The 68906-nt window shown below is 34.6% G+C and overlaps 10 protein-coding genes across 13 annotated transcripts in view; 8 read left to right on the forward strand and 2 right to left on the reverse strand.

Annotated features, from left to right (window-relative positions):
* LOC18611326 lies at positions 2141-3146 on the reverse strand. Its single transcript, XM_018120264.1, has one exon. The coding sequence runs from the start codon at positions 2793-2795 to the stop codon at positions 2271-2273; it is 525 nt and encodes a 174-aa protein (XP_017975753.1). The 5' UTR covers positions 2796-3146; the 3' UTR covers positions 2141-2270.
* On the reverse strand, positions 7795-11645 carry LOC18611328 (growth-regulating factor 1). Of its 2 annotated transcripts, XM_018114227.1 has the most exons (5): positions 10940-11645; positions 10183-10407; positions 9303-9660; positions 8798-8916; positions 7795-8680 (listed from the first exon to the last, which is right to left on the reverse strand). In XM_018114227.1, the coding sequence occupies exons 1-5, from the start codon at positions 11364-11366 to the stop codon at positions 8061-8063; spliced, it is 1749 nt and encodes a 582-aa protein (XP_017969716.1). In that variant the 5' UTR covers positions 11367-11645; the 3' UTR covers positions 7795-8060. The 2 variants fall into 2 exon arrangements, with proteins under 2 accessions (XP_017969716.1, XP_017969715.1); XM_018114226.1 differs by having other exon boundaries at positions 7795-8916.
* LOC18611329 (thioredoxin-like protein AAED1, chloroplastic) lies at positions 18010-20593 on the forward strand. Its single transcript, XM_007047537.2, has 7 exons — positions 18010-18387; positions 18489-18535; positions 18647-18761; positions 19709-19753; positions 19847-19906; positions 19986-20081; positions 20198-20593. The coding sequence occupies exons 1-7, from the start codon at positions 18091-18093 to the stop codon at positions 20315-20317; spliced, it is 780 nt and encodes a 259-aa protein (XP_007047599.2). The 5' UTR covers positions 18010-18090; the 3' UTR covers positions 20318-20593.
* On the forward strand, positions 21191-23999 carry LOC18611330 (prostamide/prostaglandin F synthase). Its single transcript, XM_007047538.2, has 7 exons — positions 21191-21594; positions 21822-21868; positions 21959-22073; positions 23114-23158; positions 23247-23306; positions 23403-23498; positions 23592-23999. The coding sequence occupies exons 1-7, from the start codon at positions 21307-21309 to the stop codon at positions 23709-23711; spliced, it is 771 nt and encodes a 256-aa protein (XP_007047600.1). The 5' UTR covers positions 21191-21306; the 3' UTR covers positions 23712-23999.
* Positions 24381-25378, forward strand: LOC18611331 (heterogeneous nuclear ribonucleoprotein 1). The gene is made up of 2 exons (XM_018116821.1): positions 24381-24716; positions 24815-25378. Exons 1-2 carry the CDS (start codon positions 24510-24512, stop codon positions 25376-25378), a joined length of 771 nt encoding a protein of 256 aa, XP_017972310.1. The 5' UTR covers positions 24381-24509.
* LOC18611332 (uncharacterized oxidoreductase SSP0419) lies at positions 30081-30920 on the forward strand. Its single transcript, XM_007047541.2, has one exon. It carries the CDS (start codon positions 30081-30083, stop codon positions 30918-30920), a length of 840 nt encoding a protein of 279 aa, XP_007047603.1.
* On the forward strand, positions 34702-39039 carry LOC18611333 (AP2-like ethylene-responsive transcription factor ANT). The gene is made up of 9 exons (XM_018125147.1): positions 34702-35667; positions 35785-36451; positions 36741-36823; positions 36982-36990; positions 37084-37172; positions 37267-37340; positions 37434-37484; positions 37592-37668; positions 38074-39039. Exons 1-9 carry the CDS (start codon positions 35346-35348, stop codon positions 38718-38720), a joined length of 2019 nt encoding a protein of 672 aa, XP_017980636.1. The 5' UTR covers positions 34702-35345; the 3' UTR covers positions 38721-39039.
* LOC18611335 (inactive LRR receptor-like serine/threonine-protein kinase BIR2) lies at positions 45899-49792 on the forward strand. Of its 2 annotated transcripts, none has more exons than XM_007047544.2 (2): positions 45899-47764; positions 49393-49792. In XM_007047544.2, the coding sequence occupies exon 1, from the start codon at positions 46893-46895 to the stop codon at positions 47694-47696; it is 804 nt and encodes a 267-aa protein (XP_007047606.1). In that variant the 5' UTR covers positions 45899-46892; the 3' UTR covers positions 47697-47764; positions 49393-49792. The 2 variants fall into 2 exon arrangements, with proteins under 2 accessions (XP_007047606.1, XP_017980650.1); XM_018125161.1 differs by having other exon boundaries at positions 49499-49792.
* Positions 50689-55812, forward strand: LOC18611336 (DEAD-box ATP-dependent RNA helicase 16). The gene is made up of 15 exons (XM_007047546.2): positions 50689-51075; positions 51165-51326; positions 51527-51616; positions 51710-51838; positions 52018-52118; positions 52397-52511; positions 52704-52835; positions 53276-53341; positions 53583-53762; positions 53979-54074; positions 54410-54547; positions 54783-54865; positions 55104-55141; positions 55229-55443; positions 55551-55812. The coding sequence occupies exons 1-15, from the start codon at positions 50854-50856 to the stop codon at positions 55638-55640; spliced, it is 1857 nt and encodes a 618-aa protein (XP_007047608.2). The 5' UTR covers positions 50689-50853; the 3' UTR covers positions 55641-55812.
* Positions 66555-68906, forward strand: part of LOC18611338 (squalene epoxidase 3) — a 5664-nt gene continuing 3312 nt past the window's right edge. For both annotated transcript variants that reach the window (XM_018123091.1, XM_007047548.2), the window contains exons 1-4: positions 66555-67353; positions 68128-68239; positions 68385-68559; positions 68706-68874. In XM_018123091.1, the coding sequence (XP_017978580.1) occupies positions 66865-67353; positions 68128-68239; positions 68385-68559; positions 68706-68874 (945 nt within the window). In that variant the 5' untranslated portion in view covers positions 66555-66864. The remainder of the gene's footprint in view (positions 67354-68127; positions 68240-68384; positions 68560-68705; positions 68875-68906) is intronic.

Here is a 68906-nt window from a genome sequence, read left to right on the forward strand (position 1 = left end):
CAGATATTGACTTTTCATACAGTTTCTCCCAATAAAACTATGTTGAAGTAACTTACGTTGGAAGCAAGATTAAGAAGTAAGATATTATCTAACACCTTGACCATTTCAACACGAGGTTTTAAGAAGCTTTGAAGCAGTTATACTTACAGACTTATACTGATTGTTATGGAGAAAACCTGAACAGTTGAAACCTTTCTCTTTATCTCTGATGCTTCAAAAGCTCTATGCCAAGATCCTTCAAGAATTTACAGGAAAAAAAAAAGCATCATATGCAAAATTAAGTCTGGAGAACATTGATTCTCATGAGCCCATTGGTTGCTTTGTAAGCCCAGGAGTTCAGATCTTTACAAACTTGTCTTTTTAAACATAACCCAGTTGGTATATAATTAATAGCATGAGGTAGAAACAGGAAAAATGCAACAATTAATCTTGTAAAATTAGTTATTGATCATTAGCATAAAGAAGATCATAGAATTCAAAGGGTATTGATGTCTTGCTTTGCCTGTCACTACAATAAATTGAACTTAAGACAGTACATTTTTAAAATATGCTACTAAAATAATTTTTTTATGTTTTTTAATATTTTTGTAAATCTTACTTCATTATATAAATTTTTAGGTGCATTATGAATAAAATGTAACGATAAAAATTGAATACATTAATAAATATTACATTTTTTTTATTGCTACTAGTAAATGTGAAAAAAGTTAAGTTAAAAGTTTAAATAGTTGCACTTTTTAAAATTTAACTATACAAAAAAATATATCGTCTAAATAAGTGTGATTAAAACTCAATTTTTTTGTAGTGTGTTTAAGTTACTTTATCATTTGCATGGATATGAATTTTGAATGTGCTAATTATGATATCCTTTGTATTAATTTGATGTTAGACATTACGCTTTTGATTCTCGCCAATCAGTAGTTTAAGTAATCATTGATAATTAATTGGTTAGATTAAAACCTTGCTGCATTGATAATTGTCTTCAAAAACTTCCTTAATTTATCATTTCCGAGTTTCTTACAAACTATTTTTCAATTATTCACCAGAAGGAGATACATTTGGAATTGGGCCCTCACAGAATATTGACTGTGTAATCAAAAACATACCTCAATGGCAGAGAGAACCTAGGAAAAAGTTTTGGTTTACAAAGTTTATAGCATAAAATAAAAAAATAAAACTTGTGTATTGAGTTCCAGAGAATATATAGAAGAAATTATGTGTCAATTTAGTAAACTAATGTTTGTCCTGATTTAGAATTTCAAAGACATTTACTAGAAACTTGACTTACCTCTTCCATTTTCAATGCTTGGTATCAAACTGATATAATTTATGAAATAAAGATAAAACGTGACTGAAAGTAACAGTATTTTTTTATATATATATTCGGAGAAGAAGGATTCGAATTTTATTTTTTAAAAAAATTATATACCAATTAATGAATCAAATGTTCGATGTTAAAATTACGGTTAAAAGCAACAGGGTAATCTTTCCCTATAGAAGCTCTACAATGAATTAAATACCCATGAAACTAGGCATATATAGTATATGATTTCAATGTTTGACAACACGAAGGTGCTTGTTAATACGTGATAAAAGAGTAGAATTTCCTTGTAATCAATAGCTTTTATTACAGCAGCCTTGTACATGCCTTCAGGAATTTGTTAAGGATAAGGCTTGACAGGCCAACACAAATTTACCTATTCCTAAGTTGCTCATTGACATTTTTGTAGCCATCCACAGCCAAGGACTTAAAATATATTTTGAGAAAACAAATTATGCTATTCTTTAATTGTGAATATCATGTTTCAGTTATATATTGTCTAATGTGGAAGAGATAGCGACAGTCACACTTACTGCAGTCAGATTTTTTTTTTTTTTTACTTTTGCACAATTCACCCCAAAATAAAGTATATAATAATTATAATCATGAAAATCCTTATTTTATGACATTTTAATTCTTTTACTTATATAATCAATTAAAGTGTAAATTTGTTGAAATTTGATTGTTGTGGTTTGATAAGAGTTTTTGTTCCAATTTTAGTATGAATTTGCTTTTTGATTTGATAAAAGAAAAAGAAAACTATGTACACAGATTGAGACTGATTAACCATATGTATATGTGAATGCAAATTATTGGTAATATGCTCAACAGCATGCTACTATACATTTGATAATTAAGCTTTAATTAGTTAGAAGAGTACGTAGTGGAGAACATGGCATGCTTAACAAAAAGAGATGTTTAGACATAAAAAAAAAAACCGTACATGTGGTTAAACAAATTCCTGTCTACCACGAATTCTATCTTTAGGAAGAGGTGGGAGATTAGATAACCTCACCAAATTATCACCTCTAACATCACAAGAATTCTTGCATGAAAAAGTAATAGTCTTCTTCTTCCTTACATTGGAGCCATCAGTTTTCCTACCTTCACTTGACCACTTGCCATTTCCTCCACCTTTGGTGCACTCCTTATAAGCCGCAAGAAAGGGGTCCTCTTGCCACCACCTCAAGCCTTTCACGGAAGTGCTCCTCTTCGGAACCAGCTGCATCGTGCACGGCGGAGGAGGAACTTTCTTGTCATGAACCAAAATCTTGGAGCCACCAGCATCAGAAGGAGAAGGTGTTTGGTTAAGGGCACACAACCCTATGACTATAGGGCACTGATCATCATAATGGGTGACCTTGGAGACTCCTGGCTTGTCCTCCCAGGAAAAGGGTATATTTCCTTGTGAATGAACCTTTTTACGACTCATTTTTCTATTGTGAAATGAAGCATTAGCTGTTGCTTGCTTCATATATATATATATATATATAGAGAGAGAGAGAGAGAGAGGCTATGAGAATAAACTTGTCACACAATCCACACTGTCTAACGGCAGACATATATTTCCAAAGAGCAAGCAAATAAAACGTGAATATGAAGCACCATTTTGCTTTCAAATGAATTAAGAAAAGAGATGATGAAAGTAAAGAAAAGGAAAGAAAAAATCGACCAGGTTTGTTGCAATGTGTAGCTCCAATTATCTAGCGGAAAGAGTTAAAGAGCGTGTTTGTTAATTTAACAGCCTTGACCTGACAAACTAATCCCAGTGGTTCAGTCTTTGGGTAGGTAAAGGTGGATATAAAGCATGTAATCAACTAATAAAGAGAAACTAAGTTTTAGTTAAGAGCAGAATTTGATCGCAGACAAGCCAACAAGCAAAAAACAAGTTCCTTAATTTCCCTTTGCTAACAAATATACTATTATGCACGTTTACGCAGTTAAGAATCATGAATCAAAACCTGGCAAGAAAGTAATGAATACGGTACAGAGAATATTAATTAAATTAGTTGGATCAGCTTTAATTAAAGAGGAGATTTCTGATCAGAGTCTTTGAAAATCAAAGCCACCTCATTATTAATTAAGGTACAATGAAAAGGGTCATCTTTCTATATTCAAAGCATAGTCGCCATCAGAAGAAGTTTGGCCAACTTCTTTGTTTGCATACTTGAGGCTTGGATGCTAGAAATTAAGTTTGGCAAGCAAATATCTGGAGAACAAAGTGATTAAAATATTGGGTTGATGGTAAGGGTGACAGCAAATTTTTGGAGTCAAGTGTAAGGAAGATATATGATTGGAGAATTAAGGTGAAAAAGTAGTCAACAAAATAGACATTTTACATCATAATAGCGTGGGTAGAAATTGAACGTGTATTTTTCCCCTTTTGGAGAAGTTATCTTTTTAATTAGTAAATTGTTATGCATATCAATGCACTCGTAAATAGTACAATATTTAAAAATATATTTAAATTATTTTTAAAAATTTAAATAATTTTTTATTTTTTATTGTGTTCAATATCTTTTTATATTTATTTTAAATTAAATAAACCTTTAAAATCATATTTGTCATTTTTATACTACATGATGTTAACATAGTAAGCTGACATGTCATGGTGGATCCTACCATGACATATTGATGCGGTACGTATTCATGTAATAGTTTCACCCTCAATGTTAGTAATACATGGCATAAAGATGACAGATATTATTTTGATTGAGAATAATTAGTCAGCCGTTAGTCATAATAACCTATTTTGATTCAAATAAAAATAAAAGAGTTTGATTGAAAGTAATAAAAAAATCAAAACTTATTTGAATTTTATTAAATAATTAAAAAAAATTCAAATCATTATATCTAAAATAATATATATGTTCTTTTAAAATATATTTGACTTTATAGAATATGAATATTTTCCCGGTAAGGGTAATGCCATGTTTTAATTTAAGTAGATTAAAATTGATAAAAGAACTATTTATCATAATAATTAATTTTAACAAGTACACAATAACAAATAATTAGATGACAATGAACAGAAAAAATGTACTACTATAATTGTATAATTGTTATTCCATTAATGCAAAAGTGGTTTGATAATTTATTAATTTTCATTATTTCAATCAATTAGAAATTATTAATTTGTTAAATGGTCTGTAATTTTTTAATAATTTAAAAATAAAAATTTATATCTTAAAAAGCTTGGATCGCATTATCAATCAGGCCTCGGTCAAACAATTCTTGAAATATATTGGGCCTATGGCCCAGAATTTCCCGACCTTGAAGCCGAAGGACAACATCGTCATTTAATTAAAATCCTAAAATGTTTAGAATTAGGATTTCACTCTCGCATGTACAAAAGGCAATCGTCATTTAATTAAAATCCTAATTTTTTTTTTGTTTTTTAAAATAAAGAAGAAAGATATAAAGTTAAAGATGATTTTAAAAATAATACCTCCAAACCTCATTGTTATTGGTTTTTTTTTCTTTTAAAAAAATTAAAAAACAAGCTAAAAGAGAGATATAGAGTTAGAGATAATTTTAAAACTAATTTCTCGTTTTGATTTGCTCAATTTGAACATGATAGACTCCTTATTATACCCATAAAATTTGAACTATTCCGTCCCTTTAATTTTTTTTTTCATTTTTTAAGTTTTTCTTTTTTTTTTTTCTTAATTGATATGTTGCATTATTTTAGACATCTGAATGTTGATGCCCATCAATTACTCGACCCAGAATTTCTTGGATTAAAGAGTTAAATATAATTGTAAATAATAGTACCATATTTATGTTATATTTACAATTTTTCTGTAATTATTTGCAAATAATTTATCCAAATCAATTCACATTTAAATTTATTAGAATTTGATTGTTGTTTTTTTAACTTAAATATAATTTTTTTAAAGAAACGTTTGGGTATATTTAAATAAAAGATGAGTTGGGTAAAGGTAATTTAAATTTATTAGAATTTGAATGTGGTTTTTGAATTTAAATCATATTGTTTTACAAGAAACTTTTGGGTCAAATTTAAATAAAAGGTGATTTGAGTAAAGATTGAATTATCCCAAAAAAGGGTTCAATTTTCTTCAATCATAAAGCAAGTTTTTCATCAAAATCTACTCAAATTTAAATGCATCACTCATTTTTCTGAGTTTGGCTCGTAAGTATGAGAATGGAATCCTAATCAAGGTTGAGTTTCAAGCACGAGCATGAAAAGTGGAGTACAATCTGAGTTGGTGAGTTCCAAACAGCTTTGGGTTTGTACTTACAACTTTGAGTTGGAGTCTTAGCTTGGGCTCGACATTGTTGTTCGGCCTCCATTTCTAGCTGCCTTTGTTCTTGAGAGTTAAGACGGTAGTAGTTAGATGAGCCCAATATACTGTATGAAGTTGCCCTTGATGAGAAAGTACTAAAATGTATTATTCTTTGCATTTGTTTACCTTAGCAATATGTTTAATCAAGAATTTAAACTCTTTCATATCAAAATATTAGCATGGTAGAGACCCAGAGAATCCTAACTCCAAATTGAATGGGTTTTTTTGTTTTTCTTTCCTTTCATAAACTGGGGATAGTGACATATGCAAGACAGCCAGAAAGGCCATCAAGTTGAAGTACGGCCACTAGTACAATAAAATGTAACATACGAAATTTCTTTGGGAAAGGAAAATAAAAAGAGGACGCAACATTTTAATTTTGGCAGCTTGCTTTCACTGATTGGCTTTGCATACAGAAAAAGGAAACCTTGGATCAGTTATTGGAGACATTCCAGCACTGGAGAGAAGAAAAATGGACGAACAATTTTTTAACTTTGCCTGCTCGCTTACAACGTACAATAACATTGAAGTAGGAACAGTAACCACTCCAGTACAACTAATTGTAACATAACAAATTTCTTTGGGAAAAAGAAGAAGCAACATTTTAATTTTGGCAGTTTCCTTTCATTGATCGGCTGGCATACAGAAACAGGAAACCTTGGATCAGTTATTGGAGACATTCTAGCACTGGAGATAAAAAAATGGTCAAACAGTTTTTCTACTCTGCCTGCCGGTTTCCAAGTTAATGAAGTAAGAGACCCTGTGCTTCTGCCATTTCCAGGGAGCCACTGTTTTCTCCAACAGTTGCTTTCACTCCTGGTTGTCACTGCCCTGCAAAGGTAACAACATGCATTCCACAGATAAAAGGAGGGGTCCTCCAGCTCTTTCTTTTCTCAGGCCTTGGGTTTGGGACCATGGGATTGTAGGTATTTAGCCACACTTTTGATTTAACATATGTACTAGCATGTATTTCACGGCGCAATAGACTCACATCTGTATCAACTATCAAAGCCCAGATCCAAATATCTACGGCAGAAAACGAGCCAAGTTCAGTTTTTAACAGCAGTAGGCCCTGTTCTTTTCTATGAGAGTTAACAGAACAGCTGAATCACAAAATCTTGCAGGGAATTTTACTTCTGTTTTAGATTCCAGGCTATTTTTATACCCAGGTTTGTTTGCAAACAGGCTGCAGACAAAAGGATATTTGTTTTGCAGAATCTGGGATGCGTTCTGAGAGACTGAAAATTGAAAAGCAGTTTCATTCTGCACATTTTTTCAGTTTTCAGTATTTCTCCTCCAGTTTCACTCCCTTCATTGGTGATTGCAGTCTGCAATACAGCCACAAAATCAACATTCTGAAAAATATTTCCCCCATTGTATTTGTGACTCAACCAATGAAATTGGGTTTCAATTCATTAACAATCCACTTTACGCTTTCCTTGTACTTAACAAGGCCCCTCGCCAGTAACAAAAACAAACTTTCAGTCAAAATGACTATATTACTTGGCTGAGGTAGGGTTGTACTGTACAACAAATAATAGTACCAAGTATTTTTTTCTTACTATTGTTGGATTCTTTCTTGGTTCAATCATATTAAAAACTTTCAGATATTTTTGGGGTCCATCTTGAGCCCCAGTTATTGGACCCAGCACAAAAATGTTTATTCAGAGAGTTGGCCCCATGTTTGAATTTATCATGACTCAAGGTCAAGCCAGGGAAAGTAGCTGCTCCACTCTGAGGCAATGGGCCAATCAGCTCAGTGGGGAGCAGTTGCTCTGTTTGCCGGGAGGGCAGGCCACAAACGTGCCTCCTGCCTGGAGTCCAGGAAACTCCATCCTCATCTTCTTCAGTGATCTCAACAATGCTAGCAATCTACCAACTGGAAAGGATGGGAAGAGGTTCTGCAACACAGTGACCCAACAGAGTCAATGATCAATATGTGTTTTGGAAGTTATCCATATATATTGTGATGATGGAAGTTTCAGCACTATCATTGACCAGCCTTGACCCCACTTTTCCTGTTAATGGGGTCCAGCTTGTACTCAACCTCAATCTAGCCCGTATTATTGTTGTTCTTGAAGGCCTCCAAGAATTGCAAAGTTCAGTACCTATAATTGGAAGAAGATAAGCTGCACTTTCAAACAATATTCAAGGCCAAAATCCATCTGAATGTAATGAGACAATTTAATCAGACCACAAATAACTTCAAGTCACAAACTATAGATACACCCAGAAAACCACATGAGCTATAGCGTTCAATATCTATAAAATTCGATATAGTCAAGTTCCTACTTTGTAAAATTAAAGAACAATAAGTTACAGAGGACAAAGATGAAAAGAAAATTAATTAGATAAACAGTTCTTCAAGCTTCTTCGATTGAACCTGCTCCAGGCTCAGTTTTCTTCCACAATTTCTTCTGTTCTAGCTTAATTTATAAGCTTCGGATTACAGAAGGAATCGAGGCAGAGCTTACAAGAGTGGAGCCAAGCACATCATCACAGAGGCTGCCACCACCATGGGGCTTCTTGTTCTCAGCTATAGGACTGCTTCCTGAACTGCTATTTGAAAGTGAACCAAAAGGTGCCTTCTGCAACACACCTGTAGGGGAAGAACCTAACTGTGGGCTCCCATCCCACCCTTCAGATAAGAGGCTAAGTGCTGATGAGTTCTTGCAGCTACCCACATTGCTTGTGGTGTGGGTTAGGACCTCTCCTAAAGGACCTCCCATTGAACTTCCCCAAGAGATCGGTATCCAGTTAGCTTGTTTATGGTTCTGGTCACTGATATCACTGTTCACTCCTAAACCCATTTGGATTGGATCAAACTCTCGAGATAGCCTAAGAGGTGAAAGGGCAAGTTTCTCTTGCGCCGGTGAAGACGACGATGATGAGAACTCTGAAGATGCCATAGGAATAGACATTGAGAGCTGAGTCCAGTCTGATTTTAACTCTTCTGGCCAAGTAATAATAGAACGACTAGATTGATCCTTAGGCCAGTCATCAATGAATTGGCGAAGAGGGTTTTCGTCTTGGGTTTCTTGATTACTGAAGTCTAGGAATGCACCATACTCTTTAGAATTTATGTAAGAGCTTCTATGCGAGGGATTAACGAGTGAATCAGAGGCTACATGACCAAAAACTGATTGAGAGGATTCTGCAAATGGGATACCTTGTTTCGTAACAGTAAATGTAGAGCCGTTAGATTTCAGGTTGGTGGAGGAAGACATCATGGAGAGGCCCCGTGGATCTTGTACTCTGCCATGCACGTCCTCTTTGTTTAGGAACAACCTAAGAAATAGTAGAAATGTTGAGAACAGAACCACAATGAACATAACTAAAGATTCAAAAAATATATATGGAAAGAAAAATGAAAAGTAGAACTCCAAGCCTCCACTTAATTTTTAATATATCCAATTAATCAAAGTCCTAACAACAGAATGCTATAATAATAATGAAAAACTCCAAGAAAGAGAATCCTAAGTCCCAACTACAAGGTGTTGTCACTATCACCTAAGTAAAGATGAAATAACGGGGTCTACTTTAAAGTAAAGAGAAAGAAACAGAAAGTATATGCATACAAACTGTTCAAAGCAATATCATCCTAAATATCACTAAAGGAAAAACAAGAATGTAAACAGATAAAGCAATCTCAAATATGCAAAGTATATTTTTACCTGTTGACCAGGGTGTCAGCAGAAGGATTGGCAGCACCAGATTGCAAGTTTTTCAACTGGTGCTGCTGAGCAATTGCGAGGCTGTTGGATGCACCACCACTGGTTATCACCGATGCTGACATGGAGGAAGACATCGGCACCACCTTTGAATTAGTGGTCCCAGAGGCGGCATGGCCAGTCTGGCCTTCCACAGGCTTTCTTGAACGATGGCGGCCCCTGTTTATGTGCCTTTCACAATACTTTTGGTCGGCAACAGCATCCCGGGAGCACCGCCATTTCTTTCCATCTGTTCGACGACACCTCCCTGGCTCAGGGTCAGTGTTGCTGGCATACCCCAGATGAAAAGAACCCCATCCCACTACATATAATTTTTAAACAGAAAAAAACACGCAATGATCAATAATAAAGACAAGCAGGCGAAAAAGGAAAAAGGAAAAGGAAAGATTTAACATCAAAACCAGTGTTACTTTTTAGTTAAATTTACTTTTAATTTGTGATATCCCGGTTTTGGATAAAACTTTCTACCAAAGATAAACAGAAAACTTTGAGATTACAGCAAAAACTGAAGACATAACCGCAAAATCCAAAATTCCCTGTTACAAGCAGCAAAGTAATACAGTATCCACTATCTACATATGGAATTATAAAAATCTACTCTACCATTCAACAGACACCACCTGCCAGCATCAAGTGAAAAGTTCATTTTCAACACATTTATGCACCAAGAAAAACACCAGCAGCTACCCCCAAAAGATCAAATAAAACCCAAATAGAAAACCGACAACATACTAATAACAAAGAAGGGACCCAAGAAAATCATGTCTTACGATAAATATAATTATTCTTCGAGTATCTGTTTTCAAAAAGAGAAGGAACGTACAAGAATTGGGAGGCAAGGATCCAGCAGATGAGCTGGACAAGCCGTAAGGGTAGAGGGTCTTCTTGAGGGCGATGAGCAAATTGGAAGGTACAGGCACATTAGCCGTGATGTACTTGTAGATCAATGCCTGATGTTCTAGCTCAATCCACTGAGACGGAGTAAAAGGTCCTCTAACCCCAGTAAGAGGACCATGCATGCTTGCATTCAAGCTTCCAGAACCATAACCTGAAACAAGACATTGAAGGGTTAACTCGCCTGGAATATTTATTGAAGCAACATACGCAATAAATTTTTTTTCTCAACTATTTTCCAAAGTAAAAGTAAAGAACAACAAGAAAAGACAAAGAAAAAAGACCAAAGTCTTATATCTGATAGATTGCTGATTCCTTCCAACCTTTCTTCCCCTTCTGTTTAACAGATATCAAGAAATAATGTAATTTTTTTGCCGAAACCAAATGTAACAACACCAAGTTTGTAAGAGGAAAAAACCTTATGTTCTACTTGACAAGACTCAAAAACTTAAAATTCATAATAAAAGCCCATGGAAAGACCCTCACAACTGTAGAGAAATAAATCTACTTGATAATTTCAGCAACCCTATTTTCTGCACAAAGCGTGTGCCTAAATCTCTTATACCTGAAGGCACATTTCCCAAATCCCAATCTCACAAAAATCAGAAACCAAAGCCAACCACAAAGTACCAATTTTTTTTTACCCAAAAACAAAAGTGTTACAAACCAGAACACAAAAAAATTACCTGCATTTCTAGTGTATGTAGACGGTGTATGTTGATAGTAAGAAAAGCCACTGTTTTGTGTACTTCTCTCCACAAAGCCAACATCTTTGCTGATAAAAGGAACTTCAGATTTGAGTGAAGAGAAGCTTAGCATATGCTCCTGGTGGCTAGTATCGGCTGAGACCAAAGAATTAGATCTCAACAAAGGAGTGCCTTGGTGCAAAGGCATTGTCTTTGGGGTTGGTAAATCATCAGTTCTTGGTAACTTAGAACTTTTACAGTGATCTTCAGCTGAGTCAGAAGATCTTTCTTGCTTGGTAAACCCAGATCCAAGAAGCTTAGGCTTGGCCTCAGCTGAGAGGAGTGGTGGTGGAGGAAGTTGAGTTTGAAATGGAGCTCCATTATCAGGGCCCACAATACCCTCCAAACCCAGAACCCCAAAATCCATATTGGAGACAGAACCAATCCAAACAGCCTCTAAAAAGCATGAGTTGATGACAAGGAAGAGTTGAAACTTGAAGCTTTGAATAACAAGTGTTTGAAGACAGAAAAAGAGAGGCGCATCTTAAAAGGGTGTTGTGTATGTGTGTGGGTTATGTTTCACTGTTCAGAGCTGATTTTCAGTGATCTTTGTGATGGAAAAACAAAAAATAATTGGAGAGAGATAAAAGAAAGAGTTGAAACTGAGAGGGAAGGGAGCAGACAAGGATATAGTACGACCGAACAACCAAACACGCTCTCCACATCTAAGACATGCTAGCACATATTTATCCATGTTTTTTTCCATAGTGAAAAGAAAGCCTCAGTTGTTTTCAAAGGAAAGGTCAAAGTTACAAAATTCTCCTTGTACTATAAGGGGGACTTTAGATTTTTCTATTTATTTTTTGGATCCTTTTTAAGTTGATTCTTACTTAGGATCACAACTGTTGGAAGTAAATGACAAAGGCAAATTTCTTGTGTTGCCTATCAAATCTTAACTATATGGTGAAGCAATGACATCTAAAAATAGTTTAGTGTTTGACCACTATTGAAGCCTATTAATCTCATCTATCAAAACCTAGAAATAAAAAATATATATATATATATTAACATTTTATCCCTATTTAAGGAATCTTACTATCAAAGGCAGGACATTATTTTCTCCTCTCTCCCCTTATGCTTCTTCACATGCATGTATAAAAAAATTGGAAAAAAAAGAATAGTAGTATTAATTAGGATTCTTCATTCATATTCAACAATGTATATGTCTGATTTGTGATTTAGCTAGGAATTTATTGAAGTTCTGAATTTCATATTGGAATGACAGCAAACATGACAAACAGTGTATTTCTTTTTGTACTTATTTCTTTTAATAAGTACTTCTTTTTAATATGAATGTTAGTAGTATTCCAAGTTTTCAGGTTCCAACCTCTGCAAAAGGACTTTCATTTTAATTGGGTTTCAATTTGAGAATGGGTTGGGACCTTTCAAATGGGTTGCAGAAGGGCATTAACGTCAGTTCGAGCGTAAATATAGTTATACTTGTTAATAGAATTTCCCTTGGGCTTTTTTCTTTTTTTTAAATAGGGTATCTTGTCCTTTGGTGGAAGGGCAAGTGTCCGTTTGAGTTAAAATCCGGTCTTTTCCAGGGAAAATAGCTCTTCTAGAGATTTCACATTTGAGGGAGATATCTGTCAGCCTGGGAGGCAAGGTCAGTGGCGTGTGCTTGCATGAACAAAGAAGCAATTGCCACGTGGCCCCACCCCCTAATTCCTCTCTAAGATGCCCCTCCCCCCTCCCTCCATTATTGTAATAAACCCCAAATCTCTTACATGGGATGGGATTTGCAACTGATGGCATTTATTTGCATAAAGTCGAGAGTTGATTATTACGGGTCTGTAGGGTAATCACGTGGACTTAAAAGCCCCACACACTCTACTTACATCTCTTAAGCTAAATTTTTCAAAGAACCTTTCTGCCCAGGATGTCTTTGAAAGAGTTGTTGAGCTGGTTCTTTTCCCAACCTTAATCTAACTTTAGAAACCATTTATTCTAGGTACTGTATATATGGTTTCATATTATCAAACATTAATCTGGAGGATCTAACTTTGAAAAAATATGCCCAAAATCGATGTAATGCTCTTACTTTTTATCTCATCACTTGGTTTACTGCTGTCTGCCTTTTGCCCCACCTTCCTTGTTTCTTTTTATCGCCATCTCCAGCGCATTAACCGTCAAACTTGGTTTTGTCCTTTCTTTTTGCTAATTTATCTATTTTTCTAACTTGCTCGTGACTGTGTCAAAGATTTTTCTTATACTTCTCATAATTTTTTTTAAAAATAAATTTAATTAAAATCTAAATTTTTTTTTCTGTGATACTGTGCGTCTGTGCCTATCATTTGCTAAGTTTGAGCCATATATGTTTTCCCAGGGTAGCAGGCCAGAGATTTGAGATGGAGATTGAGATTAACAAGCGCTGAACCGGCAAAACACTTGAGAGTTATGAAATAGTTATGGCTTCGTTAGAGTCATAGCCAATCAGGTTTCAACGCAGTTGAATTCCCTGGCCTTGTTCTGTTAAAGGTTTTTAATTGCAACCGACAAGTGGCGAGCATGCAAATATCTCAGAAAGGTACGCTTCGTAGTTAAGTCCAATTTAAAAAATATATATAAAAAAAAAAGAAGAATAAAGTTTCACCTTAAATTCCTACTTGAGCTACTATTGATTACACACTATTTTGGCCCTTTTTTTCAAAAAAAAAAACCCATACTACTTTTGGAGTTGAGTTTCAACGAACAGGACTTTATTCATTTTAACTAAAGATGAAACCAGACCGATCCCCCATCAAATCCCACTAACCGTAATTGAAGCTTCAACAACACGAAGTGGTCCAAGCTGAAATGAAGAACTGGAACTACATTAGTTCAAACCTTATGAACTTGTCAAGATGAAGTCGGTTTTGGTCTTAAAGAACTGCTCGTTAGGCATAGGGAGGGATGCTTAAATTAATTACTATCATCACGTATCAGTATCAAAGCTTTTATACACCTCTCATTATTTAATTTTTTTTTTTCAAAGGCAGAAAATCGTTCGTTCATTCCATTCACAATTTTACCAAAAAAGAAAAGCAGGTTAAGCAGCCACCCAATCTCATTATTTAATGTTGTCACCTAGCTTTCTTACTAAGTTTGTGTATCTTCGTATTTTTGGTATATAGAAGCGTCGTATCTAGCTTTTAAGACCTATTGCTAATTTCTCTTCAAGAGATATTTAGTGCTGCCACTTGATTTCAACTATAAGAATTATTTAGCTTAAACTTGTTAATTAAGCATTCTAATGGTTTTTTTTTTAGCTTGCTTTTCACTGAATTCAACTCAAATTAGTCTGACTGATAATGACCGATTGGAAATATGACAATTTGGGTTTTGCCCAAGATGATTAGGGCGTGGAGAACCAAATGGTAGACCTTTAAAATATACTTTATTGCCTCTACCCCAGGAACAAAAAAAAAAAGCAACGTAAATAGTATCTTTGTTTAGGCAGGCACTAGCATCCTTTTGGGGCTGCTCTATGAAATGTAGGGGCAGATGGGATCATTATCCAAAGCAATATCTGACCCACGGATGCAATTTTTATTCTCTCCTTTGCAGCCCCCAACAATCCCCAATTAAGCCTGCATTAACACATCTTTTCCTTGTTTAATGACTTGCTACATATAATGCTGCTTTTCATTAATACATTCATTGACACTTTATGCAAAAATTAGAGGACTTACTTATGATTTTATGTACACGTGTATGAGTATATTAGATGCTACTATTTGTAATAGTAATGGTGAAGAGTTGAACCAACAGATTTATAGCTAATAAATCACTCTATCAAAGTGCTTACCTTACCCAAATGTGTAGTACGAAATATTGTAATATCTTGTTAGATAAGCACAAATTAATAGAGAGCTGAGCATATTCTTGGTTGGGATTCAAACAGCAAAAAGAACAAGTTATGAAGGGTATTGAAGACATTTGAGCCTAACTTACAATTTTGTACTGCAAGACTCGCTTTCATGGACGTGCCAAGCTCGTGGGGGGTCCAGCTCTTGCTAGCGTGACGCTATTATCCAAATATTTTTTTTTACTTCCATATTTTAATTCGGGTTTAGGAATTTAGACTTTATTTTTTATAAAAAAAAAGTGATGGACTTGTCAGTGAGCCCGTTTTAGCATGTTTTTCCTTGGTCAAAAACAAAGGCTGTGTGACTTAATTCATTATTCAGAGGGTGACCTTGAGAAAGATTGTGCTGGCTGATAGATCATCCAAGCTCCCTGCCCCTTTACCCCTTCTCTTAAGATGCTAGTAATTTCTTGTCGCTTGTTCATGTCTTTCTTCATAGGATTTCAAGCTTTCATGGCCTAAAGCAGTCAAGCTTGAAATGGGCTTATCTCCATCCGCCTTAGTCTTATTTATGCTTCAGAAGCTTTCATGCATGCTCTCTTCGTTTTCAAGCCATGATTCAAAGGTCTCTTTTCCTTTAGGCAACATTGTTGTTTTCCTGTCACTCCTATCTAATTCCTCTATCCATGCATCCAGCTCCTTCCCTAGGCTAGGTCTTCTTCTTTACTTTACACCTATTTCTGTCGAGCACACCTTTAATTTTTTTCCCCTTAAAATGGAAGAAAGAAAATGAAAATAGGAAGATACACCCACAAATCTATAGAATTTAACCATCAGAATTTAATTGTTACTTTCTATCACTATCAAGCCAACAATATTGGAAAAAACATGCAGGTGACAAGTTTGAAATTTGCCATTGAAGGTGTTTGGAGCTCTTTATCTAAAACGTCAACTACTAAATTTGTTGAATGATGTGCGCACCCCTCCCTCCCTCTTTTATGTTTATCTACCAGATATGAATTTCTCATGAGTTTCATATGGTAATGTTCTCATTTTAGGTGTATTCACACTATATGCATATATATATATTTATTTATTTTTAGATTTAAATGCACGCAAAATAAAACCGTGACAAATGGAAAATAACTAGTTTATTACAACCTACAGACATGGGATGAATAATTAGCAGAATGCAGTAATTAATATCCTATGCTTTTAAGTTTTAACCAAAAATGTCAGGGGAAAAATGTACATTCACTCCAATGGTAGATTGGTGAAAAATGAAAAAGGGGAAAAAATGGTATCATGAAAATGGTAGATGGCAAAGAAAGAAATAGGTTAAAAGCAGATCTTTGTATGTTTTTATCTTTTTTTCATATGTGGTATGTGGTACTGGACCATAAGTTACATAATAATTACTCTAGGAATACATCTGAAGACATACCTAGAATAATTTCTTCGTCCTACCATATTAAATTCATAACTAAAGCATTGCTTCTATATAAATCAATTCCCATGTTTGCTATTTGCATGTTTCATGTTCTGGAGTTGATGCCTGGCCTATGCATTAAAATTGGAACATAGTTTCCACCAGAAGAATGTTGGGAAAATTTATAACTCAATTCATGGAAAAAATAAATAAATTTTGGCTCTGATCTCTCCTTGTTTTGAAGCAGTCAGTTGCATCCGTGACTGATATTGTGTTTACCATGATTTCTGCACCAATTTTTCACCTTTTAACTCATCTAAAAACCTTATTTTCCCTGTACGTGTATAAAAGCTTTTTCTGTCTGTGGACTCTTAGTCTGAAACGTAACCAAGTCAGTGGTGACAAATTAAATTTTATCACATTGGCTGTTTTTCACCAGATAAGGAAGGATACTGCTTATATGAGCAGCTTCCTTTCACATTTATCAAATAAGACCTACCCTAATTGACACCCACCATTTTTCTCTCCTAAAAATCAATATAGCTACAGAGACTATAGCTAGATAATTTTCGTGTAATCTATCTTGTTATTTGAGCTATTACAATATATTGATATAAATATTTAGTGATTTAAATTCGCAATTACATGGATCTTTAAAAAAAAATTTAAACGGAATTCAGAAAAAAAGACATGATCTGATCTAAAATTACATGAAATAAAATGAGCTTTCTGTGAAGGCTTACTGGTTTTATTGACATTTTTTGAATTTCAATTGTTTTTATTAGTACTTAAAAAACCTTGGTGTTTGTAAATTTGGGAGCGATGGGAAAAAAACAAAAATGAGGCAGGTTAAGGAGATGGGCGCAGAAATAGACATACGAATATGAATGGAAAAGATATAGACATATAGGCGGAGAGGCAATAGGGGATGGATGGGTTTAGCAAAAGTTTGATATGGGTCTCCATCAATCACAGCATTGTCCCTAGAGCTTGCCTTTGAACCTTGTTTTAGTAGGGGACCCCTGTCCCCGAGCTTGCCTATTATGCCTACTTGACAAGGTCAACTATCGACTTCTCATTTTATGATTGATATATATCGAGTGTGATCGGAATGAAACAACAACAAAGACTGGCTTGATGATCAAACAGAGGAAAGAATTCAATACTTATTTTTCCTTTTTGGGCAGATGAGCTGGATGATAATAATGGGTTTAAATTTGAAGCTGTCAATGTTTGGAAATTAAGGGGTGATTGTTATTAGGGGTGTCAATGTGTTAGCTTGGTTGGTTACTTGGTTTTGGTCAAGGTCATTTTTCAGTTTGGACATAGACAAATTTGTTTCTGAAGATGACAGCTAGCACAAATACCCACTAATTCTCGGATATTCGACTTCAAATTTGATTATAGATTAGCTATAGCCTAAATGAATCGATCCCCTGTGACACCTACTTATCAGTAAATTGTTTCCTTAGCTACAAAGTTTTAATACTGGCGTGTTTCCAGTATTTGCCTCTTTATGGTGTCCATATATACACACACAAGAGAAGTGGGAAGAAAGAAGGAAAAGAAGTGGAAATTGGGCTAGTCCGAAAAGCAGGCCAGTCAAAAACCCAACCCACCTAATAAAACATTTCTTCCCTATAAGTAACTAGTTGGGCTAGCCCTTCCTAAAGCAGACCAAATGGCCAATTCAAGTCCACTTTATAAAACGTGGTCGTTCTCAACTACACCAACCATCGACCAACAACCAGAAATTCCTAGCGCTTGGCCGCCACAGACTATATAAGGTAGTGGTGCAAAATAAATAAAAAGCAATATAACGATCAACCATTTGTTGGCAAGTCTCCAGGCAGTGTAGCTAGCGCAAGAGCGATGGCCACGTTGCCTTCACAAAACCTGCAATCAGTGGGAGCTCTATGCTTTTCGTCCCTGAATTCTCCTAAATTTCCATCTCAAATTCCTTCATTAAAGTTTCCCTTTCTTTCCCCCATAAAAAGAAAGCCAACCAAGCTTTGCACTAGCAACAATGGCATCAGCAACTCTCGCCTTGTCCCACGAGCCTCTGCCTCTGAATTCAGCACAGACTTTGGTGACATCCTCGGTGATGTTAGCATCTTCACCGCTTCTGGTCAGCCTGTCTTCTTCAAAGACCTCTGGGACCAAAACCAAGTAATAAAATTTACACACCTAGATAGAAGCATTTTAAATTGTTGCCATTGCTAAAGTTCTTTTCCAAGCGTAGCCTCTTTGTTAATTTCTTCTTTCTCCAGGGAATCGCTGTTGTTGCACTTCTGCGCCATTTTGGATGCCCTTGTTGGTAAGATACTTGTTCAGCCGGTGAATTTTTTATTGATGTTTTTAGTGTGTGAGAATTTATTATGACTTATAATTACTTCATACGTTTATTTTTCTTTTTACTTCTTGTAAGCTGGGAACTTGCTTTAGAACTGAAAGAAGCAAAGGCAAGATTAGACTCTGCTGGAGTAAAACTGATTGCAATTGGTGTTGGCACGCCTAATAAAGCACGTATGCTCGCTGAACGGGTATTGTTCTGGTTCCTTTTTGCATCCCTTATTGTTTTCTGGCAACGAATTCTTGTTTTAAAGTTTTAACCAAGAGAAGCAAAATCTTGATTTTTCGTTTGAAAATCATTCAGAAAATTTCATTAAAAGGGAGGGGAATTATCCGTCTTTCAAGAACATTCCAAGCAGACAAACCCAAAGTATATTGGGAGATATATCCGCTAAATAGGTAAAGCGCCCCAATATACCATAGGAACAAACAATCGCATCATCCATCACCTTAGCATCAAAAGAACAAGGAAGAAAACCAGAACCCCAGAACCAAGACTAGATCCTTCCAGGAGACCTCATTCCTGTGATCAACAAAAACATGCAGGAGAAAATCCCAACGTTCAAAATTACGTAGAAAGGCCTCCCAGCAACCTAGCGAAAAACGCCTGAGAGCAGGCCAGGGTTCAGAAACAGAACCTGCGTTAACCCACTCAGCCTATACAACGGAGGACACCCAGGAAGGAATACGGTAATTTCTTTGAGTATAAGAAATTTCAGACAAGATTCAATCCACCCTTTGAACAAAATCTGGATTGTATAAAGACTAAGATATGTGAAATGTCAAAGTTGGATGGTCCATGACTTTGAGAATAAATTTGTTTGTTCCCTTTCCCCTGCCTCAGTTCACTCTATTAGAATGGAATAAAGAAATCCCAAATAAGAAGCTAGAGTTGAGAGTTGTAGAGGACAGAGCATCCGCAGTGCCATTGTCATTGAAGCACTTGATGTAGTGTTGCTACCCTTGATTCGCAATTTCTTATGATCTCTAGAATTTTGTTTATATATTTCTGTTGCTTATTTGCAACCAATGACATTTGTTGTACCCTGAATTCATTGATTATCATTTTTACTCTATGCTCCCCATGAGCGTTCTGCGTTCGCTAATCATTTGAGCTGGTTTATTGACATGGTTTCAGTTACCATTTCCAATGGATTGCCTTTACGCTGATCCAGACCGCAAGGTAATATTACAGTTTTAATGGAGCCCCATTTGTGAACTTCCCCCTCTAGTGATTTTTAACTGTAAAGTTTTAACACACTCCTTTTATTTTCAGGCATATGATGTTTTGGGCTTGTATTATGGTTTTGGCCGTACATTCTTCAATCCAGCCAGTGTACATCTCTTTTTTCTGCTTTCTGCAAGACAATTTTTTTTTCTTCTGTTATTTATCTGATAAAAGAAAATTTGTGCAGACTAAGGTGTTCTCAAGGCTTGAGGCCCTGCAGAAAGCTGTAAAAAACTATACAATAGAGGCCACCCCTGACGATAGAAGTAGTGTATTGCAACAGGTTTGCTTTATTCTGGCCTGTAACTTTTAACGTGCATTGACATTTAATTATGTCCTTAGACTGGTCGGCATGGAGTTGTCATAAATTATACCGATTTGCCTCTTTGTTTCTATCAGGGAGGGATGTTTGTCTTCAAAGGGAAACAACTGCTATATGCGCGAAAAGATGAAGGAACTGGTGATCATGCAGCTTTAGACGATGTCTTTGAAATATGCTGCAAAGTTCCAGCAGCATGAAAGCTGTGTTTCTGAATTGTGTGCAAGCCTCGGTCCAAAATCCTGATATTACCAATTCACCTTCAAAAGTTCCAACATCTGCTGCCAAGTTCTGGTTGCTTGAAATGCTTTCTTTAGTGTTTACTTAGCGGTGAAAAAAACCAAGAAATCAAATAGTTCCGCAGCTATATGTCAAAAACCAATGTCAAATATATAGTTCTATGCTAATAAAACGAATTGTGGGAACTTAGTGTGGCCTTTTGAATAATAATTTTAAATTTGATTATTCATGCTTAATTTCTCTTGTTAAAAGAAAATGCCGATTTATTTTTTTTTCCGTTTGTTTAAAGAAAATTCTAATGTTGCCGTCATACTAAATGAACAGATACAAATAAGAGAAGAAAGAGGAGATTAGTGGTTCTAAGTGCAATTAGAAAAGAGAGAAATAATAGGGAAAGTAGTAAGGAGTGTTTTAGTTGAAGAGTATCAACTCACCAAGTTGATATTGAGTTGTTATGATACCAACTTATAGATAAAAAAAAATACTATAAAAAGATAGGTAATGAAAAAAGCTTTGACAATAAGGATAAGTGAAAGCAACTAAATATTTCTTTGGGAAAACTTGAATAATTTTAGCCATAACTACGGAAAATAGAAAAAAAAAAAAGAAATGTAGGGATTGGGTATTCGAGTTGAATGAAAATAGTTACTCATTCATAAAATTGACAAGAGATATCAAATTTGTGGAAATATGTTCATTCTTATGTAAATAAAAGTAATAAAAATGTTTTAAAAAAGGAAAATTAAAAGAAAAATAAGAAGAGTGGGGCTTGGCAATTAAACGCACCGTTTTGAACGCTGAACGAGAGAAATTTTTTTAATGAAGCCGTTGTCACCGGGAAATCGTCCCGCCACATAAAACACGTGAGACGGAGCTGCGACAGTTGCGTTTCCTTCCTTCCATTGCTTCTTCTGCAAAAGAAAAAAAAGGGGAGTAAATTCCAAAATCTATGGCGACGGTCTCTTCACAAATTCTTCTATGTTGTTCAACTCCAAAATCCAAATTCCCGACAATAAATTCTTCCCCTTCTCGTTTCCTTACTCCAACGAAAGTTACCTATAAACCCACCAAGCTGATGACTTTTAACAGCAAAGGTAACTTCCGTTTCATTACCAGAGCCTCTTCTTCCTTGGCCAATGAATTCACCGCCAACATCGGCGATGTACTCGGCGACGTTAGCGTTTTCACCGCTGCGGGACAACGCGTTTTCTTCAAAGACCTCTGGGACCAGAAAGAGGTATTTGTACCTATTCAACCTTTTGCTTTTATAATTAAATTTGGGAATAAAGCCCGATATAATTATGATCTGTTTCTTGCAAAAGATTCGAACCTTAGGCTTCAATTTTTGCGATTTATCATTTTCATAAAAGACAGTTTTTACATTATGTATTCGGAAACCCAAAGTTCTTAACAAGCAGGAAATTGTTGTGCTAAACTTATTCACCCTCTCCTCATCAAATCCAGGGAATTGCGGTTGTTGCACTTTTGAGACATTTCGGCTGCTTTTGCAGGTAAATATTTCCGAGCCATCAGTTAATTTGCGAAACTGGATTCTCTTTTGATTCGTTTGACTTATCAGTTTTTATGCTTGTTCTTCTAAGTTGGGAGCTTGCTTCAACTCTGAAAGAAGCAATGCCAAAATTCGACTCAGCTGGTGTGAAACTAATAGCAGTGGGTGTTGGTACTCCTGATAAAGCTCGTATCCTTGCAGAGCGGGTATCTCTTAAAATGTTTCTTTTTTACATTTTTCAGGATGAACTTTTTATCTGTTTCTTTGTTCATTCTTTTATTTTGAAACTAAGAGAAGGGGTAAATTGGTTCTTCAGGGCCTGTTCAACAATCTAACTTATGAAGCTTTAGATGAAATGAAACACGTGAATTTGGGATTAGTGCTTGTCCTACTTGCTGTCAGAAGACTTAAAACCAACTGTCAGTTCTTACTTTCATCTACCAAACCAAAAAAGGGTTCTTACTTTCATCTTTCCATCAGAAGTTGCGTTAATTGTCTATAGTGAATATTATGGAAAGATTTTGTAGGCTTTGACATCTAAAGGAGCTCAGATTGAGTAGGTTAACAACAAATTATATTAGTTCAGTACTTTAAATTTCTTTGTCGTCTTTTGTATTGCATTTAACTGATTAATTAGCTGTACTGTTGCCACCATAAATGATGATGCGACAATTGCATCTTTTGAGTGAAGATGAATGTGTGATCATCTTTCCTAGGAGAAAGGGTATGAGCATGACCATACATAAATTTTATTGCTACTGTAATTGTTATTTGTTGTAAACCTTAGTTGGAACTGTAGGCCATCAGTGTGTTGCTGTTTTTCCCCATATATAGAGGTGGCAATTAAGTGGGAGGAGTTGGATTTGGGTCAGGTCATTTCGAGTCGGGAGAAATTTGGTTTGGCTCTGAGTTCGGATCATCTTGGGTTCAAGTCGTTTTAAATTCAGGTCATTTGGGTTTGGCATTTGCGTTTTGGTAAATTCATGTTCAAGTTGTTTTTTTTTTTGAAAAAAAATCAATTTAAGTTTGGATACTTTTTGATTAGCCTTTTGGGTTCGAGTTGTTTCAAGTTCAGATCGACTTGGATTCTGGTTGTTGAGTCAAATCAGGTTAGGTCATGTTCGGGTTTGAATGGATTGAATGGGCTTTTTGTATTCGAATCAGCTTTACCAACTCTACTCACATGTCTTTTCTGCATAAAATTGGAGCTAACCACTAACATTAGTTAATGTCATCAAATGTGCAGTTACCATTTCCAATGGACTGCCTTTATGCTGATCCAGACCGTAAGGTAACACGTACATTGTGTTTTACTCATGCCATTTCTTTAATATCCTTTTTTCCGATTTTAAGTTCTGAACAAATTCCTTCTCTTTCAGGCATATGATGTTTTGGGCTTATACTATGGTCTTGGGCGCACATTCTTCAATCCAGCGAGTGTACATTCCTTTCTCAGCTTTTTTTATTTTGAAAAGCATGTTTCATGTTAATTGAAGGTCCATTTTCTTATTGTATAATTTGCATACAAATGATAGGCAAAGTTGCTTTCAAGACTAGACAAATTGCAGAAGGCTATGGAAAACTATACAATGCAAGCCACTCCAGATGATAAAAGCAGTGTATTACAACAGGTTTGTGAATTTGTTTTAACATTCTCAGGGGTCCATGTTTCAGTTTATATCTGAGGCTGCTGTATCAGGTTCTGTGTTGTATTCTTGTACCAGGGAGGGATGTTTGTCTTCAAAGGAAAAGAATTGCTGTATGCACGAAAAGATGAAGGGACGGGTGATCATGCTTCTTTAGATGACATCTTTGACATCTGCTGCAAAAGTCCAGTCGCATGAAGTCCTGTAATGTATTATCCGGTCCGTGTACAGAAGCCCGCTTCAACTGTCAGCGTCCGCAGCAAAGTTCTGGTTGCAGTTTGGCAGCAAAATATTGCCTTAAATAATGTTGAAAATCTTAATCATTTAGTATCTGAACTGGTTAGATGAATGCGCTCTAAATTATGAACACTTACTCAACTATAGAAATATAAAAGACTTGTACTTAACAGTTATTGATTCTTGTAATCGTTGAAAGATGATCAATAATTAATGCACAAATCCTCTCTTTATCACCAAAAAAAAAAATCTTTGTTGAATTTTGGTGTGATGATCAGCTTGGGATTTCATTTGCTCATAACTGTACCAACTATCAAGTGATGAACTCAAAATTATAAAGAAGTTATTATTCTTTTAATATGATTATATATTTTGAAAATATCTCCAAATTCAAATTCATTCTACTAGATATGTTAAAGTTAGCAGAAAAAAAATAATCGATAAATAATGATAAAAGGTGTTGCAATTCTGGAAGACATTTATTTGGCTTTAGGTATCTGAGTCCCACCCAATTTCTTGGCTAAAATTTAATTTATTAATTAAATTAAAAAATATATTCAGCATTAATTAATCAATAGCCAATCGTACCACACATAAACCATGCAGAAGTAAAACTTGAGTGGACCTCATCTTAGTTAAAAACATATATTAGGAAAGAATTTTTTTTTTTGTTTATCAATATTATCCTATGCTTCTTCATTAATTTCTCTTTTTCCTCTAGTTATCAGAGTCCATCAATTTTCTCTAATCGTTTTCTCCATGGAGTTCGAGAACCCAAGATTGTTTATAGGAGGGATTTCAGAAGAAGTTAAGGAAGAAACACTAAGACAACACTTTAGCAAGTATGGGGAGGTGACACAGTCTCTTAAAATTTCCAAGAAAGGAATTGGGTTTGTTGCTTTTGCTGATCCTTCGATGGCTAAAACCGCCCTTCAAGAAGAAGAGCACATTATTCTCGGTAGAAAGGCAAGTCCTATTCGAACGCTTTTTTTTCTTTTGTTCTTCTTTGTTAATATATTATTGTATTGGGACGTTAGTCTAATATTTTTCTTGTTCTTCTCTAGGTGGACGTCAAACCAGCAAAACCAAGAGTGCAAACCAAAGATACGAGGACTAAGATTTTTGTGGGAGGTTTGCCTCCTACCATAACACTGCCAGAATTCAGAAACTATTTCGAGAGTTATGGGACAATCACTGATGCAGTGGTGATATACGACAAAAAGAGTCATAGGTTTAGAGGGTTCGGATTCGTTACTTTTGATTCAGAGGAAGCCGCGGAGAATGTTTTGCGCAAGAGTTTCCACGAATTGAATAATAAGATGGTGGAAGTGAAGAAAGCGGAACCAAGGGATAAGAAGACAAGCAATTCTGACCCTCACGAAAATGGTTTAGTTCCACTTGGGCTTCCTTATGGCATTTATAATGTTAATACTCAGCCTAATTATTTTCCTGCTGAAAGTTATCTTTGTATGTGGAATTGGTCCCCACATGGCGGACAACCTCCTTTCGGAAGCTTTCATGTTGTTTATTTTAACTTTAACTCCTGGACGCAAGTTGGACAAACAGGTAAAAGAGCTAATTGTTTTCGTGTTTTTAGCTGTGATTATATCTTTGGTTTCGTAACTTAATATTGCTCATGATTTGGTTATCTAGCTGTTAATTTACCTTTGCAGATTTTGTTTTTGTTATGAGATATGTTTGTTTGTTTGAGGTTGTGTTAACCTCCTTTTTTTTTTTATGGGGATGTTTATGCTGCCTTTGTGGGGATGGCAGGGGTGGTGTTGATACTGCAGATTAGTTTTTTGTTCTTTTGTAGCTTTTCTTATTAGATTGGAGGTTGGGCTTCCTCCTTGATGGTTTGTAGATGACCTATCAGCGTTTCAAAAAAAAAAATAGATAGAATTAACATGGTTCTCATCGGACTGGCCATGGGGCAAACCCTTGGGCTGTAGTCCATCCTTTAATACCCCATTTAAAGTAAAGAGTGCAGCCCTCTGTTTGGGCCCGAATTTTCTCTGGAACGTTGTGGGGTTCCTTTGTTTTGTTCCTCTCGTTACTCTCTCACCATAACTCGGGCATCTCATCAAGGACTTTGGTTAAGAAGAAAGGGCTTGAAATTTATGGGAATACATTGGAACATCTCCCCTTCTGCATGGAGATTACATTATCTCAAGTAATACGTTTGACACCATATTATTACTTGTGAATTACATTGTAGGTGGATATGAAGAGCAATTAATTCTCCAAGTTTTAGGAACAAAGAATCTGCTTAACTTGATTTATGTCATCTGTCCCTTCTTAAAAGATCTGTAACATTTGCTTTTTCTTTTTCTTCTTTGCCCACTGACTAATATATAATGATTATACATGCCTATTTTTCCCAAATGTTGCAGGAGAACTATGTACATAGCAGAGCAGGAGAGGAAGGAGAAGTGAAGAATCATACAGACGTGAGGAGATCGAACTTCTTTTTTTTTTTCGTTTGGAGTAAAAGAAGATTCAAATCTTATTTGCTGAGCAAGAAAATCAAGAACTAAGCTAAATACTCAGTGCTGAAGAGATTAAACTTTATAGCAAGTGTTGCGAATAGTTTTTTCAAATATCCTCCCCTACTTAACTTACATAGCGTAGACACCCTGATCATTGGAACAATTAATGATCATTTTACTTATGTTATTTATTCTTAAACTGTTTTATGAACAGTTGTAAATTTCTCTGCATGCTTTGATAATTATCCTCCTTTTTTTAGGAGTGATGAAACCATACAAGATGTCTTGGCTGGAAACCATGTAATGGTGTTAAATCAGTAGGATAGTTGTCCTTTTCAACATATTCTAAGTCAATGTGTCTCACACACCTCCTTTTAAAAAATATCCCAAATTCCATACTTCTGAGTCTCTCTCATTTACCCCTAGTGCTTTTGTGAGGACAAAGCAAAAGTGCAATGCTACAAATTAATCCCTATTTCCAGGACCTTGTAGCAGACATGAAAAGCACCTCTTGCTCCCAAGGTGGATTAAGAGTTTGGATTCTTCTTTGAAAGGAACCCCACCAACAACCCCTTGGCAGACTAGACATTTGTCCATTTATTCAATTCATTTTTTCTATACAAAAACTTTCTCTGTTTGCACTCTCTTTCAGACATATAGGGGTCCTAGGAATGTGGGTATTTTGGTGATCGGTGCTTTATGGACTTTAACAAGAGAATAGAGTTTGCCTACTGCTTTGCTTTCGTTGTACATCGAGAGGGCTTTCTCTATTTGTGACAGAAAATCTAGTAGGGTCTTCTCAGCAGGGCTACAGAAGCTACTAGAGTTTAGGGTAGTCCCAGACTTTTTACACCTCATTTTACTCTCACAAACAGAAGGAAAGATTTAAAAAAAAAACCCAATTAGCAATCCGAAAGAAAAAATGTATGCTAGCTACTACATGTTTGCAGTCTTGCAGTGTCCAAAGTGGCTCTAGAAAAAGAATCAAATGTCTGAATATGACATGACCAGTTTGCCTTAGACCATGACATCTCAAGGACGGGACTGCAAATGAAGAAAGAGAGAGGAAGATAAAGCAAAGTTAAAGAGAGTAATAAGGTTAGGATCTTGCAGAGAAATCTGGCATTGGTTAATGGAAGGGGGGGCAGCTTTATTTGTGAGAAACTGTGAATGAAAAAAAAAAAAAAGCCCTCTCTCTCTCCCTTCCTCAAAAAGGAAAAGAGGCCGATGACCTTTTAGCCCCATGCAATACAGTATACCACAAAATACTGAGCTGTGGTCACTCTCAGATTGGTTGCTATCCATTACGTGCTTTTTCAGTTGACCCTTGCATGCTAGCCATTTTCTGTGATCCCATTTGGATTTTGCTTGGATTTTCTGGCTCCCACGTGAATTACCCAATTAATCCCCTACCTCCATGAATTTCCACTGCTTACTCCACTCCTTGTTTAGTTGATTTTATCTCTTCTCTTCCCTTGTGGGTTTTCTTCCTCTCTCCCTAGCATGGAAAGGACCATCCCTCCATGTTTTCCTGGGAAAGAAAGAATCTCAAAGGTTCAGAGAAATAAATACTTGCGCTAGGCAATTAGATGGTTAGGTAACAAGCAGCATTATAACTATGTCACTGAGGCTGCAAAAGAATTTATGATTTATTAATGATTTAGATAATTAATTTAAAATCGGAGTTCTCTGCTTTTTCTCTTTTCCTTATCCCTTCAATTTGATGTCTTGCTTTGTGATCAAAGTGCTTGTTTTTTTTCATTTTTCTTTGTCCTTTTTAATTTCCCCCTTTAAATGCCTAATTGATTCATGCCAGGCTCTTTAATTACCAACATGTTGTTTGCTTTTGCGGCTCTTAATTGAAAAACATGCTTTTGTCAAATACTGAAATAGAGTTTTATGTTCCCCGTTTCAAAAGTTCATTTGTGATTTCAGACCTGACAATTCTTTCTTCTTTTTCTTTTTTTATATTTTGTTGTTTATAAATGGCATGCCAGGTGCAATGCTTGCTTTAGATCAATCATTCAAACAAGTCAGTTTTTTCTTTTTTGATATAAAATCTCTAGGCAAATAAGTTGCTTCAATTTTAAGATGTAAATAATCTCAGAAACGAATTAACCGATTGAATTAATCACTCGTTCAGTTAAATTAAATCAATTATTTTTTAACTTTAGACGTTGAATGAAAAAGTTAAGAAAATAATTTTTTTCAAGCATTCAAAGGCGGATGGCAAGGATTACTAGAGCTCCTGCCAGTTCAAAAATTTTAAATTTTTATAATATATTTTTATTTTTAAAAAATTTTATAATTTTACCCTTAAAAAAATTTTAAAAATTTTATAACATATTTTTATTTTTTTAAAATTTTATAATTTTACCCATATAATAATTTTTTGTTTGATGAGATGTCCCAAAATAATTAATCAACAACTAATTTTAATAGACTTGAAACTAAAATAAAACTTATTGCAAGAAAATTATCCCCAAACTCCACTTTTTCAAAACCTTACAACTATCCCTTCCTATTCTTTTCCTTTTTTACCAAATAAAAACAAAGTCTTTTTTTTCGCTTACCATGAGCATTCTCTTTGTAAAAATTTCTAATTAGAGGAGGAGGATTCGAACTCTGCTCTTTGGCAAGAAAATTATACACAATCCAATTAAACAAATGTTCGGGTGCTTGATAAGTTTAATTTATTTACTATTATTTTATATGAAATTGAAATTCCTACACAAGAGCTAGATATAAATTAGGTAAAATGTCGTCTTCAAAAGAATCATACCACAATTGAACACCACTGTCAAGTTGACTTATTTTTTGTTGCTATTGACTCACTCTTACTAGAATTGGATTTCAGATTTAATGTGAATACGGTAGGGTTGCTCACTCTTGGTACATTTTTAGATCCTTGGAATGATTTCGAATCGTTTAATGATAAAAGTATTTGCAACCTTGCTTATAAATATTACTCCGATGACAGTACTGAGCATGCTAAAATGCATATAAGCTATCAATTGGATCTATTCAAACTTGACATTTTTCATAATCAGATTTTGAAAAAAAATATATCTACATTTTCTGAGTTATATCAAGTGTTGAAGAAGACAGAAATATTAAAAGTTTTACTTCGTTGTTGACAGATTGATCAAGCTTTGTCTTGGCTCTTCCAGTTTCCACTATAACATCAGAGTATGCATTTTCTGCTATAAAACTCGTTAAGAACGAGATTCGTAATAAAATGTTAGATGATTTTCTTAGAAATTAATTTATCATTGTAATTGAAAAGGAAATCATTTAAGACTTCGACATCGATTTAGTAATTGATGATTTCAATTCTATGAAAAATTTAGCTTAATTAAAGATTTTCAATTTTAATATGCAATAGTTATTAAAAGATATCTTTTTTATATATATATACTTAAACTGTAGTTGGAGTTATTTGTTTAATTTTTATATAAATTTTTTTTATCTAAGTTACTTTATATTTTTATCAAATATTGAACTTCTAATACGACTATTTTATAAACATTATTTTCACCTCAAACACGAAATCATAACTCTGCCAATACAAGTCTTGATTTGATATTAATGTTGACCTTACTTGGACGGACCATATTTACAATTACAAAGACAAAGATAAAAAGGCATAAGTCCATAAGCAAACAAGCTCCGATTCTGCCGGCCAATTTGCTCTGCGGAAGCATATGCCCTAAAGCATATTCTGCAGCTACATACCATGAACAAGAAAAAACCTTGCCGGATTCAATATTCTGCCTCACCAATCTGTTATAAGAGGAAAGAGTCTAGGACTATCAAACAACATTAGGGATTAAAAAAATTGATGGATGAGCCTAAGGTTGTTCTCGTCACCGGCTGTGCCAAAGGGGGCATTGGATATGAATATTGCCGGGCATTAGCAGAGCACAACTGCCGGGTGGTTGCCTCTGACATCCCTCGACGAATGGATGACATGTTGGACTTCAATGCCGATAACATTGAAACGATAGAGCTCGATGTTTCATCAAACGAGAGCGTGTCATCAGCTGTGAATTCTGTTATATCCAAGTATGGTCACATTGATGTACTGATAAACAATGCTGGCATAGGAAGCACCGGCCCCTTAGCTGAGCTTTCTCTAGATGCAATCAAGAAAGCTTGGGAAATCAACACATTGGGGCAGCTGAGAATGGTGCAACAAATTGTTCCCCACATGGCTTCGCGGCGCAGGGGGTGTATAGTCAATGTAGGGAGTGTGGTCGGGAGAGTGCCAACCCCATGGGCAGGGTCCTATTGTTCTAGCAAGGCAGCTGTTCACGCCATGACCAATTCTTTGCGTGTTGAGTTAAGGCCCTTCGGTATCAATGTGGTACTTGTGGTGCCTGGTGCTGTGAGATCAAATTTTGGAAGCTCTAGCCTGGAGAGGCTGGGAGATCATGATTGGAAACTTTATAAGGAATTCAAGGAGGCCATTGCTGAGCGAGCCAGGGCTTCCCAAGGTTCCAAGGCAACGGATGCCACAATGTTTGCAAGACATGTGGCAAAGAAGGTTTTGAGTCCTAAACCACCGAAGCAGATAGTATTTGGTCACATGACTGGTTTGTTTGCTGTGCTTTCATTGTCTCCACTTTGGGTCAGAGATCTGTTCTTTAGTACTCGTTTCAATCTAAACAAGAGGGTCTAAGGAACTACAAATGATGTATCGGCTAATCAAGTTAATAAAGAGTGAGCGTAATAGCAGATCATACCACGTCGGAATAATATCGTACGTTATTGTAAGTTTAATGTGTTATATGATCAAAGATACTGAAATCCCCAAAGAAAAATTTGCTCGATCCACATTTATTAAGCTTGAGAAAGCCAATTTCTCTTGTGTTTTACAGTGTTCATTTATATTAGAGGATATTTGATTTCGAATTTAGCAAAACTTTCTTTTCTTACAAAGAGGTATATAAGCATCAAGTTAGAACTTATGTTTAATTAGAACTTATGAAATTAGGCGTAGTAAGAATTTCCCTTAATTATGACTTTAACTATTAGTAGTACAGCTAAGTGTCAAGTTAGGGTGGTTAAACACAAAAGTTAGGTGCCCCCTGTTCCCATCTCAGAGGGTACAGTGGTCCTCGTAAGGCAGAAGTAACGGCACTCGAGAGATAGCCAACCAAGTTCGTAATAACCAAAGGGTTAATGACAGGCCCATTGGAAGCGGACACGAAGAGGAAAAGAAGCACCACAAAGCCAAAGCCCTTCCCCATCTGCCTCCCACCAAGAGGGTCTGTCATCTGTGACAATGAAAGAAAGCAAACCCTGCTGATGCAGCAGCACAATGCTTCTTTGTTATTGTTAGTCCATGCACTATTTCTAGTAAAACTTACTGGCCTCTAGTGCTTGTTTTGGTGGATTTTCTCATCATTACTACAATCAAAAAAGATGGGAGGGGGGGTACCCCCCCCAAGTCCTCTGTTACATCTTTCCCTCTCAAAAACTCTTCCCCACTCTCTTTTCAAACAAAATCATTCTCTCTGGAAATTCTGTCTCCATGAGTTTGGCTATAGTCATGCATATTTTCCATGCAAAATATATATATTACTATACAATGAAATTATTGACTCCAACATACCATGGTAAGGACACTCCCTCTCAAAATAAAATCCAATTCCATTCTTGAATCTTACCCTTTAAAATGTTTACTAGGTTGTAGCCTGAATTCTCTATGAAACATAGTCCCGACTCCGGCGCCGACAACACTTACTTCTCTGTTTCGGCTGCTATAACAATAACGTGGTTTCAAATTTTAAATGCTCATGATAGGAAGAACTTATCTAGACAGTCAGATTATGATTAAAATTAATTATAACAACAACAGACCGCACGACAAACGAACAAGCAAGAAGACTTTAATCCTTCCTTTTATCAACTTCCCAGTTCCATCCATACCCATAGCCTTCCCTAAAATAGTTGCTACAGTCTAATATTGTCAGCCACAATAACAATAATAATTTGAGAAATTATCATTTCTTTTTCTTCCTTAATGGGATGGATGTTCAGACCTTTTTTTTTATACCTACATGTTTGCGTTGAAATTTCTCAATCTGTGGTTCCACAGTCATCCCCCACGAAACGAGAATATATATTTTTTTCCCTGGAAAAAGTCGAAGGACGGTTGCATTTAATGCAGCAATTAAAGACAAAAGAAGGGAGCCAATGGCCAAGGAAGCCTTTAAACTGGAAAAAAGATTAAACACAGCCAAACTTGGGTTAGCAAATATTCTCCCCAGTATTAAAAGGCTTTATTGAGACAATCCGATATAAAGTGTTCATCCCACAAAAAGCATGCTCTTTTAGGGGCCCCTTCACTCATCATTTGAGGAATATCAACTTTGAGACAAAGTTTGCCTTGTACCATCCTCTCTATTTCTAGCTATCTCTTTGTCTTTTGCCATTGAAGCTTAATCAAATTAAACCAATCATCAACAATTCTCTTCTTTCATGTTGAAATCAGAAGTTAATTTTCTTATTAAAAACAAGAAAAAAAAAGGAGGGGGGGGGGGGGGATTTAAATGCTATGTTATCTCACCCTTTTGTTCATTTTTTCCCATAATTTCTTTTTATTTTCTCTATAATTCTCTAAATAGATGAATAAAGAAATGAAAGGATGGGTCTTGTACCTTGGCCAGTTTAGCTTCCCTCCACGTTTATCACAGTGACCCACCTCTCACTTTTTGTCCGGAGGCAAGTGTTGACTACAACTAAAGCCTTAGATAAAGCAAAAATAAAAGATTTTCTACTGTATCTTGCACATCAATAATTCTGAATTTTAATTCTGATAGCTCGAACATGGTCATAGATATACCAAAATAAATCCCATTGGGCCATACTTCTTTAGTCAATTTTGATCATAAAGCAAAGTAAATGCAGTATTTTTCTCTGCTGCTTCTAATATATCCTTTTTCTGCCTTTTTTTTTTCTTTTCTTTATTATTATTCAATTGCATTATCTTTATTTATTCTTTAAGGAACTGTACAGCCAAAAGTGCATGCATTGATTCCTTATGCTAAAGTTTGATGGCACATAAGGTTGATATTTAAGACTATAACAAAAAAGAGAAAGAGGCAGACAAGACAGGGTGGGGGTTAATTTTCCAAACTCTCCCTTGGTTTTCTTTCCAGCAGTACCCCCTAAAAAAAATCTCTTATTTTCTTAATGATATCATGACGGTTAATTAGTATTAGTCTTGATTTGTAATTAAGATGCATGATATGATAGATGTTTACGGCTGCTTGTCCATATTAAGTAAAGTTAACTAAAAATAATCAAACACCCAATCATCCAAATACACTTGATCAACAATAGTTGTAATAAATACTTTATGATGTAATTTAGTGAAGGAATAAAAGTATTTAAAATATCAATCATATATATATATATATATATATATATATGTACTTATATAAACCGAAAACTGTTGCAGCTCAAATCCATCCAAATCCGAGTTGAATGGATACATTACATGCTTGTTTGTGCTCCGTTTGAGTTATGGGCACCTTCATTCTGGCAGGGGGTTACCAGTTACCAGCGACCAACATGCAAAAGGACAGGGCAAAAAGCCAGTCAAAATTGTGACTCTGCCAGGCACTTTGCCATGGCATGTTTACCAACAGGTTTATATTTATTGGGAAACGGCGTCGTGGTAGAAGCTCTTTGCAGTTTGCCCTACACTCCAAGTATTTTCAAAAGGAAAAAAAAAAAACAAACTGATAGGCCCGGCAAAGAAGCTGTGCAGTGAAAGGTGAGCAGGGATAGTACAGTATTGTCTTTCTGGTTCTGGCTGTGATAAATCTAAAATCTATTGCTCTCATCCGAAGCCTGCTACAACAATTAAAGCCAACGCTGTACATTGTTTTTCTTTCATTTTACTACCATGTTTTTTTTTTTGAATAGTCATTTTACTACTATGTTAATTAATGTGCTGCAGCTACACTTACAAATACCCACCAATGTATGGCAACTGGATTTAATGGTTTTCCTTGCGCACTCATCTATTCTCTCCCCCCTCATTCATTTTTCTTGTTTATAACGTTGTAGACATGCTTCATACATTTCTTGTAAAGTGATATAAGACACTGGTCCTTTAGGAGACACCATTACTTTTCCACGTTCAAATTCTTTTATTAAATGTAAAATAAATTTGGTCCTGTAAATTAGAATAAATTATTACATTTATACCAATAAGAATAAATATCTACTATCTTTATCCAGTATCTATACGCTTACTGATGCAAAAAAAAAAACCCTAACCTAGGCACTTTTTTTTTTGCATTGTTTTTATGCTTGGAAAAGAGCATTTCCAATTACCATTACGGGCTTACGTCTCAATCCCGGCAAGTATTTAAGTTGAGATTAAACAGACAACAATGTAAAAGAGAACTTGTTAATAACTGATGGATATTTTGGGGCCATGGAGGGGGGAGCGGTGGTATATCCACTTGAGAAAATGAGGTTTATTGGGTTGTAAGTACTATTACTACTACTAGTATCACGTCTTTGGTGCAGCTTCTGGTTGGGGCTGGGGTTCTTATTTAACCTTTTAAATGAATCTTTGAATTTTTAATGTATTTAAGGTCGGGGAGGGGGTCTTAAAAAGAAAAGAGAGAAAAAAGAAAGGGTAATGCAAGAAGGAGCGTAGGGTAAAGCAAAAGAAGAGGTCTTTCTCATACACAGATCCCTATGGAATGCAGGAAGGATGCCCAGCATAGCTTGCTGGAACTCATTCTTTTTGTTTAGTTTAAAGGAACTTGCTTTGTTCTCTTTAGAAATCTTTTCAGTGAGGGAGAAAAAGAGAGAGAAGAGTCATGCATATAGATTCAGTTGCAGGAGTTTTAGATTTGTTTTAGATGGAGTTGTTAGATATGGTCCAATCACTTCTGCAGCTACAAAACAAAACCCCCCCAGTTTTTTCTTTCTCTTCTTTTTCTTTTTCAGAATGGAGTGAAGCAAGAAGAAGGTCGGTTTATGATTAGTTTATTTGTTTCCCAATGATTGAGTTGCCCTGCGCTAAGAGAAGCTTGCCTAGAATCTTTGCTAGGTGGGAAATAAGCATAGTAAGAAGATGAAGTCCATGAGTAATGATGATAACAACAATAACAATACTAACTGGTTAGGTTTCTCTCTCTCTCCTCACATGAAAATGGAGGTTACTAATCAAGACCCTCGTCACCAAACACAGTCTGCTTCTGTCTCCGCCGCTGCTGCTGGTGTTACCACAGCAGTTCCATCAAGTTTTTTCCACTCTCCATCCCATCTTAATTATGGACTTTATTATGGAGTTGAAGGAGAAAATGGTGGCTTGTATTCTCACTTTTCTGCGATGCCACTTAAGTCTGATGGGTCTCTTTGTTTAATGGAAGCTCTTGGCAGGTCACAGCCACAAGGTTAGGCTCAAACTTCTATTTGTATATTCTTTTCTTTTGGAGTTTGTTTTGTGCTTTGGGGAAATATTAGTTTTCTTAAACTTCTGGACTTTTCTCTCTTTGACTTTTCGTGTGAAGCAATGGTTCCTACTTCAACTCCAAAACTGGAGGATTTCTTTGGGGCTGCAACCATGGGGTCCCATCACTATGAAAGCGGTGACAGAGAAGCCATGGCTCTAAGTTTGGACAGCATGTATTACCATCATAACCCGGACCATGAGCACAACAACCAAACTTGCCTCGACCATCTGCAACAGTCCTCCAGGCAGCAGCACCAACAGCAGATTCAGGTCCAACAATACCAATATTACTCAGGATATAGAAACCAAGAACTGTTACTAGGAGAAGAAGCGAAAGAAACCCATGTTACAGATTGCAATCTTCAGCTCCCAACAATGGCAGATGATGCGGCACCTGGCATGAAAAACTGGGTTTCGAGAAACTACTCGACTGACCATGCAATGCCTCAGAAGATGATCGGCTGCATGGGTGATAATGGAGCTGAATCTGGCTCTATCGGTGCAATGGCATATGGAGATTTACAGTCTTTGAGCTTGTCCATGAGTCCTGGCTCACAATCAAGCTGTGTTACTGGTTCACAGCAAATCTCACCTTCTGCAACTGACTATGCAGCCATGGATACCAAGAAAAGAGGGCCTGAGAATGTAGATCAGAAGCAAATTGTCCACAGAAAATCCATTGATACTTTTGGGCAGAGAACCTCTCAATATAGAGGTGTTACAAGGTTAGTTTTTTCCCGTTTCCTTTAATCCATTTTAATAGTCTTCTGTCTCACATGCTTTCATGAAAACTAGTTTGTCTTTAGTCATTACATTTTAACTAAAAAGCTTTTCTTTCTTTACAAATTAATTTTTCCTCTGGCTCTTTCTTGCATTCTTTGTGTCTTGATTTTGGCCTGCACCTGTTCAAGTCAAGATACCTTCCTTTTCATTAAATTTTAAGCATTTCTCTTTTTTGTTTCTGGTGCTTCTTTTGCTTAATGTTCTGGTTTTCCTTGTGTTTCTGTTAATCAGACATAGATGGACGGGAAGATATGAAGCCCATCTATGGGACAACAGTTGCAAGAAAGAAGGGCAGAGCAGAAAAGGAAGACAAGGTTAGTGCAGAAAAGAGAACCGCCTGCAATACTATACACTTAAGTTTTTGGTACTTTTTTTATTCTTGACTTGACTTATTTTCGTATCCTACTAATATTTTTGTTTTTTTCCTTTGCACGACTGGGGGTAATGATTCTACTGAAATGATGATTCTCAGTTTATCTAGGTAAGCCCTTCTGACATTATAAATAATTATCAAGTATTATGGTTGATCCTGTCATATGCTGAGGAGCAAGTCATTCCAAAATCTTAATTTTAGGGGGTTATGACATGGAGGAGAAAGCTGCAAGAGCTTATGATCTAGCTGCACTCAAGTATTGGGGACCCTCCACTCACATAAACTTCCCAGTAATTATTCAATTCTCATTACATTATCTTACGGTTCCAGGGAACCTTTTTCAGTTTTATGTACAGAATTCTAATTATGATGTTTATTTGGCAGTTGGAAAATTACCAAAAAGAACTTGAGGAAATGAAGAACATGACTAGACAGGAGTATGTTGCTCACTTGAGAAGGTAAGTCTTTGCCCCTTCTGTTTCCATTGTGGTGCATTCATCACTTTGAGATAATTTTGTCAATGATTATAATTCTACTTTTCACTTGTGCAGGAAAAGCAGTGGTTTCTCAAGGGGAGCTTCAATGTACAGAGGAGTGACAAGGTCTTCTTATCCTACTTCTAGTTTTGGAAGTTGGAACTGCCTCTCGCCCATCATTTCAGCTCTTTTTCCTAATAAATTTTCCTTTGTTCTATTGAAATTTTGAGCAGACATCATCAACATGGAAGATGGCAGGCTAGGATAGGCAGAGTTGCAGGGAACAAGGATCTTTATCTTGGAACATTTAGTGAGTTTCTTTGGAAAAACTTTGTCAAGTATTACGTTGTTTTACTATACTATTTAATCATTTCACTGAATTTGTTAGAGTTTAGAGCCAATATAGTATAGTTTGTTTTTATTAACTTTGGGAAGGCCAATCGTTGAGTCACTCTTAGGTCTTTCGGCCCTTTTCCAGCCACTGGGCATGCTTCCACAAGGCTGAGCTTTTCCCAAAAGAAAAAACAAAAAAGCAAAGTGAAAAGGAGAATAAATGGAAAAAGAAACAACAGCTTCTGTAAGGCTGTTTGTCACAAACACGCACAAAAAGAAATTCGAATGTAATTCTAGATTAAGTCTACTATCTTTTTGGTTTTTAATTAGTCATAGTAGATAATGATAGGCTAATTCAAGCTCTCTTTGAACTCATTTTCAGGCACTCAAGAAGAAGCAGCTGAGGCTTATGACATAGCGGCTATCAAATTCCGTGGGGTGAATGCTGTGACTAACTTTGATATAACGAGGTACGATGTGGAAAGAATCATGGCAAGCAATACCCTTCTTGCCGGAGAACTCGCTAGGCGAAACAAAGAAATAGGACCTGGAAATGAGGCCGTCAGTCGCAACCTTTTAACTGATAACAGCAGCGGTGATACCAATATTTCGCCCAAGAACAATGAGAGTCAACCAGACTGGAAAATGGCCCTCTATCAGTCCTCCCAACAACTTGAGCAAAAACAGCCTAACATGATTGAGTACAAGACTCAGACTTTCTCTTTGGCCCCAGAAAACGTGGTTGCCATTGACACAATCAGCTCAGGCCAGAGAGAGGTGGATGATTCAAGCAAGATGGGGACTCATCACTTGTCCAATGCTTCTTCATTGGTGACTAGTTTGAGCAGCTCGAGAGAAGGTAGCCCAGATAGAAGCAGCCTACCAATGCCGTTTGCCATACCTCCTCCAGCATCCAAGTTGTTCACTGGTTCAGCAACTACTGTGAATTCTTGGATTCCTTCAGCTCAGCTGAGGCCTGCACTCTCCATGCCTCACATGCCAGTTTTTGCTGCCTGGACAGATTCATAGATTAGACGTTTGGTATAGTAGCAAAAAAGTTTTTTTTTTTTGTTGCATGGGAAAAAAAAAGCATGAGGAAAAAGAAAGTTTGGTCTTTTGTGAGTTTTTCTTAGTGGAGAAAATTGAGGAGTTAATGGAGGTCTATGTGGGACCTGTTGTGAAGAAGAACAAATTTGAAACTCAATATCCTTTTAGCCTCTCTTATGAAGATCTTGAAAAGAAAAATTGGTAGAGGGAAGCTTTAAAGGCATTATGATTGAAGTCTATGAAATGATATTTGCAATATGGGGGTGACCATATTCATAATTAGATTCACCTTTATTGGTCCTCTTAAGTACAGAAACAGCTCGGTATGTGTCCCATTAATGCAAAGTTGGTCCTCTGCTTTGGGCCTTTGACCACAACTTCTCTGATCTCAACACCCTTTGGTTCTCTACATCCATAACAGCATCATTGCCAATATCCTCTATTATCTCGGCTTTCTCCAGAGGAAGAAAAGAGACATTTCTTCCCATAATTCAAAGAAAAGGAAGGGTGGAGGATAATGGATTCCCCCCTGTATGAGAGGTTTTGGTGCTTTTAGTTTATAATTCAAGGGCACATAATTATTTCAAATTTGTCTGCTAATTTGGTGGAAAGATGAATTACCCTTTTAAAGGTCTTCCTTTTTCCTTTCTAAGCCCACTAACTGGAAGGCTAATGATGCATGGGAGCACTAAAAGCCATTCCATGTCCAATTGTGGGTTCCCATGACCAGTCAAAGGATGATTGATTACCATGTGATTTCACTCGTGTGGTATGATTTCTTCATTCATGCACATGTGCAGAAAAGCACTCCCATGCAAATTCCAACATGATGGACAACTGTGAAAGATTTCTAACCAAAAATAGATTAGCAGGTTTCAAGCTGACTTCCATTCACGTTAGCTGCCTTAGGATTTCCGAGTACAAGAAATTTTGCTTACGCCAGAACAAAGAGAAAACCTTTTCTTGCCAAGGAGAGCAGAAAAATTCAAGTCCTTGGTTCTTGGTTCATCTCCTCCGCCTTCCCAGAAATATATCAAAGTAAACACCTTATAAATTTACATCTGTTTAAATCTACTGAGAAATGAGAAATAGTTCTAAAATAAACAGTGCCTAGGCCTGGAGTTATCGCTTAAGAACAATAAATCAAAGGTTCATGCGGCCATTATTTTTGTGCACACCAACCTCTGAACTGAGGCAGCTACATTGGTAAAGAAATCAATTGAACAGCTGCAAAGCAAAAAGCAGTGAAGATTCAACAATGTTTTTCTGTTCATAAGTATATTGGGGTTGACATTCCAGGGTTCCTTTTTCCCAGTGTTAAGGAGCGCGAAACGCAGTACCCCTCAATGCCTCATCCTTCCCATTAATCATCACAAATATTAACGAAGAAAAGATTTGATTCTAAGCTCTCCATACAATAGTTGACACCGTTGCAGCTCTTTTAACGACAGTAACAATATAACATGGAGATTAAGCGTAACAAGTAGGATTTGAAAGTACTTGATCAGTTTTTTTTTTATTCAAGTTAGCAAGTTGCCGTGGGTAGATTATGTAATCACATAGTAGATTCTTGTTTTTATTGCTAAAAGCAGACTTTTCATTGATTAAGTGCACTTTCTACATAAGACAGGCATATTTGATAATGAGAAGTAAGATTTGAGAAGATTGATTTTGGTTCTAAGTGGTCAAGATTTTTTTGATTCCTTGTCCAAAGTATTGGACTACAGTAAATCTACTATTATCAGCTGTTTGAGCCCTAACATGCAGATCTCATGTTACCAGAGGACAAAAGATTTAAAGATCCGAACAACCCAACTGGAGCACACCAATTTTGACACATACAACACCTTTTTCCCCTGGTGTGAAAAGAGTGTATTCCATGTTAAATCATTTTGGATTTTAATGCTTTAACTACGATAAAAGATAGAGCAGAATTCTATCTCAACCTCAGCAAGACATAAAACGAAAGAAACAAAGGGACAGCAAATAGAATTATTGCAAGATAAAGGTAAACAGCGAAGGGGGTTGGCTTGGCTCATGGTCAAAAGAGATAACAACTCTTCGTGGAAAAATGCTCATGAAAGTTAAGATAGTAGTAATTGGTCTTCAATTTTTTACAGAAAGCCCAACCCTGTACGGCTTGAATTACAAGTTATTCAAATATTGAAAGTCACGTCAGAAATATACACGCCATGATTTTGTCTCACTCTCCTGGTGAAGATCAATTTATCACTTGTCCACGATAAGTCAAATCACCGGATGGAAATTGGACAGGATTCAAAGGGTATTCCTGGTTTGTGAATTGGAGCATTAATCATGAAAATATCTGGCTAGGGTACCCATAGGTCGGTCTAAGAACAATGTTTAAACGGTAATCGCCATGACATGATCTGCTTGAAACAAAATTTCTTCAATGAACCGGGCCATTCAAAGTGTTTGCTTTACAGGTATCTCAATTGAAAACCAACAAATTTCTTGACTTTTTTTTCTCAGACATCATATCTTTTCAGATTCATAGTTGTTTTTGCTAGCAAAATAGCAGAAGAATAATAACTGTACGGCCCGACGTCAACACTTTTTATCACAAAATGTTAAGGGGATTTGAAATTTTGCTTCCCTCTTCAAATCCTTGTGAAAATGCGGTGCAGGGGAAGCTTGTACTTGCAGATAGGAGGATTTTTCGTTGGACAACGTAGAACGAGGATTGGGCCAAGAAAAAAGTAAGAGCAAATAATTTGGGCCTTGAACTTATTGCATGGCATGGCAACCCAATAGGGCAAAGCCCTGCATGCTTGGTGTATGCTTGACGAGATGTAACAATATTATCTAATTTTACATTGATTTATCTCTTTAAGAATGAGAATCACGAGATAAGATTAAACTTTATCTTATTCTACCACTTACCTCTGTGTATGTGATAATTAATTGCAGATGTTGAGATTGCTTATAGTCTTTTATCTTTATCCCTGCTCTTGGCTATTTACATCTAAGTGGTAGAGTTGGAACAATTTTTCTTTATTAAAAGAAATAAAAAAGCCCATTTATTCAAATTTGAAAAAGAGAGTACGATTATATAATTTTGAGTACTTCTGTACTAGATTGAAAGTTGAATCAATAATGGCATGAACAAAAGCATAGGCAAAGCTTCATTCGTGGCCAAAGGAGAATCCTTCAACAAAGTCCCTTGTTTCTTGTCAAAGAAACCAAGGCCATGCAAATGAAAATAAATAGACAATAATTTGGAACGGGCCAGGGTTACCAAACCCACCAAACCAGGGGTTCTCTCTGGTCAAGCTACAATAAACTGACTGGGCCTCCATTTGATTGTTGTTGCATGATTCCCTGGCGTTCAGGTCCCATTGGCATTAGGGTCCCTACTATTAGGTACGTAATTTCACTCACACCTAACCTTTTCTTGGCTTCCTCTTTTCTTTCTTTCGTTTTAAGGTCCACAAATACACGACCAAACCTGTTATACAGCTGTTGGTTACATCTCCAATTATAAGAACCCAACAAATTTTCTTTTGGACTGCACATTGATTCAACCACTGTTTTCCTTTTTTGTTGTTGTCGTCAACATTCTGTGGTTTACATTCCATTTTTCCAAGCCCCAATCATTTGAGTCTTATTAATCAGATTGATTGTATTAAGAAAAACAGATAAAACTAATCTCGATGCTTAACCTCTTTGTATTTTGTAGCTTCAAAGGTGACTTCGAAACTTAGTAAGTCTTTAATGGTTTAAGGCCTCTGGAGACATTCATTCTTTCATTTCATTCTTTATTGAAAGAAAAAGGGTTTGGGTTTTGTGCATGAGTTCATTCGCAAACCACTATCTAAAACAAACCCAACAGAAATGTTTTGTCCAGCATAATCCCACCGAAGTCCAATTCAAGGGAGGGTGTTGATTTTGAAAGCTTGCATCAACCTGAACAATGAGTTGTCCCACCAATGCTATGGTAAAAAAGTTGGCATATTGTTGTCTGGGGGGCCCGTGTGATCACGGTTGGGCTTCCAAACGGGTGAAGTTGACACCTACAGCGCACACACACAAAAAAAAAATTGTTTATTTGGACGCCACCTTGAAGGATTTTTATAATGCAATTGCAATATGTGTTTGATCAATTGCCCAGATTTGACTTCAATATTTACATTTTATAATCTTTTGAATCAAGTAATCATTGGACAATTGGAACTTATTAAAACCAAATCAAAACGATTATACTCACTCTTTCGATTGAAGTACATATGAAGAAGTTTTATTTATTGCATAAATTAGTGGATACCTTTTACTATAATTTATCTAGCCGTTTATCTTTGCCTTGGCAAGGAGGATAGCTACCCGAACAACTGTATAGATTTCTTTTCTGATAAGATATAGAAGCATTACTATATTGACAGTCGGCTAAGACTTCTTTTAATCACTATTATTAGTTTAATCAAGATGATGTAAAGGATCTTAATCAAGATATAAAGAATATATATATATATATATATATGTAACTAATTAAACCTGGCTGGAATCTCACAAGCATTTTTTAAACCCATTGTGCTTACCTACCAAATAATGCATTGTCCTAAGTACAAAAGATAATTATGTTCATGTCATATTTTAGAGTAGTATCCTTTTTTTCTGCCGATGATGATCAATGAAAATGTTGTGTCACATCCAAGTGTGCGCCACTTCATCTTTATATCTCTCTCAGTTAGATTCAATATATTTGTTTGTCCTTGTATTTACCCACAATACTTGGATTGAAGGTGACTAGAGTTTCGGCCATCAGCTAGAAGCTCTAGAAGGGAAGATATTATTTTGTTGGGCTGCAGTTAAAAAAGAGGTGAGGAAGCCGTCAGAAGCGAGGGCCTCAAATGTAAGGCTTTGAGGCCCCCATTTACACCACACAAAAATAAAAACAAAAAACCACGGGGCATTGGGGATCTCTCATTTCAGTTGGTCAGCCTTTTGAGAGAACGCAAGAACGGAACCCCAAACAGTTTGTTGGTTTGTAAGCAACCACTTGGGTCCCTTGTGACTTCCAGGCGCGGCAGCCATGGAACCCTGCGTTCTAGCCATGGTTAGGGGACCATCAGCTGCGGAAAACGGAAAAGCCCAACCAAAAGCGTAGAGTTAGCAGCGTCGTATTAAATGCATAAACCTAAATTGGTTTAACCCAAATTTCGGTGCAAGTATTTCATTCCATTAAGACATCCGTACACTAAGTACATCACTGGTTAAGTAGAGCGTCATTATTATTGACGTTTAACTAAAGAAACAAGTCTGACCTAACAGATCCACGCTAGGGTTTAAGCCAATCAAGCTCGTACTCAATTTAATAAATCCTCGAATTTGAGTCCTTTATTTTCGAGTCAAGCTCAAGTTATTTAAATATTGAATTTAAAAAATTAAAAATTTTATTTGAAATTTAATTCAAATTTAAACAAGAACATGAATTGAGTTTTTAATTCGATGATAGATTAATAACAATAAAAAATCGAATTCAAATAACTTAATTATATTTATACGAACTCAAGTACAAAAGACTGAAACTGGACCGAGTTCGAGTCGAGCCTCGAGTTTTTTAAAAGCGAGCTCAAGCCTGAAATTTATCGACTCAACTCGGCTGGTTTACACCCCTGGTCAACACTAAGGACAAACTTCTGATATTTGCCTGTTTGTTCCTTTTTTATGGCTAGGGAGCGCCATTGAGCCCTCTAAGGACAAGCATGTACAGTAGGAGTATAATAATACAAACGAATAAATGGTGGCGTCAATATGTAGTGTCGTCTATCTCTTAAGAAGAATGACCAGACCAATCAGGGCAAAAACAGTTGATTAGGAGATTGGTTTAGTTAGCAAGTGAATATACCCTTTATTAATTATGCTAATTTTTATAACAAAAAGTAATTATAAAAGGTAGGAAAATGGAGGTCATGCTCTGTTTTTACTATTGGTGGCTAAATTCATTGGTTTTCTTGGATTGAATGCTATGTAAATTCTTGCGTGACGCCTTTAGTTTCTCCCTTGTGCTTCCTCGGGTTTCTTTCCTTGAGCTGTTGCCTCTTGCTTCAAGCATTTGCACACGAGATTTTTTGCTAAAAGATTTTTCTTGTGGATTGAGCTTTTGTGTCAACCAAGGAGTCTCTAGTTTTGACTGTGTGAGCTCAAAAACATTGACTAGCAATAGATATCAATTAGGACAAATCCCACAAACATATATTTTTCTTCAATTTTCTTCGCCTCTTCCCCTTTTCAATGTCATCGATTTGGCCAACCGTAATCTCACATGAGGATGATTATATCAAAGATATGATTTCCCTTGTCAAGCATGCGTTTGCTTGGTCTCACCAATTAGGCATGCCTAAGCAATAATTATAAGGGTTTGGCGAAAAAGCTTTGGCTTTGACAACGAAACTTGGCTTTCCTTCTGCTGCAAGATCCCAAGTTAAAATACTGTAACTCATATTATTTAATGACAGCCAAGCCACAAAAGGAAGAAGTGTATGAAGAAAGTATGAACACTCACTCACAGCTCAATGGGGTTAAGAGCACTGAAAAGAGCCGTACAACAATTTCCAGTGCTAACAATAGTGAATCAATCATGGGCACAAATTCCATGGTCCCACTTAAGGGTTATCAAAAGCTTAGTAAGAAAAGAATGTGTCACATTAATCACCAACGATCTCATTAGGTGATGTCAATTCATGCTGCATCCTAATGTATTTTTGGTAAAAAAATAATGGTTTATTTCGATTTGGAGCTACGATAATAACTTTATATACGTAAATTTGGTCAAACTTGACATTTGCTTCAAGTTGTACATCCTTATATGCTTTTATCTTGTTTGGATTATGGATTTATGTTGTAATTAATAGGTGACAAATCAAAATCGTTATTCCATTTTCATACTATTTTTAAGACCAAATATGACAAGTGTCCTAAATTCCAAGTAAAAATTTGGTATAATGCTGATAATACATGTGTTATTTATATGAATCGAATGACTTTTGAGTACAAATTGTAATGGAAGGGGGGGGGGGGCGGGGGTGGGGGGTGGGGTTGACCAAAAGGATTAGAGAGTTGGAGTAAACGACATCCTACCCTATAAACTTGAGAGTCAATGAACTTCAAATTGCGAAAGGCAAAGCAGAGAAGGTGCCAATTGTAGTAGATGATGATAAGGTGAGTCAACCGCCTTACTAGCATATAATTAGTAAGCTGAAAAATGATTAACAGTTATGCAGATCTGATGGTTACAGATAGGCAATGTGTTAGAGCAGAAAGAGAGGGGAGAGGGGGGAGCATTAATGATGGCATAAAGAGATCAATATAAAACCTTTGCATCATTCATTTGTCACTGAAATGCTGGAGAAATCTTTGGCAAAGGCAATCTCCTATTCCTCCCCCACCGTTCCTTGAAAACGTATCAATCAATCCAACGACGACAACACTACAACAATTGCCCTGCTGCCTGCTGGTTCCCCAGAACTGGAATGGTAAATGACCAAATCAACCCTCTCCCTATCCTCTCCAGCTCTTCTCCCTCCCCTCGGTCCGTCTTGTCACCATCCTTAGGCCTCATTCGTGCAGCTCGCAGCCCCACCCCTCCCACCCCTCTCTCTGCCTCTCTCACTTTTGGATTTAATTTTATCAAACACTCTTTCACTTTCACCAAACCCCCTCTTTGAGTCCACCCCATTGCCTCCCCACTCCCTCTCTCTCTCTGTCTCTTTGTTTGCTAACTTGCGCCTATAAAAAAGAAGCGAAGAACAGGGATTTTATACAACAGAGCTTCTCTTTCTCTCTCTCTCTCTCTCTCTCACTCACTGTCTGTTTCCCCCTCTCGTATTCTTTTGTTTGATGCTACCTTGTACCATTACAATAGTGAAAAAACAAGGAGGAAAAAAAAGGGAAAAAAGAAAACCTTAAAAGACCAGTCTTTTTACTCTTTACATTTCCTCGCCATCCACTAATTTTTGCATCTTCATAATCAGAACTGAAACAGAACAGAGGGCCAAAAAAGAAACCTCTTTTATCTCTTCTGTCTTCCTCTCACACAACCAGAACATCCAAGAATCAAAGAGAAAAGCTTCAATCTCAAAACCAAGGTTCTATTGCACCAAAGCGACCTCTTTTTGGTTTTTGTGTTTATTTTTCATGGGTCTGCTAATTATCTTCCTGCTAACGTGCGCTGCACTTCCATTAGCTTCATCAGATCCAAACGACGAGGCTTGCTTGACTCACTTAAGCGAATCCTTGAAAGACCCGGCAAAGAACCTGCAAAACTGGACCAAATCCACCTTTGCAAACCCTTGCAGCGGTTTCACTTCTTATCTCCCTGGTGCCATTTGTAACAATGGTCGAATCTACAAGCTTTCCCTTACAAACCTCTCTCTCCAAGGCTCTATCTCACCTTTTCTCTCGAACTGTACCAATCTTCAGTCTCTTGACTTATCTTCAAACTCCATCTCAGGTCCTATCCCGCAAGATTTACAATATTTGGTGAACCTGGCAGTGTTGAATCTTTCATCAAATCGTCTTGAAGGAGAGATCCCTCCACAGCTTACATTATGTGCTTATTTAAATGTCATTGATCTTCATGACAATTTACTTACTGGTCAGATTCCTCAACAACTAGGCCTTCTAGCAAGGCTGTCAGCTTTTGATGTTTCTTACAACAAGCTTTCAGGGCCTATACCAGCCTATTTAGGGAACAGAAGTGGGAATTTACCAAGGTTCAATGCTAGTTCTTTTGAAGGAAATAAGGATCTTTATGGATTCCCTTTACCACCTATGAAAAGTAAAGGGTTGTCGGTTTTGGCCATTGTTGGGATCGGATTGGGAAGTGGACTTGCTAGTTTGGTGCTTAGTTTTACTGGAGTTTGTATCTGGTTGAAGATTACAGAGCAAAAGATGGCTGCTGAAGAAGGGAAGAGTAGTCAGTTTATGCCTGAGTATTAAAAGCTTGAATCTTGATTTAACATGTTATTGAAGGTTATTGAGCTAGAATGAAAAGATTGAAATTTCAGGTATGTTCTTTTTTCTTTTCCTTTTTTTTTTTCATTTTCTTCTCAATTTTAGCGAGGTTTGGGCTAATCTTAGTTAGAGAAGTTGTCTTTTACTGATTTTTTTGGGGAGAGTTTCCCCTTTTTTTTTTTGCTTAACTATTTTGGAGGTTTTCTTCTTCTTTTTTGGGATTCTCTATATATTTATTCACGACAATCATCGACAATGTATAAAGCAATTCAAACATGAGCCTTTTTTCAGTGAAATAGTGCAGATTTCTTGTATTCATCTTCTCTTTCTCTCTTTTTCATTCATTAATGTAAATGAATTATTTGCTGTTCTTTTTTTCCCTAGTCTGCATAGAGCGCAGACTCTGTGGGGATTGTATGAAAGAACTGCGCCGTGGTATTTTGTCTGTTGGTGGCGATAAGCTAAACCCCCCCAAAAAATATTATAGATAGAGAAAATAGTGGTGGGGACTTGGGGTCTTTGTAAAAATCCTCAAACTCGGTGCATTTATTAAAAATGCGCCTTACCTACTTGGGTTTCTTGTGCTTTGCTAATGTGAGCTGTTGGGAGACCAGCACCAGCATCACGTGCTATGTAACTTGTCTACTTCTTACAACAAAAAAATAAAGAAAGCCCTAACTAACTCTATACTTTGGCCTTTTGGCGTTGGCCAAGCCAACATTCCGGACAGTTTCCTGCTTGTTTCTGCTTAATTTTGGGGTCAAAGGTTTAAGTCTCTATGGGCGCATCTAAAAGGATAAATCATGTTTAACTACTAATAATTGTTGTATTACTTTTATTGGACAGCCCATGTTTCCCTTGATGATTAACATTGATTCAAATGAAAATTGGCCAAAGGAATTTCCTTCTTTTCTTTTTAACAACTGATTTGAGTAAAAAGAAGGATTGCTTAAACATTGATGAAGTGGTTTGCATTATTATAATATGTGGGGTTTTTGCTTGGGTTTATTTGTTCTAGCCTTCTAGGCAACTTGGATTTTATTTTCTCTCTTTCTGCATTCATTGTGTTTCGCTTTTAGGTTAACAGTCTAGAGGTCTAGCCTTCTAGTATTTGTTTAAGTTTCTCCAAGATAACGTGGCTTTCTTTATTGGCAATAAAAGACCGGTCATGATTCCAAGGTATTGTTAAACTTTTTTCTCTTCATTCTTTAATATTTGAAGCTATGCATGATTCAATGTGCCTAGCCTCGGCTCAAATTTGACCTTTTTTTTTTTCCTTAATTCGAAAATGGGTTATTACACTTCATCTCAAGTTTAAATTTATTAATTCAGTTCAAAATTACAGTAACAATTAGGTGTAAACTGTCATCCAGGATTATTTTAAGCAGAAAATCCAATGTACAGCTTGTTGCTTTTGGTAAGTGCGGCTCAACCACCATGGTGAAAAGAACAAAGAATGGACCCCATTGTTAACGTTCATGCTGTGAATTAGAGTCCTTAAACTGCGCGATAAACAGGAAACCAACCTAAAGAAACAGGGGAAAGGAGATGGAGAAAAACATCCTATTCCAAAATTATGGGGAAAAAATAAAACATTAACAAAGCATCCTTAGCGAAAACGAATTAGACAAAGATCTAGTGACTGTATAATGAATTTCTTTTTTTCTTTTGTCTTTTTAAGGTTCACTCAACAAAAGCCAATTTTAACCAATGCCAGACCCACAATTGTCTTCAAGGCCCTAAACTACTCGAGTTGCTTTGAATTGTGTGGATGGCTGTGATTGCAGAAACTTCAAGTCACACCGAAAGCAGGAGATGGTCAAATGTGCTTTCATTCCTCTCATTAATGGGTCTTCCGGGAATGGCATGCATGTCATCATGGGCTGGACCCCATCTGTTAAATTGTCTATGCTGTTGGCTGAAATAAGAAGAAGAAGAAGAAGCAGAAGAAGAAAGAAAAAGTTGGTCTGGGATTTCTTTTTGGGTGGTTTTTTGTTGATTCATCTGATTGTGGTCTGAACCTTTCCTTCTTCATTCCTGTAATTGATTTATAGTCACAAGGGTTGGGGTTTTGCTTTCAATGCCATTCACGCACTTTAATAATTTTTTATGCTGTTTTTTAGTTGGTCCATGCGAACATCCTTTAATTTCTTCACACCCCCGGAGCAGGTTACAAGCTAACAAAAGTTGGACTATGTAATCAAGTTTTGTCAATGACTCTTTGATGATTTAGTTGAGGGAAGGACATGTTCACATTTGACAAGTTCTTAATTTCAATCTCTGTAATCAGATTCAAGCATGATTGATTCGATCATTTTTTTTTGAAAATTTAAATTTAAGTATTTAATAATGATTAATTTAAATTTTTATATAAATTTTAATAATTACATTCACATATGATATAATATGAAATGGGATATCACATTTCATGAATTATTAATAGACACATAAAAACAAAAAGATTGAACATGGTAAATAAGTTAAAAAAATACATTTTTCCTGCATGGTTTGGATCTCAAAACAACTTAATATAAAGCAGGGAAAAAAAATCATATAGCTGAAATTTGGAACTTTGACCAATTGATGACAAGGCAATTGAGCTTAATGACATATTCAATGAGATGTATTAAGTTATTAGTTTTTATTTTTAATTTACAAATTCCATGAATTTGTTTGAAGAATTCTATTTAAATAACGGGAAAGTATGTGCATTTTTTTTGTTTGGTTTCTCGTAATTAATTTTGGTAACCATTTGTATGATTGGAATTTCATAGTTCATGATAATGAATGTATAATAATACGAGATATTATTGGTATGATAAATTTAAAAGGAGGATCAGCCTTTATTTTTTTTTTCTACTGGGTCAGATCAAATGGTCCAACTCCAATCCAATCCGTCTCATTCTATTGGGCTGAGTTTTAGGAATTTAATTTTAAGCCCCTTCCTCTCCGAAAGAGTCTGAATGGATCCCTTCTATCCGATCCATTACCCGACCCGCTTTTTTCCCCATCTTCACAAATCCACGCCGCTTCCTATCCCCTTCTAAAACCCTAATCGCTCTTCCCGCTTTCTCCGAAAGCCCTAATTTTAGAGCCAACGGTTCCCAATTTCCGATCGGCGAAGCTAAAATCCTCCATCCAAATGGCTAAAAATAACAAACAAAAACCTCCTCAAGACCCCAAACCCAACCAAGAAGAAGAAGAGCAAAAACAACATGAAAAAGACAAGGAAGAAGAAGCAGAAGAGCAAGAAGAGAAAAGCTTCGAAGAATTAGGCCTCGACCATCGATTAATCCGCGCTCTTCTTAAGAAAGGGGTCGACAAGCCTTTTCCGATACAACGTGTTGCAATCCCTCTTGTTCTGGTAAGTTAAATTACCTTTAATCATTGCTTAATTATCGGTATTTTTTATTGATTAATGGTTAATTACTTTCAAAATGGACGTGTCATTAGCAAGGCAAAGACGTGGTAGCTCAAGCCCGAACAGGTACTGGCAAAACCTTTGCCTATCTTCTCCCTTTGCTTCACAAGCTGTTCCCTTCGGATTCCGGTTCCAAGGCTCGGCTTGCTCCAGCCGGGTTCATTCTCGTCCCTTCACGTGAATTATGTCAACAGGCACGCATTTTTACTTTGATTCCTTTTGGTTGTTGAAATGCATTGATGTAAAAGCAAATAACTTTTTGAAATTTGACTTTTTGTGAATAGCAAATAACCAGTAATGAATAGCGATAACTGGAACAGAGGTTTATTTATTAGATTTTGAGTATTGTATTTTGATTAATGTTTAGGCGTTTACTTGTGTAATTGGTTTTCAGGTTTATAAAGAAGCTGTTTCATTGATTGAGTTATGTAGAGTTCAATTGAAAATAGTGCAGTTGACTAGCGGCATGCCAACTTCTGATTTGGTTGGTTTCATTATTGATTTTGTTTTTGTAATGCTTTTAGTAAATTGAACCTGATTTTGTTTCTTTTTCTTGTATTGTTAAAATTACTTGCAGCGAGCTGCATTGGCAGGGCCTCCGGATGTTTTGGTAACTACACCAAAGTGCATAAGGGATTGCTTGTCTGCTGGATTACTTCAGCTGACTTCCATCAGTGAATCACTTGAAACTCTTGTCCTAGATGAGGTAAGCATTTGAGTTCAATTTAGAGCAACTTCCTTAAGTTGGATTCATGCAGCTATTTTTAGCTTAGGTGCATATATGATTTGAACAACTATAATATTATGTATTAATTTATAATTTGTGAACTGCCCCTCAAACATGTTATATTCTTAAAGAGGCCACTGATAGATATTTGCTTTCAGGCAGATCTTTTATTGCAATTTGGCTTTGGAGATGATCTGAAAGCTCTTACACCTGTCATTCCTAGACGTTGTCAATGCCTTCTTATGTCTGCAACCTCAAGGTGTGTAATAAATTTAAGCTTTTATATTTTTTTAAACTGGGTTATGACATTTGTGGGAATTGTTTTCATTGTCATTCACCTTCCTGATAGGACAGCCACTGATTTATTGCCTTGTGCACCATCCTCTTATTTATATTCTGTTTTGATGATTATATGCTTGTCACAGTCACTGGGCATATAAAATACAAACTTGCGTTTTTAAATGTTCTATACTTCTTTTGTCATTAAGATTGCCAATCCCTGCTGATCAATCTATTGTGGCATTTGATATTTGGCAGCCCTGATGTTGACCAACTGAAGAAGCTGATTTTGCACAATCCATTTGTTTTGACATTGTCAGAGGTAGAAGATGTCAAGGATGAGGTTATTTCAAAAAATGTTCAACAATTTTGGGTAAGAATCTATATGTCTATCTTAGGAAATTGTGAAGGCTATTGCATCTAGTTGGTTGATTTTTTCTCTAATTCCAGAACTATAATTTTCCTAAATTATTTTTCCATGAGGACAGTTTTAAGATATTATAAAAGTTATTTGTAGTTTGAGTAATAAGCTTCCTGACCCCTTTTCCCGATCTTTTATGTTTAGATTTCGTGCAGTGCGAGTGACAAGTTACTTTATATTCTTGCTCTCCTAAAGTTAGAGTTGGTGCTGAAGAAAGTTTTGATTTTTACTAATACTATTGATGCTGGTTTCAGATTGAAACTATTCTTTGAAAAGGTATTCTGTCACCATCTTGACACCTCCCTCTCCCTCTCTCTTCACTAGTTAATTTATTTGTTTTTTGCATGTTGCATGCTTTTCATGTGATTGCCATAAAATTGTAAGTAATGCCCGACTTGCATAGTTAAAGTATGTCACATGTAGTTAAAGTATGTCACATGAGCTATGTAGATTCATATGTTTCATCGCATATAAACACTATCTTAGACCTAGTTTGAACATGTTTAATTTGATGCATCCCATGGGAATTACTGTGTTTATGACATAATGATACTATTTTAGTATATTAAGCTCACTTTATAATGTCGGTTTTTTGCTACAGAAGCACTTTTTAAACTCTACTTGCGCTGTTCTTCCCTATTAATTTGAGCTACCTGTACTCTTGAGTTCATTTATCCAATTATCCTGTTTCTCATGATGTTGTTTCATGTGGACAGTTTGGAATCAAGTCTGCTATCTTGAATGCTGAGTTGCCCCATAACTCTCGTATCCATATCCTGGAGGTATGCAGAGTAGTCCTGTTTCAAATGAATTTTATTTGTATATAGAGTTTTAATTTTAAGTGGGAAAAAAAAAACAATATTTCATATGTATGCATGCATCTATATTGGAAGGCTAGAGCTGAAAGATGAAAATTTTGACAATAATATTTGCTGTGTCTGTTGTGGTTGTTTACCTGACTAATATCTAATAGCAATGGTAAGATTAGCTGCTTACTACCTGTGTTTTGCTTGCTTTCATCAGGAATTCAATGCTGGGCTTTTTGATTATTTGATTGCGACTGATGACAGCCAAACAAAAGAGAAGGAACAAGCCAATGGGGACAAACATGTGGCCTCAAGGAAGTCTAGAAAGCATCTTAAGCCAAAACTAGACTCTGAGTTTGGTGTTGTGAGGGGAATTGACTTCAAAAATGTGCACACGGTAAGCCAATGACAAAAGAGATATTTCATCAATTCTGAGCTAAGCTTCAAAATTGTTGTTTTATGGTCAATTGAAATTGTATTAGGATAAGTTTTTATTTATGATCTGCTGGGTACTATTGTCACTGGTGTTTGGACTCAAGGTGGAGTTTACTTTTGGCTTTTGCTTTTTTAGATTTTGATTTTGTTGTTGTTTCCATGTTTCTTTCTGGCACAGGTTATAAATTTTGATATGCCTTCAAGTGCTTCAGGATATGTTCATCGTATTGGACGCACTGGAAGAGCATACAGTGCCGGTGCTTCTGTATCTCTTGTGAGTTTGTCTGACAAAGTTAGGAATAACTTTTATAGGGGCCACAATGTTAGCTGAATGGCTCTTATAAATGATGGCACATATGAATAAATTCTGCACTGCCCTTTTTACTATTTCCCACACCTTTTATATTTGGCATGGGAACAGTGTATTTTCTGATGTCATGTCATTCATTTTGGCTTGATTAAAGAACCCTTATAGTTTATGTTTATAGGCTAGGTGCATCTGATAATGATGAGCTTGATGTCAAATGTCATTAATGATTGTAGCAGAATACATTCTTTTCTGCTTGCATGGTTCTTGTAGCTCTTGCCAATCTAATCCTTCTTTAATAGGTTTCTCCAGATGAGATGGAAATTTTTGATGAACTTAAATCCTTATTGGGTGATGAAGAAAATGATGACACAAATATTATTGCGCCATTTTTATTGTTGACCAAGGATGCGGTGGAGTCTTTACGATATAGGGCTGAGGTGATATTATTTTCTTTGTATTAGTGTCAAATGTATTTTTTTTTTAATTATTATGTTCTATGTTAATGATGGTCTGGCAGTTAAAATTTTCAGCTTTGACATTTTTATAATTTTATAAATTCATGGTTTCTTTTATAAATTGGGGTGGACAGCTTCATTCTAGTGCAAGTTTTTTCAGTGCTAAATGGTTGATAGATTAGTGGACATTGCTTATTTTGAAGGAGGATTCTTGCAGGATGTGGCAAGGAGTGTGACAAGAATTGCTGTTAGAGAATCACGAGCTCAGGATTTAAGGAATGAAATTCTCAACTCCGAAAAGTGAGTAATTACCAATTATTTCTTTTAGAAACATTGAAATGACCTGTTTGATTTAAATGACCAACATCTAGCTCAGATGCCAGTTGTCTAAGATATCAAAGTTAAACCTGTAATTTAGCCTGGTGGCCAATTTACTTTCTCAGTCTACCTTCATATGAATTTTAATTTCTGCTACTGACTTCAGCCTCTGGTTTTTTTTTTTTTTGGACCCCCTACTGGTGTGCTTCTATTTGTTTAGGTTGAAGGCTCATTTTGAAGTAAATCCAAGAGACCTAGGTAATTAACATAGTGGGTTAATACTTTCTGTTATTTCTAACGTGCTTATTAATCCTGATGTTGGAGAGTGAATTTCTACTGGACCAGATTTATTGAAACATGACAAGGTTCTGAGCAAGGACCCCCCTGCTCCTCATCTTCGTGATGTGCCTGACTATCTATTAGACCAAAAGACACGTGATGCCAGCAAAATGGTCAAGCTTGCTAGAGCTGCAATGGGAGATAATAAATCTGCTCGTCGCCAGGGATCCAAGAGAAAATTCAGAAAAAGCAGAGATCCTCTCAAGACTTTCTCTGCTGAGGTATGAACATTGGCTTATCTAAGAATTGTGCCTTGCCTCCTATGTTGAGTGACTTAACAACTTTCCTATGGAAAAAGCTTCTGATTATTTGTACCGTTTGGTCTCAGGCACCCAAGAGAGGTCGCAAAGATGGGATGAAGGGTGAGGGAAAAGGCACCGATTTTACCCATCACCGCAAAAAGCAAAAATCTGTCTGAATTAGCTGCAAGCCTTCTGTTGACGGTGAAGCTATGTGTGACAATGTCTGCTCATTGCTGCAGGCGAAAATTTTGTTGTTTATTTAATAGAAAAAAAAATTACTGTATGTTTTATTACATGATGGATGGATCAATTTTAAAAGAGTGCAGAAATGCAACATGGATAAGGAGAGAGATAATAAGTTGTGCCCTTGAACAAATGCATTATTTAAAATTAAAAAATTTACCAGCACAACATTTTAAATATAAGCTTGCTTAATTAAGTGATTAAAAAGATTTGACTGAAATTGCAAAGCATAGACAAAAGTTAGAGTCGAGAAACGAGCGATACAAAATTCATTCCTCTGCACGAAAACCCTAATGCTGATTTGCTCCTAGTTTTTCAGTTCTTTAACTGTTCCACACAATTAATAAATTTCCTCCTAATTATTTTGTATTGAGAATAGATATTAGAATCTGAGTTTTAGAGCTTGTTTGATTTGGTTTTTTTTTAGTTTAAAAGGAATTATGAAATTTTTATAAAAAAAAAATAATTTTTAAAATTTAGTTAAAGTTGTTTGGTAAATTTTTTTTTATAAGTTATAATTTTTGTTAAAATTATTATAAAAAGTATTTTTTTAAAAAAGGGTAATAGATGAGAATATTTTTGAAATAAAAATAAAAATTTTCTTGTATTTAAAAAAAAAAAGAGAAGGAAAAGCTCTTATCTTGAAGCTTTTTTTAAAAAATTTTTATTTTTTAAAAAAGTTATTTTCTTAAAGAGTTTTTTAAAATTTATGTTTGACCTAGTTTTTATTTTTAAAATGTAGATAAATTAGAAAAAAAATTAGACCAAATAAGCATTTAAGTACAAAAGTGCTTAACTTAATATTAAATTCACAAAAAACAATTGCTTTGGGTTCACGTAATCGACTCTTTAATTGAGGAGAGTCCTGACCATGCAAAAACAAACAATTGAAAGAATAAACCAACAGCCCCTCTCTTGATTTCTTACCGCAAAATCGTAACTCCCAAGTCAAATCTTAGTGTCAAGATATTATTGTGTTAAAGAAATGAAATGATTAAGATTGAAAATCGGTTTGAGATGTTTGTTTGACAGAAATTATACTTATTTTTCTCATAGTTATAATTGTGGTACACAAATTGTGGTTATTTTGTTGCTTTGTATTATATATAGGATAAAGATAGTATCATACTACTCCTTGGCTTGCATCTTTCTCAAAATCACATTATATAATAATTCTTATTTGATTTAGCAATAAAGCATCTCTGTTGGGAGGTAGGCATGTGGCTAAAGCAATTCAATGTTAGTAGTTATGTGCTCTAATTTAAACGGTCAAAATATCTAGAAAGTTTTTGTATTAAGGCATTTTATTTAATTTAGTCTTTCTATTCACGTGACACCGATATGATGACGTGACAGTGTCATGTGGCACTGCCATGATAATGTGGTAATGCTGACATGGCATTGACAAGTTGACGTGTCAGTGTTACATGGTAAATTTTTAAAAAAATTTGTGTCATGTTATAAGAGTTAAATTGAACAAAAATATATAGCACATCGATTCAATTAAATAAAATTAAGATGCTAAAGGACTAAATTGATAAAAATATTTGAAAAATACAAATATTTAAGTAGATGATATAGATATTTATTAATAAGCTAAATATTTAAGTGTAAAAGATTTATAGTGTTAAAAAATATATAAATATTTTCTTCCTTGATTATTTGATTCTATAATATGTACATTAATTTATCTTCTTTGTAAAAATTAAGCTTGAATTATTCTTCTATAAAAAAAATTTTGAAAAAAATTTCATACTTAAAGCCAAATTTAAATGAATAACTTGCATTATGTTGGAATAAAATAATATAAAAAGACTAAATAATTTTTTTCTATTTATAATACTATAAAAATTTGAAATTTATTTGACTTAGTTTTTAATTTGAGTTGAACTCAAATTAGCAAAATAAGTTTATTTAGTTACAACTTTTACAATTTACAAATATCTATTCTTGGAATTATTCAACATTTACTCAATTTACCTTTTATTTAAATTTATTCAAAGTTTCTTATAAAATGATTTTATTTAAGTTTAAATACCACAATCAAATTCTACTAAATTTAAATTTAAATTATTAATTTGGATCTACAAAAAATTTGTAAATGCAAAATAAAGTGGTGCAAATAGTTACAATTATATTTTAACTCTATCAGCTATAAATATAGTCTTTAATCTAGAAAATTTCAAAAAAAAAATATAACTTGAAATATTAAACAAAATAAAAACATAAAAAATAAATAAAACATTAAAAAGGTGGTGTAGCTCAGATTCTATGAGTGTAATAAGAGGTTTGTCATGTTCAAATTAAGTAAGTCAGAATGAAGAATTATTTTTATAATCATCACTAACTCCATATCTCCCTTTTTCATTTTTTAAAAGAAAAAACTAAATTAACCTATTTTGTTAATTTGAGTTCAATTTAAGTTAAAAATTATACTATTATAAATAGAAGAAAAAAATTATTTAGTTTTTTTATATTATTTTATTCTCACGTAATGCAAGTTATTCATCTAAATTTGGCTTTCGGTATGAAATTTTTTTGAAAATTTTTAAATAGAAGGAGAATTTAAACTTAATTTTTACATAAAAGATAAATTAATGTACATATTCTAGAATCAAATAATCAAATAAAAAAATATTTATATATTTTTTAACACCATAAACCTTTTACACTTAAATATTTAGCTTATTAATAAATATATCTATCATCTACTTAAATATTTATATTTTTTAAATATTTTGTTCAATTTAGTCCTTCAACATCTCAATTTTGTTCAATTTAGTCCCTATGATGTGGTACAAATTTTTTTTGAAAATTTTTTAATATGCCACGTGGCATTGACACGTCAACATGTCAATGACATGTCAGCATTGCCACCTCATCATGTTAGTGCCATGTGGCACTATCACATCATCATGTGGTGCCATGTGGCATGCAACATCATCAAAATGTGTCATGTCAGTGCCATATCAATGCTGACCTCATTCTTTTTAACAACAAAATTGGATGTCGCTACATTACAAAAAATTTGGTTTTTTCCGACGAAAATGTAAAAAAATTTTGATCAATTTTTTCCAACTGATTTCCAACAAAAAGTTTCCAATGAAAAAATTTCGTTGGAAAAATTATTGGTGAGCCAAAAAAAAAAGAAACAACCAATTCTGACGAAATTTTTGTTGGAAATTTGTTGGAAAAATTTTTGACGAGCAAAAAAAAACAGGAGACCACCATTTCTAACGGAAGTTTCATTGAAAAAATTTTTAGGGAGAACAAAAACACAGGAGACAGCCATTTTCAATGAAAATTCCAACGAAATTTTCGTTGGAAATTTGCAACCGAAATTTTTTGTTGAAAATCCGTCGGAAAGTTCTAAGACTTAAAAAAATTTAAAACCTGGTTGAAGTTTCCAACGGAAATTCCGTTAGAAAAAGTTATTACCAACGGAAATTTTTCAACAGAATATTCTGTTGGTAATAATAATTTTATATTTTTTTATTAAAATATTTTAAATTCTTTATTAATTTTATTATTCTTTTATAAAAAATTGATATTATTAAAAGTAAATATATTCATATGTGAAGTTTATAATATTTAAAATTTTAATTATGTTTTTTTTTGCTTATTTTTTTACTTTTTTAAAACTTTATTGAATTATAAATTATAAATTAATAATTTCAAATTAATTGATTCTATAACATTAAAAAATTGATAAAAAGAAGAAAATAAATATTTAAATTAAAAAAAAACACATGATAAGATCTAATAAGAAATTTTAAAAAAATACTAATACTTTATGTATGTTTTAGGGTTAATTAGTTAATATATATAAATTAAGAAGATAGATATATAATGAACTTATTAATTTAATATATTTACAATATATTAGTTTATTATATCTATGTATACAAATTAAAATGATAGCTATATTGGATTATAGATATAAACCTGCATTATTAAAAGAAAAAAACTTATTTTATTAATATTAAATTACAAGTTATATTCTTTAACTGATATAACTTTATAAGTTAATATATATATGTATGTATATGAGATATTTAAATATCCTACATAAATATATACATTATTCTTGTTATTAATATTTAAAACTCAATTTTCTATGCTTTCTTAATATTTAATATTGACCCAAAACATAAATTTTATTATTATAATTAATATATTTTTACGTCATCATTTTAACCCTTGTTGACAAATATTTACTTTTTCTTTTATTTTATTATCATACTTTTATATATTTTTATTTTACTTGTTTATTTATTTTTAATTTTTATTAATCATTTACTTACTCCCATGTCCTTTTTCTTCTTTTCCTTTCTTTTTACTTTTATCCTTCTTTCTTTTTTTATTATTTATTTCTCTAACTAAACTAAATACATTACTACAACTATACTTTATTTAGACATTTATTTATTTTGTTTTATATGTAAGTTTCATTTGCCAAGGTTTATATAGTTTTTATAAATATTGTCCTACATTCAAATCCTTTATATAAGTAAACATTTTTTTAAAAAAATATATTTTTACTTTATTATCTTTTTGCTATTATTATTTACATACTTTTTTGTTTGCATTAATTTCCTAACTCTAAAAATATTATCTAGAGATTTTTTATAATATCATGCTAAAATAATTTGAACTCAATTCTACACAATTACACAATAATTCTAAAAATAAACAAAATGGATCAACCCAAGCCACAACAGATCTATATAAAAAAAATAAAGCTTTTACTTGACTTGGGCTTAAATATTGACCCAAGAAAACCAATCCACACAGGAGCGACCCAGGCCTGTCTCTTCAATTTGGTGTACTTCACACCAAATGCATCGTTTGGTGCTTATGCGGCAATTTCTCTATCTCTCAAAACTATGCCGTTTAATAGCTACCAACCCTAGGTATAAAAACCCCTTTTTTTCTCCTCTCCCTTCATTTTCTTCTTTCCCTTTCTCTGTCTAGCCGCAGCCACCCTCTCACTTCTTTCTACACTTTTTAGTTACCTTTTTCTCCTTCTCTCTCACCTTCCCCCTCCACCGGTGGCTTGAAGCTCAGTCACCTAAAACCTTAAATATCGCTTCTCTTCGCCGACAATCCCTAGATCTGACAAAAAAAAAAAACTTGAATCTTTCTCTCCTCTTTGCTGGCCAGTTCTTGATCGATGCAAAGAGCTCCGATTTCTCCCTCATTTTCAGTGCCGATTATCCCACCTTCAAACCTTTCAAAAAAATCACAAATCTCCCTAACCCAAAATCCTAGGCCATCGCCGTCTCTCTCATTTTCTTTTTCTTTTTGTATATTTTTTTGATATTTCAAATATTATTAATCTAGTTATAAACCAGAGTATTGTGTTATGTAACTAAATTGGAGATGGTAGCATTATGTGGTTGTTTACAAAGTTTATATTTGATCATTAGAAGCTGCCGTGATATTTTACTGCTTGATTTATATCTGTTAATTGTTATGTTTCATTCCATTATTGTTACTTTCTATATGTGTCAACTATCCCTTGAATGAATGTGCATAACTATTTATTTAAAAGTATGTTTGTCTGGCTTTTTCACGTACAAAGTCTTTCCCTCTGCTTCAACACTAATGTGATTTATGTGATTGACTTTTAGAGGTAGATTTGCAATAATTGTTGGTACATCAAATCTCTAGACTAATTATTGATTGGTGTTTTTATGGTACTTGTTGATTTTTTTGTCCTTGCATCTTTGTCTTGGCAGAAGGCTGCCACTTTGGCTTCTTGCTGGCAAATTGTGAATTGTTGCCCTATGTTTTTGCATGTTCTTTAATGCATTGTTTTGTTTGAGCTGTTTCATATTTCTAGCCTAGTTGAATATATATGTAAACATATTCTTTCATTGCCTGAAAGATGTTATAAATGCTGTTAAATGTTGTATCTTGATGTTTTTTGTTTCCTTGATAGGGTTGGGAGGCAAGTGGTCAACATCCCATCTTTTATGGTGAGGGCGGACTCTCAAAAGCATATTGACTTCTCTCTCACAAGTCCATTTGGAGGTGGTCGCCTTGGAAGAGTAAAGAGAAGGAACCAGAAGGCAGCTGCCAAGAAGGTTGCTGGTGGAGATGGTGACGAAGAGGAAGACGAGTAAACCTTAAGCCAATACCACCATTAGGAACCGTAAAAGGCCGTATGTTTGAAACTTGCCATCTTCATTGTTAGACATGTTTGATTTTTGTTTGTAGTTCTTTATTGCAGTGGATCTTGGTATATGTTTTGCATTTACTATTATGTTTTTACCAGGTTTGAATCTAATTGAGTAATTGTGTTGTTTTAATATTAAAAGATTTTAATTTTGATCATATGTACTAGCTTAAACGGAATTCTGTTGGAAACTAGTTTCCAACGTAATTGTTTTCAACGAAATTTTTCGTCGGAACTTAATTTCCAACGGAATTGTCCATTGGAACTTAATTTTCAACGGAAATCTAGTCGGGTACCCTACAGTCAGCTCATTTTTCCAACGAAATTTTCTGTTAAAAATTTTCAACGAATTTTTAACGGAAAGTATTACTGACGAGGCTTTTACCGACGAAATTTTTAATGAAATTTTTCGTTGAAAATTGGAAATAAGCATTTTCAACGGAATTTAGCCTATTTTCAACGAAAATTTTTGTTGGAAAAGGCTTATTTTTTTGTAGTGTTAGAAAAAGGGACTAAATTGAAGTAATTTCCAAAATTNACGGAAATCTAGTCGGGTACCCTACAGTCAGCTCATTTTTCCAACGAAATTTTCTGTTAAAAATTTTCAACGAATTTTTAACGGAAAGTATTACTGACGAGGCTTTTACCGACGAAATTTTTAATGAAATTTTTCGTTGAAAATTGGAAATAAGCATTTTCAACGGAATTTAGCCTATTTTCAACGAAAATTTTTGTTGGAAAAGGCTTATTTTTTTGTAGTGTTAGAAAAAGGGACTAAATTGAAGTAATTTTCAAAATCAAGAGATTAAATTGTTACGATTTGAGTAGAGAGACTAAATTGAACAAAATACCCTAGTATAGGGACTTTTCAGGTGTTTTGATCAATTTAAATACCTTAATATAGGAACTTCCTAGGTATTTTGACAAATTTAAACCCATTTGTTCCAATTCATTTGTTTGTACTCTGTACTACTAGCATTAATTAAGAATTCAATTCGACGATGAACTTTGACATTTTTCTTTTCACAGTGTAGAAGTTTTGGCTTTTTAAATTGTAAATATATAAAGAAAGAGTTATATGTAAATATATAATTCAAACAAATAGATCAATCAAAATTTGTAACCAAATTTATTTCAAATTTTGTAATGCCAAATTGATTAATTTTGGAAGAAATGCATAGTCGCTTATATTTTTGTGAATCATAAGGTATGTGATTTTTTGTTAAAACATCTGAATTTTTATTTGGCCAAAAAAAAAATCTAAACTTATATGCCAAATGTTTCTAAACCTCGCCCCATCTGATGGTTTTGCATCAACTTCACTATTAATTTTTTAAGAAAGGTAGGTATGCATTATTATAAGAAATTATTATACAATTCACTTTTGACATATAGTTATAAAGTTCTAATAAATTATATACAATATTTTAATATTAAAAACTATCAGAGATTTATATTATTTGTAAATCTTTTAGAATTATGAAAAACTTTTGTATTGTTTATTGTTTATAATTATTAAAAACTCTTATATTAGTCTTTTAAGATTTTTATAATTTTCTTTTTTAATAGTGGGCACATGTTATGATAATTATTTTTCTCATTTGATTATGTTAAAAAAAAACACAAGAACACAACTTTTTATGTAACACATGATTGCTAAACTATTGTAAAAGAATTTTCTTACCGAGAACAAATAAGTTGTTTAAATTAAAAATTATGAGTGTTTGAAAGTGTTACGATCCACACTAATCTCTGTAAGGTATTGTTTGCTTTGACTCGTAGGGTTTACGACTTTGTCTTATAAAAAGTGCGTCACAATTTAAAGTGGTGTGAACTATTATATGTCTAGTATCACTTTAGTACATAGCCGATGTGGGATTTATGGCTCCTTTTTAAGATAATGACATCCTCATTTACTCTTTGTTGAGAGTTTCTCTTTAATGTGAGACTTTGTGGCTTTATCCATTGGGTGCATTATTTCGACGATGTGAGATTTATGTCCACACGAGGACCGTGACATTCTTTCTCATTTCAACAAGAGCCCACTGTCCTTAATGACACATCATTGGTGCTTAGAGACCACTCTGATACCAACTGTCATAAATTATGCTTTTTTGCTTAAGTATGCGATAGTTTATACAACGCTTAAATGGACGTTTCCATACAAACCAACCAATAACTCGTGTATATTTGAACTAACATCAATAATAGCCACAAATTAGTTTAAGACAACGCTACATCGAAATTATAAGGTATAACGAATGTCATATATGCAACCACAGGAGCCACATAAAGAAAATATTTTATTAATATGAAGATAAGTACAAATGGTCCAAGACACGTCATCGTTGGGCCATAAGGGTAGTCTTGGATGGTTCATTACAGACATGTCTTTACTAGTGAGGCAACCCAACAATCTGTTAACTGTTCACCTTCTATAAAAAGTTTATAACGTTTTACAAGTATTTCAACAAAAACAATTGTAATGCGTGAGATGCAGATATCCCTTTCCTAAGGGGTCTTCTCCTGAAGACTTAAGAAACATTTCTAAAGATGTTATGGAGTGCTGTTACAACGTTTAAAAGGGACATCTCTATTGAGAGTACAAAAAACTTAATCTCGTAGACAATTTTATCCTATCATGACCCTATACAATATTAGCTCACGACACTGGGTTAATGCTAGATTGTTTAGTTTTGGTAAGTAGTTTAGGACTCCTCAAATGAACTATTAATGTTAGAACCTAAAGGCTTCTACATTTTTATCCTAAAAGCATGTTTGGGCTTTTTTTTTTTAAGTTTAAAAGTTATTATAAAGTTCTTATAAAAAATAATAGCTTTTAAAATTAAGCTAAAGTTATTTAGTAAATTTACTTTTTATAAGCTTTTTTTTATAAATAAACTGTTTGGCAAAACAACTTATATAAATTTTAATTTTGATTAAAATTACTATAAAGGGTATTTAATAAATCAGGAAAAAAATTGAATCAAATAAAAAAAGATAAATGTGAAAAAAATATAATTTTTCTTATAATATAATGAATTGCTGAAAGATAAAAGAGGAATTATGAAAAAATATTTGTTATTATTTTTAAAGATTAGCTTGAAATTTATAACCTTTGGAGCTAAGCAAAATTGATGTTATATATAAGAAAGAGAACCCAAAGTGATATTAATAATGGATACAACTGGGTTAGGAAGATCATGTTTAGCCAGTGATTTTGCAACCTATTTTCCTATTGAAATCATTAACGCTAATTCCGTACAAGTCTATCAAGATTTTGATGTTTTCACTAACAAAGTTTCCTTCCATGAATAAAAAGGTTTTGGCTTTTATATTTTTTTCTCATTTTTTAATGGGCTAGTTATTTTGTCAATGAGTGCTAGATCATTTGTTGGGTACTGTTAGCTCAAATATGAAATTCATTGCTAAAAAGTTCAGAAATTCTGCAATTCTTGTTTGCAAAGGAATTAAAGTTTATTTTAATTTTCTTGTAGTGCAGCCTATTGTTATACTTAAAAAGAAAAAATTCTTTAAAATTGAGTTACTACAAACGAATACAAATATTAATTTTTTAATTTTTATTTAATTTATTTCAACAACCATTGACCTATTTGACTAATTATTTCAAGAATAATCAACAAATATAATATATACCAGAAAGAAGTTAAAGAACAAATAAACATCATATAATTGTCATATCAAATAAGAAATTGAGAAATATTAAACAATAAAAAGAATTCTCAATACAAAAAAAAAAAGAACGATAGAAAATAAAATGAAAAACGAAGCAAAAAGAAAAAGAAGAAATAATACTGAATGTAGTTTTGAATTTTGAGTTTTTTTTTTTAATTTTTATAAGAATAAAAAACCATAGAAGGATGATTTGCAAAAAATGGGAGAGAAAAAGGTGATAGATTAAGAGGGGTATTTTTTAAAAGATGTCTTTTTGAAAAAAAAAAAATTCTTATAATAAATTGACATGTTTTTTTTTTTTAAAAAAAGCTATTATTTGGAGTTTTTTTTAAATTTTGTTTTTTTTTTAAATAATTTTTTTAAAATTTCTCATAAAATATTATTTAATGTAACTTTTATTTTAAAAAATAAATAAGTTAAAAATAAAATAGGCTAAACAGGTTCGGGTATATTTTTGATATTAATTGGATTCGAACCCAGGTAAGGAAAAAAAACAATCAAAATCTATACCATCTTGACCAATAGTTTTTTTTGTTCAATATTGACAAAAGTATTAAAAATATAGTTAGTTAAATTATTAATGTGATGACATTAATTTATAAAAATAAAAAAATTATTAGATTAATCAGGAAGAAGATTTTAATAATTTTTTAATTTAATCAAATTTTTAAACGAATTAAGATAATTATAAAACAGTAAAAATGTAATAAGATTAGGATTAAGATTAAGATAATAATTTTAAAATTTTCAAATAATTATAAATAAATAATTATTTTTTTATTTGAAAAAAAAATTTTAAATATCTTAAAATTATAAAATACCTTACCCGTCGACGTCCCTAATAAAAATCACTAGTAAAATCAATGGGAATTGCAGACAAATCACATGCGAGAAAATGAAATGAAACTTGGCCACACCCCTTTAAGGCCCTAACAGACAAAATCGTGGTCGTGATCATTCCCTTCAAGAAAAGGAAAACGTAATCTTAATCTTATTTCCTATTTTAAGTAATTAGAAGACCTTAGATAGAAACTAGAACTTTCCTCCACCACCAAATAAACATGCCAGAGTCAGACCACCGTTTTTTCATATCCTCCCAGCTTAGCTTTGCTCTTAACTTGTCGTTTCTTTTGTTTTCTCATTCATTTTGTGGAGTCTTTGACATCAAGACCACAAGTTTTGCCCTCATGAAAAAACAAGAAAGTGGGAAACTGTAAATTTTAAGAATCAATTACAAATGAAACCTGTGCTTTAAAGGTTACTGTTTTCCATCTTCTTCAATGCCATTACTTAGTTTAACTCTAACTACTATCAACCTTCAATATAAAGAGGCCCAGGTCCCATTTCCTACGATATCTTCCAAACCCACCACATGTCAGAGTCTTTCATCAAAACCAAGGCTAAGAAAGCTCTTCAAAACTACCAGCAGTTTCCGCTTTTCTAAAACCCAAGGCCTTTCTGCCTCTCTTCTTGCTAATTCCGCTTCTGGGTTTCACCGTTTTAAGGAAATGGTGATGGTTTTTGATAGTTACATCGTTGGGACGTTTTTGGTTTCCCTTCTTGGCTTTGTTTTTCTTTTCATTTTGCGGCATAATAATAACAGTAGAAAGAAGAAAATCGAGAAAGGTACTAGGGACTTCAAGATCCAAACCGATGCTGTTAGCGGAACCGAAATAGGGGAATGTTCGCCGGAAAATGGTTCCGGCACTGACGTCATCATTGTCGGTGCCGGTGTTGCTGGTGCTGCTCTTGCTTATACACTTGGCAAGGTGATACCTGTTTTCTTTCAGTTATTTTTCTTCTGTTGTATAATTTAATTATTTATGGTGTCGGTTTTTGTTGATTAATTTTGTCAAATGAGGAAATCATTGAAATTGAGTAAAGTTGGGATTTTTTTATGAGATTTCATCTTTAAGAAAAATCTGGGTTGGCATCGCTTTGGCTTGAAATGAAGTTTGATTATTGCCTGCACGTAAGCTCACATGGATACGGTTCACGATATTGACGTGCTTGGGATTGTCTTATTGTAACAATAAATCGGTCTGGAGTTTGACTTTGATGACGTAATTGCCGTGAAAAGATTTTTTTAAAAAATTTTTCCTTTTTCTTTTGACTAATTAATTGTGTTTTTTAGATTTTAATTGATCTTTACTGGAGATTTGGACCTTCTGCTTGAATGTAGAATTGGAGTTTGAGATGTATTGCTGGGTGGTTAAACAGTGCAAACTGTATCAGACTGTTAACTATCGAGTTTTCAATGTGTAAATAACTTTGCTAATTGTATATAGTGCAAAAGGCCCATGATGTGTATTGTTGTCTTCTTTTCTTGTAAGATTCAACTACATTTTAAGAAATCCTAGACATAGATTAACTTGGTATAAGGGGCAGATACAAGATATTGACTTGAACTTTCTTGTGTTCCCACCTTACTTGATTTCTGAAGCATTGGATTCATTTAAGGGCTTAAACTGGTTTCCATTTGCAATGATCCTTTTTAAGTTATTTATTGCTAAGTCAAACTATAACCTTATTGCTAATTTTAGGATGGAAGGCGTGTTCATGTGATAGAAAGAGACTTGACAGAACCAGACAGAATTGTTGGAGAACTGCTTCAGCCAGGAGGATACCTTAAATTAGTTGAATTGGGCCTTGAGGGTATGCATTGAAATACATATGCATCTTATTAAATTGTGAACAAACTTTTGTGTGGCTAATAGCTAGTTAGTTCTGAGTTGGATCAGTTTTCATGAATTTTTTTCCTTAACGTGTAAAATGCAATTAATATCTAATCTGATTACAGATTGTGTAGAGGAAATTGATGCCCAGAGAGTGCTTGGTTATGCTCTCTTCAAGGATGAGAGAAATACTAAATTGTCATATCCCTTGGAGAAATTTCATGCAGATGTTGCTGGGAGGAGCTTCCATAACGGGCGTTTCATACAGAGGATGAGAGAAAAAGCTAGTACTCTTCCCAAGTAATCTTTCTTGCTTCCTGGATTCATGATGCATATGAATTAGTTACCAACTTACTGCAGCATTGTCAATTTTGCATATTTTTCATTTTACATTAGGTAAATAGTTACCATTAAGCTCCTTCCACCATGAATGTTAAACTTTTCAGTGTACGACTAGAGCAAGGAACAGTAACATCTCTCCTTGAAGAAAATGGGACAATTAGAGGGGTGCAGTACAAAACTAAGGATGGTCAAGAACTAGGAGCTTATGCTCCTCTTACTATTGTATGTGATGGTTGCTTTTCAAATCTACGTCGCTCTCTTTGCAACCCCAAGGTGAAGTTGCCACCTTATAATCGTTATATAAA

The sequence above is a fragment of the Theobroma cacao genome, chromosome 1 (genome assembly GCF_000208745.1).
Source record: "Theobroma cacao cultivar B97-61/B2 chromosome 1, Criollo_cocoa_genome_V2, whole genome shotgun sequence".
NCBI lineage: Eukaryota > Viridiplantae > Streptophyta > Magnoliopsida > Malvales > Malvaceae > Theobroma > Theobroma cacao.

Coding starts and splice junctions, on each gene's coding strand:
- LOC18611326 (XM_018120264.1), bottom strand. CDS start 2,795: ATGAAGCAAGCAACAGCTAATGCTTCATTTCACAATAGAAAAATGAGT.
- LOC18611328 (XM_018114226.1), bottom strand. CDS start 11,366: ATGGATTTTGGGGTTCTGGGTTTGGAGGGTATTGTGGGCCCTGATAAT. Junction 9,661..10,182: donor ATCCTTGCCTCCCAATTCTT/GTACGTTCCTTC, acceptor AATTATATGTAG/TGGGATGGGGTTCTTTTCAT. Junction 8,917..9,302: donor GCTGACACCCTGGTCAACAG/GTAAAAATATAC, acceptor ACTATTTCTTAG/GTTGTTCCTAAACAAAGAGG.
- LOC18611329 (XM_007047537.2), top strand. CDS start 18,091: ATGGCCACGTTGCCTTCACAAAACCTGCAATCAGTGGGAGCTCTATGC. Junction 18,388..18,488: donor ACCTCTGGGACCAAAACCAA/GTAATAAAATTT, acceptor TTCTTTCTCCAG/GGAATCGCTGTTGTTGCACT. Junction 20,082..20,197: donor GAAGTAGTGTATTGCAACAG/GTTTGCTTTATT, acceptor TGTTTCTATCAG/GGAGGGATGTTTGTCTTCAA.
- LOC18611330 (XM_007047538.2), top strand. CDS start 21,307: ATGGCGACGGTCTCTTCACAAATTCTTCTATGTTGTTCAACTCCAAAA. Junction 21,869..21,958: donor CATTTCGGCTGCTTTTGCAG/GTAAATATTTCC, acceptor TGTTCTTCTAAG/TTGGGAGCTTGCTTCAACTC. Junction 23,499..23,591: donor AAAGCAGTGTATTACAACAG/GTTTGTGAATTT, acceptor TTCTTGTACCAG/GGAGGGATGTTTGTCTTCAA.
- LOC18611331 (XM_018116821.1), top strand. CDS start 24,510: ATGGAGTTCGAGAACCCAAGATTGTTTATAGGAGGGATTTCAGAAGAA. Junction 24,717..24,814: donor ACATTATTCTCGGTAGAAAG/GCAAGTCCTATT, acceptor GTTCTTCTCTAG/GTGGACGTCAAACCAGCAAA.
- LOC18611332 (XM_007047541.2), top strand. CDS start 30,081: ATGGATGAGCCTAAGGTTGTTCTCGTCACCGGCTGTGCCAAAGGGGGC.
- LOC18611333 (XM_018125147.1), top strand. CDS start 35,346: ATGAAGTCCATGAGTAATGATGATAACAACAATAACAATACTAACTGG. Junction 37,173..37,266: donor CCACTCACATAAACTTCCCA/GTAATTATTCAA, acceptor TTTATTTGGCAG/TTGGAAAATTACCAAAAAGA. Junction 37,669..38,073: donor TCTTTATCTTGGAACATTTA/GTGAGTTTCTTT, acceptor ACTCATTTTCAG/GCACTCAAGAAGAAGCAGCT.
- LOC18611335 (XM_007047544.2), top strand. CDS start 46,893: ATGGGTCTGCTAATTATCTTCCTGCTAACGTGCGCTGCACTTCCATTA.
- LOC18611336 (XM_007047546.2), top strand. CDS start 50,854: ATGGCTAAAAATAACAAACAAAAACCTCCTCAAGACCCCAAACCCAAC. Junction 51,327..51,526: donor CACGTGAATTATGTCAACAG/GCACGCATTTTT, acceptor ATTGGTTTTCAG/GTTTATAAAGAAGCTGTTTC. Junction 52,119..52,396: donor CTTATGTCTGCAACCTCAAG/GTGTGTAATAAA, acceptor GATATTTGGCAG/CCCTGATGTTGACCAACTGA.